The following is a 72,089-nucleotide window of genomic DNA, read 5'->3' as shown; positions in this document are numbered from 1 at the left end:
TACCCTCACCCTCCTAGAGGAGTGGTCATAGAGCTAGTCCCTCCCCTATCTTTACTATAAGATCCCAAGCATTGCCAATGCAATTCAGATAATCCTGAATGACGCTGTACAAAGAAGAATCCTGGCCCTTCGATGTTCCACTACCTTTGGAAGACAGAAGAATCTCCCTTGGAGTCAAGGAGTGACTCCCCTGCTTGGCAGGCACCAGAAACTTGAATCAACAGTTGCAAACGTTCCCGCTCCCGCCGGAGTTCGAAGTCCCTGCTGCCCTAGAAGTAGATTTCCTGACTTCTCGAAGGCCCCTGTGAGTCCTCAGCGAAGCTGTGGCAAGTGGACCCCACGAGTGACGAGGAACAGCAATACCCGGGGACCGTGCACTATTGTCGAGTGCAAACCCTAAACAACAATCTACGAAGTTGTGCATTGGACCATTTGTGGCCCAAGTCCAGGTCGTGCACCAAAAATCAGCTACCTACCTCGCCCGAGTGGCCGTGGGCTCCTGTGAAGCATTTCCTGAGGAGGCGTCTTTGCGGTTATTTGCCCGTTGGCTAGTGACTCCCCCGAAGACTTTCTCATCAACTTCAAGGGCTCTCCTGGTTGCTCCAGGCCTGCCCTCACTTACCCTTGCTGGGTGAGTCCATCAGACCTTGCTGGTCTGCATCATCGTTCATCTTCAGTCTACACGAGACTTGCAGTTGCCAAGGCTTGTTGGCGCCAATCCGGTTGCCGACACCTCCATCAGCTGCAGACGTCGTGGGACCCTCTGAATCCAGCTGCTGGTCATCGTCGATCTCTCCTGGACCTCGTGAGCAAGGAGACAAAACTCCATCAACAGCCTGAATCAACGCGACAACGGTGGTCATCCATCTTGCTGGCCACCGGTCACTGGCAAGTGACCTTGAACACTGACCCCTCAATTTTCAGGTCTTCCTCATCTTCAATCCATCCTCGGATTCCAGCGGACACCTCTCCAGTCGTCGCAAGCAGCAAGTCTTCAGTGATATCCATTGAAACTAGCATCTCGACCCGACACCAAAAGACACCTATGCAACCGGCTTCCCTGGGTGAGGTAACTCGTGCACTCCGGTGCCCAAGTGTGTGTTGGCCCTCAAAATACTTACCTTGTAAGTGGCTTGCTTGTTGACTTCCTCGAAGTGCCCTAAAAACTTTAAAATACAAACCGCGACTTGCTCCATTGAAACTAATAGGAAACCGGCGGCTTTGTTTAGACACTGCACGCATCTCCCGTGGGCTTGTTACTTACCTGCTAACACTGTAGAAGTGAAGCCCCAGCGATTCCCAAGGCCCTAGGCTATGTCATTTTGCAAGTCGACTTTGTTAAACCATTTTCTTAGTATATTGTGTGGTACGCCCCTAGGGCTCCAGCCATATTTGTGCTTAATTTATTGAGAACTGTTGACATTTTCAGATTTAAGAAATTGGAGATTTTTGTGATCTGTGAACACGGTTACTGTGTGTCGGGCCCCTAGCAAATGGTGTCTCAATTCCCCAAAAGCATCCTTGACAGCCAACAGTTCCTTCTCTGCGATTGTATAATTTAGTTCAGCAGGATTTAGTTTCCGTGAATGGTAGGCTACCGGGTGGAACTGCCCAGTTGATTTATGCCGTTGTGACAGAACTGCACCAAACGCTTGATCCGAAGCGTCAGTTTCTACAAAGAAAGGTTCAGTTGGATCTGCATGAAGTAAGGTGGGCGCCGAGGTGAAACTGTTCTTAAGATATTCAAAAGCTTGTTCTGTCTCCGCCGACCATTTGAACTGGACTCCTTTCTTTAGCAGCTTGGTAATTGGAATGATTTTCTGTGAAAATCCTTGGATAAATCGCCGATAAAAATTAGCGAACCCCAAGAATCTCTGAATTTCTCTTACATCTCTTGGTGAAGGCCAGTCGACCACTGCTTGCACCTTCTTCGCCTCCATCGTTATTCCTCCCGGAGATAACAATAAACCCAGGAATTCTACAGTCTGCAGACTGAAGGTACATTTCTCTAATTTTACGTAAAGATGATGCTCGCGTAACCTCTCTAGAACTGTTTTGACATGGTTGGAATGTTCTCTTGGGTCTTTTGAAGAAATCAAAATGTCATCCAGATAGATCACCGCTATCCGATCCACTAAATCACCCATGATGTCATTAATGAAGTGCTGGAAAGCTGCTGGAGCATTACATAAACCAAAGGGCATGACCTGGTGTTCAAATAACCCATATTTGGTTCGAAAAGCAGTTTTCCACTAGTGACCTTCCTTCATACGAATGAGATGATAAGCTCCTCTGAGATCCAATTTGGTAAAAATTCGAGCATCCTTTAAGTGGTCTAAGAGGACCGAAATCAAGGGCAGTGGATAGCGGTTCTTAACTGTCACTCGATTAATTGCACGATAGTCTATGCAAGTCCTCAGAGATCCCTCCTTCTTAGGAATAAAAAAACGCGGCGAAGAAATTGGGGCCTGGGACGGTCTGATAAATACGTTGGCCAAATATTTGTCTAGGTATTCCATTAGATAGCCTTTTTCTGCTTCGGGAAGTACGTAAATCCAACTGCATGGTAGTGCAGTTCCTGGTTCAAGGTTGATGGTACAATCATAAGAACGATGTGGGGGAAGTTTCTCAGCCTCGTGTTCACTAAAAACTTCTTGAAATTCTTGATATTCAATTAGAATTTCTTGAACGTCTATTACTCCAATCGATGCTCCACTCTGGGATAACAAGGCCACCAAGGATGGTTCCTGAGAATTTTCCCTAGAAGAGAAACAATGCTCAGCACAAAAGGAAGAATCCATATCCACAGTTCTATCCACCCAATTAATGGTAGGATTATGCAAGGTAAGCCAAGGAATTCCCAAAATTATCTGGAATTGAGGAGCATCAATTAAGTTAAACTGAATATCCTTGTGATGGCCGTTGGACTGAACTAATTCCACTACTTCAGTATGATGAGTGATCGGCCCAGAGGAGAGATTGGTTCCATCCACTGCCCGAACAGATTCCTTTTGTTTCTTACGTACTGCTTGGATTCCGATCTTCTTTGCGTACTTGATATCGCAAAAATTTCCTGTTGCCCCTGAATCGATCATTATGGCCACCCCAAGAATCTCTTGCTTACGGAATTTCAATTTCATTTGTAGTATTAAATGTGGAGTCTGGGTATGAAGGGTGTTTATGATGTGATGAAGCCTGGGAGTCTGTTCTTCTGCTTTCACCACCTAAGCGACTCCGCCTACAGATGGTTTTGGTAGTTTCCCAAATTCGAGATTTTTGGCTTCTTTGGAAACTCTCTCACAAAGTGTCCCGATCCCCCGCAATACATGCATAGCTTCTTTAACCTCCTCTGTTCATTTTCTTCCTTACTTAAAGGGCCTCAAACTGTTCCAATCTGCATGGGCTCACTTTCTGTCGTTCCGCCAGAAGCTTTACTTGTCTCCGTCTTAGTTCGGTCAAAACGTGGAAAATTCCAACGAAAGTTCTTGGTCTTCCTCTCACCTCTCCTCTCCAAGCTTCGGAAGTCAATCTCCAATACTAAATCTACTAGTTCTGAAAATTCAGTGGGACGATTTGGAATTTGCGCCAAAGTATATTTTATTTCATCTCGCAATCCCCGATAGAATAAGGCGGACCTCTTCTCTTCTGGCCAATTAGTTTCAACCAAGAGTTTATTAAACTGAGTCAAATAGGTGATCAAATCCCTATTCCCTTGACGCAATTCTAATAATTCATTGTCTGTAGACTGAGATACTCTGCGCCTATCAAAAATCCTAAGAAATTCTGCCTTGAATTGTTCCAAATTATATAAAAAGGGGTCATCTCGGGAAACCAAAGGCATGGCCCAATTAGCTGCATCCCCTCCCAGATAAGACAAAATAAAAGCCACCCGTGATTGAGCGTCAGGGAAGAGATTGGCCCGACACATGAAGTGTAAAGAACACTGAGTAAGAAAGAGTTGAGACTTTTGGGGATCTCCACAATATCTTTCAGGAGGGGCTAAAGGAATGATTGGGGAAACAGAGTGAACAACCTGAGCTACAGTACGTGGGTCTTGAACTGGCTGGACATTACTAGAAAAGGTTTGAGCCGTGGAAGCTCCTGTGGAAATTTCACTAACCCTCTGAGATAATAATATGTTTTTTTGTCATGAGGCTGCTACATCCTGCCTTAAACTCTTATTCTCTTCACTTAGAACCCCTAATTCTCGCTGAATCCCCTCCAAGATGTCTCCTAAAAACCTTGAGGTTAGCCAAGAACTACAGAAAGCTTGGCATGACCAAAAGGCTGTCTTGACTGTTTATCAGCCAGGCCAGAAAGTGTGGGTGTTGGAGCCTGTGGCCCCAGCAGCTCTCCGGGACAAATGGAGTGGCCCCCATACAATTGTTGAGAAAAAGGGAGAGGTCACCTACTTGGTAGATCTTGGCACTCCCAGGAGTCCCCTTAGGGTGCTCCATGTCAACAGACTTAAGCCATATGTGGACAGGGCTGACATGAGCTTGCTCATGGCAACTGATGAGGACCAGGAGGAGGAGAGTGACCCTCTCCCTGACCTTCTCTCACAGAACCCTGATGATGGGTCAGTTGATGGTGTTGCTTTGGCAAGCAGCCTCACTGAACATCAGCAAACTGAATGTAGACAAGTGCTACAGCAGTTCAGACACATGTTTAGCCTGACCCCAAGTCAGACTTCCTGGTGCACCCATGAGATGGACACTGGAGACAGTCTGCCTGTCAAGAATAAAATCTACAGGCAACCTGACCATGTCAGGGATTGTATCAGGACTGAAGTCCAGAAAATGTTGGAGCTAGGTGTTATTGAGCCCTCAGATAGCCCTTGGGCTAGCCCAGTAGTCCTGGTGCCAAAACCTCATACCCAGGGTGGTAAGAAAGAAATGAGGTTTTGTGTTGACTACAGGGGCCTCAATGCAGTCACCAGGACTGATGCCTACCCAATACCAAGGGCAGATGAACTAATAGACACTTTGGCCTCCGCCAAGTATCTCAGTACATTTGACCTTACAGCTGGCTATTGGCAAATCAAGTTAGCTGATGATGCCAAGGTCAAAACAGCCTTTTCGACCCCTGGTGGGCACTATCACTTTGTGGTAATGCCCTTTGGTTTGAAGAATGCACCTGCCACATTTCAGAGGTTGGTGAATAAAGTTCTGACTGGGATGGAAACTTATTGCTCAGCTTATCTAGATGATGTAGCTGTATTTAGTTCCACCTGGCAGGATCACCTGGTCCACCTCAAGAAAGTACTGGAGGCCCTGCAAAAAGCAGGCCTCACTATCAAGGCCACTAAGTGCCAGATAGGGCAGAGTCAGGTTGTGTACCTGGGCCACCTTGTGGGTGGAGGCCAGGTTCAACCATTGCAGAGCAAGATCCAGACCGTAATGGAATGGGTAGCTCCAACCACCCAGACACAGGTGAGAGCCTTCTTAGGCCTGACTGGGTATTACAGGAGGTTTGTTAAGGGATATGGATCTATAGTGACACCCTTGAATGATCTGACCTCCAAGAAAATGCCAAAAAAGGTTCAGTGGACAGCTAGCTGTCAAAAGGCATTTGATGACCTCAAGCAGGCAATGTGCACTGCCCCATCTTACAGAGTCCAGATTACAAAAAGAAGTTCATTGTTCAAACAGATGCTTCAGAGCTGGGTTTGGGAGCTGTACTGTCTCAACTTAATGATGAAGGTCAAGACCAGCCAGTAGCTTTCATAAGCAGAAGGCTGACCCTATAGAGAAACGTTGGTCAGCTATTGAGAGGGAGGCCTTTGTCGTGGTATGGGTCCTGAAGAAGCTGAGGGCATACTTGTTTGGCACTCACTTCATAGTTCAGACTGACCATAAGCCCCTCCTATGGCTCAAACAGATGAAAGCTGAAAATCCTAAATTGCTCAGGTGGTCCATTTCCCTACAGGGGATGGACTATACAGTGGAACATAGACATGGGACCCAACATGCCAATGCAGATGGACTCTCAAGGTATTTCCACTTAGAACATGAAGACTCAACTGGTCAAGGTTAGTTTAATGTCCCTGCGTTTGGTGGGGGGTTGTGTCGGAGAGTAGGATCTGCACTTATGTTGCCCCCACTTTTTTTCTGATGTATACACTGGTTTCTGGCTATAGTCTGGCTGGGTCCCTGCAAATCAGGGCCCCAGTCTCACTGATCACTGTAAACAACTTGGTGTGCATATTAGATGCACTAGTGATTGGATACTGTGGTACCTTATGGGCCCCTAGTATATGGTACCTTAGGTACCTAGGGCATTGGTACTTCACAGGCCTACCAGGGGCTGAAGCATGCATTATGCCACCCCTGGGAAGCATTCACAATCTGACACCACAGGCCTGCTACTGCAGCCTGTGTGAGGTAGTGTTAGCACTCCTCACTGAGGTATAGGTTCTTATATCTCACCATACACACACATATAAACCTATCAGCCACCCCTATAGTAGGCCCTATCAATCCTGAGGGCAGGGTGCTTGGTTTACTATGTGAGGGGGTGCTTCTGCATGAGCAGGACCCCTCTGCAGCTGGAAGAGCCTATTCTCTGCTGCTGTTTGTGGATGCGGTTAAACCATATACTCTTAAGTGCATTATAACCTCACGGTACCACCTCCCAGACAGGATTTAGTGTATTTGAGCTGGGTGGGTGCACTCTTAGAGTGCTTTGAAGTCCTGCACTGGGGAAGCAGTAGGCTCTTCTGTGCATATGCCAGCTCAAACCGGTTCAGGGGCTACCTGCCCCTGCTCTAGCACGAAACTGGACAAAAGGAAGTGGGTGTAACCACCCACTACCCTGACCCTCCTAGAGGAGTGGTCATAGAGCTAGTTCCTCCCCTATCTTTACTATAAGATACCAAGCATTGCCAATGCAATTCAGATAACCCTGGATGACGCTCTACAAAGAAGAATCCTGGCCCTTCGACGTTCCACTACCTTTGGAAGACAGAAGAATCTCCCTTGGAGTCAAGGAGTGACTCCCCTGCTTGGCAGGCACTAGAAACTTGAATCAACGGTTGCAAACGTTCCCGCTCCCGCCGGAGTTCGAAGTCCCTGCTGCCCCGGAAGTAGATTTCCTGACTTCTCGATGGCCCCTGTGAGTCCCCAGCAAAGCTGTGGCGAGTGGTCCCCACGAGTGAGGAGGAACAGTAATACCCGGGGACAGTGCACTATTGTCGAGTGCAAACCCTAAACAACAATCTACGAAGCTGTGCACTGGACTAATTGTGGCCCAAGTCTCCCGCAGGTCATGCACCAAAAATCAGCTGCCTACCTTGCCCGAGTGGCCGTGGGCTCCTGTGAAGCATTTCCTGAGGAGGCGTCTTTGCGGTTACTTGCCCGTTGGCTAGTGACTCCCCCGAAGACTTTCTCATCAACTTCAAGGGCTCTCCTGGTTGCTTCAGGCCTGCCCTCACTTACCCTTGCTGGGTGAGTCCATCAGACTTTGCTGGTCTGCATCACCGTCCATCTTCAGTCTACACGAGACTTGCAGTTGCTAAGGCTTGTTGGCGCCAATCCTGTTGGCGACACCTCCATCAGCTGCAGACGTCGTGGGACCCTCTGAATCCAGCTGCTGGTCATCGTCGATCTCTCCTGGACCTCGTGAGCGAAGAGACAAAACTCCATCAACAGCCTGAATCAACGCAACAACGGTGGTCATCCATCTTGCTGGCCACCGGTCACTGGCAAGTGACCTTGAACACTGACCCTTCAATTTTCAGGTCTTCCTCATCTTCAATCCATCCTCGGATTCCAGCGGACACCTCTCCAGTCGTCGCAAGCAGCAAGTCTTCAGTGATCTCCATTGAAACTAGCATCTCGACCCGACACCAAAAGACACCTATGCAACCGGCTTCCCTGGGTGAGGTAACTCGTGCACTCCGGTGCCCAAGTGTGTGTTGGCCCTCAAAATACTTACCTTGTAAGTGGCTTGCTTGTTGACTTCCTCGAAGTGCCCTAAAAACTTTAAAATACAAACCGCGACTTGCTCCATTGAAACTAATAGGAAACCCGCGGCTTTGTTTAGACACTGCACGCGTCTCCCGTGGGCTTGTTACTTACCTGCTAACACTGTAGAAGTGAAGCCCCAGCGATTCCCAAGGCCCTAGGCTATGTCATTTTGCAAGTCGACTTTGTTAAACCATTTTCTCAGTATATGGTGTGGTACGCCCCTAGGGCTCCAGCCATATTTGTGCTTAATTTTATTGAGAACTGTTGACATTTTCAGATTTAAGAAATTGGAGATTTTTGTGATCTGTGAACACGGTTACTGTGTGTCGGGCCCCTAGCAAATGGTGTCTCAATTCCCCAAAAGTACCCTTGACAGCCAACAGTTCCTTCTCTGCGATTGTATAATTTAGTTCAGCAGGATTTAGTTTCCGTGAATGGTAGGCTACCGGGTGGAGCTGCCCAGTTGATTTATGCCGTTGTGACAGAACTGCACCAAACGCTTGATCCGAAGCGTCAGTTTCTACAAAGAAAGGTTCAGTTGGATCTGCATGAAGTAAGATGGGCGCCGAGGTGAAACTGGTCTTAAGATATTCAAAAGCTTGTTCTGTCTCCGCAGACCATTTGAACTGGACTCCTTTCTTTAGCAGCTTGGTAATTGGAATGATTTTCTGTGAAAATCCTTGGATAAATCGCCGATAAAAATTAGCGAACCCCAAGAATCTCTGAATTTCTCTTACATCTCTTGGTGAAGGCCAGTTGACCACTGCTTGCACCTTCTTCGCCTCCATCGTTATTCCTCCCGGAGATAACACAAAACCCAGGAATTCTACAGTCTGCAGACTGAAGGCACATTTCTCTAATTTTACGTAAAGATGATGCTCGCGTAACCTCTCTAGAACTGTTTTGACATGGTTGGAATGTTCTCTTGGGTCTTTTGTCATCCAGATAGATCACCGCTATCCGATCCACTAAATCACCCATGATGTCATTAATGAAGTGCTGGAAAGCTGCTGGAGCATTACATGAACCAAAGGGCATGACCTGGTGTTCAAATAACCCATATTTGGTTCGAAAAGCAGTTTTCCACTAGTGACCTTCCTTCATACGAATGAGATGATAAGCTCCTCTGAGATCCAATTTGGTAAAAATTCGAGCATCCTTTAAGTGGTCTAAGAGGACCGAAATCAAGGGCAGTGGATAGCGGTTCTTAACTGTCACTCGATTAATTGCACGATAGTCTATGCAAGTCCTCAGAGATCCCCCCTTCTTAGGAATAAAAAAACGCGGCGAAGAAATTGGGGCCTGGGACGGTCTGATAAATACGTTGGCCAAATATTTGTCTAGGTATTCCTTTAGATAGCCATTTTCTGCTTCGGGAAGTACGTAAATCCAACTGCATGGTAGTGCAGTTCCTGGTTCAAGGTCGATGGTACAATCATAAGAACGATGTGGGGGAAGTTTCTCGGCCTCGTGTTCACTAAAAACTTCTTGAAATTCTTGATATTCAATTAGAATTTCTTGAACGTCTATTACTCCAATCGATGCTCCACTCTGGGATAACAAGGCCACCAAGGATGGTTCCTGAGAATTTTCCCTAGAAGAGAAACAATGCTCAGCACAAAAGGAAGAATCCATATCCACAGTTCTATCCGCCCCATTAATGGTAGGATTATGCAGGGTAAGCCAAGGAATTCCCCAAATTATCTGGAATTGAGGAGCATCAATTAAGTTAAACTGAATATCCTTGTGATGGCCATTGGACTGAACTAATTCCACTACTTCAGTATGATGAGTGGTCGGCCCAGAGGAGAGATTGGTTCCATCCACTGCCCGAACAGATTCCTTTTGTTTCTTACGTACTGCTTGAATTCCGATCTTCTTTGCGTACTTGATATCGCAAAAATTTCCTGTTGCCCCTGAATCGATCATTATGGCCACCCCAAGAATCTCTTGCTTACGGAATTTCTATTTCATTTGTAGTATTAAATGTGGAGTCTGGGTATGAAGGGTGTTTATGATGTGATGAAGCCTGGGAGTCTGTTCTTCTGCTTTCACCACCTGAGCGACTCCGCCTACAGATGGTTTTGGTAGTTTCCCAAATTTGAGGTTTTTGGCTTCTTTGGACACTCTCTCACAAAGTGTCCCGATCCCCCGCAATACATGCATAACTTCTTTAACCTCCTCTGTTCATTTTCTTCCTTACTTAAAGGGCCTCGAACTGTTCCAATCTGCATGGGCTCACTTTCTGTCGTTCCTCCAGAAGCTTTACTTGTCTCCGTCTTAGTTCGGTCAAAACGTGGAAAATTCCAATGAAAGTTCTTGGTCTTCCTCTCACCTCTCCTCTCCAAGCTTCGGAAGTCAATCTCCAATACTAAATCTACTAGTTCTGAAAATTCAGTGGGACGATTTGGAATTTGCGCCAAAGTATATTTTATTTCATCTCGCAATCCCCGATAGAATAAGGCGGACCTCTTCTCTTCTGGCCAATTAGTTTCAACCAAGAGTTTATTAAACTGAGTCAAATAGGTGATCAAATCCCTATTCCCTTGACGCAATTCTAATAATTCATTGTCTGTAGACTGAGATACTCTGCGCCTATCAAAAATCCTAAGAAATTCTGCCTTGAATTGTTCCAAATTATATAAAAAGGGGTCATCTCGGGAAACCAAAGGCATGGCCCAATTAGCTGCATCCCCTCCCAGAAAAGACAAAATAAAAGCCACCCGTGATTGAGCGTCAGGGAAGAGATTGGCCCGACACATGAAGTGTAAAGAACACTGAGTAAGAAAGAGTTGAGACTTTTGGGGATCTCCACAATATCTTTCAGGAGGGGCTAAAGGAATGATTGGGGAAACAGAGTGAACAACCTGAGCTACAGTACGTGGGTCTTGAACTGGCTGGACATTACTAGAAAAGGTTTGAGCCGTGGAACACAGATGAGACAACTATTTAATCCTGCACTGACATTTATATTTGACTTCAATTAATTACCCTTATCCAATTTCCTACCCGGTTTCTGCAAGAGTTCTTGCCCCTCTACTGTTCAGCAATAATACTGGCTGATATTTGAAGAGACCTAATGCACAGAAAGATACAATGAGTTACACAATCCTACTCTTCCTACTTCTCTTTTGCTTTCTGCTCTTTTTCCCTTTTCTCTCCTTACCGATAGAATTAGGTCTTCTAGCTCTCTGTCCTTAAAAGGTTATTGTTAGTATTATAGATTCCAAGGACCTTAGGTTGCTTTACTTCTTTTAGTCCTTATCCTCTTATTCCTGAAGTTATATAATGATATTCTCGAGGTAGCGCTGGATCAACTTCTCACAGAAAACGCGCAAATAGGGACAGGGAAGGAAAACTGAGGAAGGAAAAAGCAGGAAAAGCTTGAGCGCTGGGTACTGTCTTAGTTGTTAATAAATACCATGAATTCAGTCTCAGTCACATGTGCTTACTTGTTTGTAGATGCTGTTCAATTCAGGAATCCGGTCTCCTCAGCTTGACGGTAAGCCTACCGGAGCAAGGACACCCTGCAATTGCGTGGTAGTCTATCTAGCTGTGAAGTGAGCGGCTTTCAGTAAACTCGCGCTCACCAGGAACTCTATGGCATCTCTTGCAAAAGTTTTCGGCGCGACACTGTGGTTTCTTGGAAATTCTCCTCACATATTCAAACTTGACAAAACAACGTATTCAACTCTTCGCTGTGAATACGTTTCCTCACGCGGACAAAACTGCCGCTAAAACTGGAACAAAGGCAGCGCTCAGGAAACTTTTACTGAGGAAGCGCTTCAACCTTTTTCTCACAGCTGAGGCAAAATTGAAGTGCGCGAAAGAACGCTCTTCGCCTCCACACTAAGCCTCACCTCTCGCGAGATTTCTAACCCCTTATTAAAGATATTAGACAGTCTGGGAAGCACAGCGGCCATCTTGGAAAGGAGTCTGCCACCCACATATTGTAATCCAGCTGTTATAAAGAGAGGGTTTTACAATTACCCGATGTTTGCCCACTGACTTTTTCTGAATTACACTAACATTTAGGCTCTCCCTGACACCCACGATGGGGCAGTAAGTGCTGTATAAATGCTACAATACAATGTAAAACAATTCTTCATAATATGTTGGTTTTGTTTGTTGCACCATCGTCCATTGGATGCCAGTCATTTATGAGTGATTTATTAGGCCTTTTTGCTGTCATGAAATGGTGTTTGACTGCACGTTATTGTGCATAGATGTCATTTAGGGCTTGCCAGGGGTCACTTCTGTGACCCCTGACATGTCCCTTGTTATGTTATGTTATGTTATAAAGCACTTTTAGCGCGCACGGATACTCAGGAGTGTCCCAGCACGAGATCCAACAACAGGAGACAAAGAATAAGATGGTAGGGGGAGCTGTAAGTTAGTTAAAAAGCAAGGTCTTTAAATGCTTTTTAAACAACCTGAGATCCTGAGTTTTTCGCTGTTCATATGGAAGGGCGTTCCAGGCTTTGGCCACCCTGAAAGAAAGAGAGCTACCCCCGTTCGAACAAGGCGAAAACTGGGGATGACTGCAAGGCATTGTGCGTCTGATCGCAGTTATCTTCTCGGAGCATAGAAGTCAAAGCGTCTCCTGAGATATGGCGGCCCAGATTTATATAGGGCTCCGTGGGCAAGGATAAGGGCCTTGAACAAAATGTGTTGCACCACGGGAAGCCAATGCAGATCCCGGAGATTTTGCTTTGTACTTGATCTGCCAGGGATGCCAAGCAGCACTCTTGCTGCCACGTTTTGAATAGTTTGCAGCTTTTTCAGCTGGTATCCAGGAACACCAATATATAATGCGTTAGCGTAATCAATACATGATAAAATGAGGGCACGAGCCACCATTTCCTTAGCCGGTCTGGGCAGCAATGGCAGGAATTTCTTGAGTGATTTCAGAGTGCCAAAGCACACTTTGGCCAGTTTTTGTATCTGCACTGAGAATCTGAGGCCCTCACTAAACCAGACCCCAGATTCTTAATAGAAATGCCGCTGAGTTGGGCCTGAGATAGTCTGCAGGCCAAAGATCTTCCCTGAAATGAGAGGGAAAGGACTTGTGTATAAGATTTCAGACTTGTCCTCATTGCATTTGAGCTGAGCCCTTGCAAGCCAGTTATAAATGACTGAAAGACCATTTTCGGCTAAATACGGGGAGAGATCTTTTTCTTTCCATTTAAAGAGGAGCTGAGTATCATCAGCGTAAGCTATGATCTTAGTTCCCAGCTCCTCCGCCAGATAGATTAGAGGCGTGATGTATACATTGAAGAGAAGGGGGCTCACAGTGGAGCCCGGCAGAACTCCCGTGGTCACCTTTCTTGGGGCCGAGGAACACGGGGGCAGCCATACCTGCAGTGTTCTGTCCTCTAGAAATTATGTAATCCAATCCCAAACTAAACCAGAGATTCCAATGTTAGAGAGACGGGCCAAAAGTTGACGGTGGGGCACCGTATCGAAGGTAGCAGAGAGGTCCAGTAAAATCAAGGCCGCTATGCCGCCTGAATCCAAACATTCTCTAATAGCATCCAACATCTCCACAAAAGCATCTCTGTGCTGTAAATGGCCCTTAATCCCGACTGGACTGGGCTGGGATGACTCAACAAAGTTGGAGAGTTGGTTATAAACTGCCTTCTCACACACTTTCGCCACCGCCGGGAGCAGTGAGATGGGTCGTTAGCTTGCTAAGATAGCAGGATTTAAAGAGGGCTTTTTTAACAGCGGGAGCAATTTAGCCTGTTTCCACTCGAGTGGAACTGTGGCGGTCTGAAGCGACATATTATTAATAGTGTTGACTGCGGAATTGACCACCTCAGCAGCTGCTGCTATCTGCCTAGCTAGACATGGATCTGCTGGCGAACCCGATTTCAGGGATTTGAGAATGGACAGTGAATCCAGCAGGGAAATGGGTGAAAAACCCGTCAGAGAGGTGAGGACCGAATCAGAGACCAGGACGTTCTGAGTAAAGAGCCCCACTGGTCCGTGAGTACTCGACCCAAAACTGTCCTGGATCATTTGGATCTTATCTATAAAGAAACCAGACAGCTTCTCACACCAAGAGTTGGATGTCGGGAAGGCAATACGCTCCGCAGAAGGATTCAGAAAACTCTGGACAATAGAAAAGACTTCTTTTGAGTTGTTTTTGGACTGAACAATGCGCTCCGTGTAGAAGTTGCTTTTGGCCTTCTTGATAGCAGGATAGTACTCTTTCTGGGATTTCCTTAGCACTATTTTGGCCAATGGGCAGAAGGCCTGTGTCTAGCTGCGCTCCAATTTTTTTCAGGATTGCTTTAGCTCCTTGAGCTCGCTAGAGTACCAAGGTTTGGAAGAGGTGTTCCTCACTCGCTTATTGGCGAGAGGTGGGGAAAGATGTTCCACAGCCTGTGAGATCCAATTGTTGAAGCTCCCAACAGCACCAACCAAATCCTTGGAAGCGGTGGGGCGGGTGTCAGACAGGACTCTGCACATGCATGGCAGCGGTCTCAATTCTTTAAGATGGTCTGCCTTGGGGAGATCTTGTTGCCGGGTAAGGCACCTGAATAGTCCATGAAAAGTGAATTAAAAAGTGATCAGACAAGAAATGGTTCCTGAACACAGAGGGGAATTGGAGAAGACTGGGTCTAAGGTATGCCCTCCCCCCGTGAGACGGGGAAGTAATCCATTGGGACAGTTGAGCCAGATTCAAAGACTCACAAAATGTCCTCATGCCGCTGGCCTCAACACAGTCCAAATGAATGTTAAAGTCCCCTAGCAGTAAAGAATTCGAGTAGTGCAGAACCCTTGCCACAATAACTTAATCTAAAGCCTTCAAAAAGGTGCCAGAGGGACCAGACGGACGATATACCAGGGAACCCCCCAACGTGAAGTGAGGGGATATGGTGAAGGAGAAGTCAAGCGCCTCCCCCTCCCCAATGCCATACGTCTCTCCCCACGTGAAAACCCAAGTGTCCCTAAACACTACTGCTACACCTCTTCCTCTACCTACTTTACGATCTGCCCTTGCTATTTTATACCCCACTGGGATGGCCAATTCAATAATCGGGGCCGCAAACTAATTGAGCCATGTCTCTGTTATGAATAATAAATCCAGCTGAACGTCCAATAGGAGCTCAAAAGTTTCCAGGGCATGTTTTACCATGGAGCGTGCATTAATTAAGGCAGCTCGTATGCACTGGCCTTTCCGGGACGCAGAAGGGCCAGGATTAGGAGGGATGCTAGCTACCAAATCAGTGCAAAAGCTGAATTTGCAGTGGTTGCACGTGCTGTGAAGGTGGTCCAAACAATCCAATTTTTTGCCACACTTACGCATGTGTGAGCCAATTGTCAGAAGTTCAGCGCGGCTAAAGGTCAAGCGACTGTCTGGCTGTTCCAGCGGGAGACGGGCAGCGTGGCTGGCGCTGGTCGCTTCCGGGACGCTGACGGGCGCAGACGGGCTTGCCTTAGGCACTCCTTGGAGGCGCCAGCGGCGCGCCCACTGCGCCCATCTGCGCAGCGCACATTATTATGCGAGAATGCCCCCAACAACTATAGTCCGTCCTAATCAAAATGGCGGCCTAGATTGTCCAACTGGGACTCCCCGTGATGCGTGGTGAGTGTGGGAATGTGAGTGTTTGCTTTCAATTAAAAAAATCAGGATAGCAGCAGAATTACTTTAAAATTCAAATAGCAGCACAATTAAAAACATGAAAACCACTCTAAAAAACAAGCCAAGTGCAGTACAAGAGAATGGAAACCAGCGTACTAGAACCGAGTCCCACGCACACGTTTAGGGTATTGGTTTTAGTGTAAAAACCACAGTTTAAAGTACTTCTTGTGCACAAATGTGAAGGTCGACACCAGGAAAATCTTTATGATGAATTTTATATCACGTTTCTTGAACTAGATACAGAAAGAAAACCAGCAGACACATGTTTCATCACTCTGGAGTTATCCCGTGACTCTTCAGGGCTGGGAAGGACACAAGGAATACGGTATAATACAAAGAAAATGGAAAACAAATATGGCGCATGAAAGGGAAACAATTGTGTAATGATGACGCAGAACGCACCCCTCTTAATGTGGAGACCCTATGGGAGTAGTGCAGAAAGTACAACAAAGTGACTTCACTGCAAACAATAGAGAAGCGTCTCGTGAAAAATGAGTTGGACTATCATCGTAATTAAGTAAAAAACAAAGGAAAACCGAATTGTTATGGACGTATTAAAAAATATACTATATACCTCGGAGGTACAGGAGGTATTCAAAGCATACTTCCTGCTACGGTGGTATTGGTGAAAATGTTGTGTGGGTGGGTGCAGCAGTTGTGACTTTGAATAATTAACAGCAACATCAAGACACGAGGGATTCATACAAAAGTCAGACATGATTTAAATAGGAAAAGAGGGAGGAACAGGAGCAGGCTGAAGCAGTATCAAAAGAATAATGCTAAGAAAAAATGTCTAGAAGTGTCATGCGGTGAAACGCAGTAAAACGAAGTCTAGAGTGTTAGAACAAGTAAAGGATCTACCTGTAGGAAAAGAAAAGAACGGCTGTGCGATATATCTGGGAAACACAAAAAGGCAAACTGGTCTTCGGGGAAAGCACGCCGGTGATCTAAAATAATAGGTCAAGTCCGGTTGTGTAGTAAAACAATTGAAAAGCACAAATGTAAACATTCACCGCTGGACCGGTGATAATTCCAACAGGTAGATCCTTTTCTTCTTCTAACGATCTAGATTTCATTTTACCGCGTTTCACCGCATGACACTTCTAGACATTTTTCTTAGCATTATTCTTTTGATACTGCATCAGCCTGCTCCTGTTCATGTAAAGCACGTAAACAATTACAGTCATCCCAGGGTCAATTACATTGGGATGCGTGAAGTACTCCAAGAATTGTTAACACTGGTTTTTGTATTTAAGGACTATACTATTCTTTCTTTAGTTCTTTTTTGTTATTGCCTGTGCTGTTGTACTGTCTCTCTGCCCCCCTGTGCCTGCCCGCCCCGCTCCCCGCTTCCCGCCGCCGTGCTAGCGGCCACGCCCCCTTTTCCTTCTGTGCCCTCCCCGCTCCCGCCTCCCAGCTGCTCCTCCCTCCCTCCCACTTGGCCATAAATGGCGACCGCGCGGCGCAGGTGAGTGTGACCTGTTCTCAGGACACCCCCGCGCCGCACAGCCACCAGCTGTTGTGTGTGCAACTCGCCCCACTGCTGCCCGCAGCCTCGCTGAGCCTGCCTCGCCGATCCCGCCCCCGCCGTATTTGCGTGTACTGTTGATTATATTTTGTTTCCTTTTTGCTTTTCCTGCATCTTGTTAATCTTGTTTTTGTTTCCCATTTGCTGTTCTTGCTTTTTTGTTATTGCCTGTGCTGTTGTACTGTCTCTCTGCCCCCCTGTGCCTGCCCGCCCCGCTCCCCGCTCCCCGCTTCCCGCCGCCGTGCTAGCGGCCACGCCCCCTTTTCCTTCTGTGCCCTCCCCGCTCCCGCCTCCCAGCTGCTCCTCCCTCCCTCCCACTTCATAAATGGCGACCGCGCGGACGCACAGCGGTCACGTGCAGCGGGCGCGCCGATTGTGCGCTGAAGGCACGCCAAAGGCAAGCCCATCTGCGCCCATCCGCGCCTGCACCGTACCCAGTGCCAGGACCCCTGGTCCCCACCGACGCAAGACGACCCGACAGACCTACGACGCCGCCGCCCTCAACGCACTCAATGCCGGACGCAACCCCGCCTGCTGCTGGGCCGCCCCGAAACGCTTCCACGGACCCTTCACCTGCACAACCTGCAAGTTCACCTGCCTCCGAACATGCACCGCGCCCGCCAAGCCAAACCCCAGCAGCGACCTCAAGTGCATCCTGCTCAACACCCGCTCCGTCCACAGACACGCCATCGAACTCTGGAACCTACTCGACACAACATCACCAGACGTCGCGTTTCTCACTGAAACATGGATGAACGCCTCCTCAGCCCCCGACATCGCCATCCCGGATGGATAGAAGATCATCAGGAGGGACCACGTCAACCAGACTGGAGGAGGCATCGCCATCGTCCACAAAAACACCATCCGCATCACGACCGACGCCGACGACACCTACACCGCCGCCGAACACCTCCACTGCCAGATTCACACCGACTCAAAGACGACCCTCAGCGGCACCCTCATCTACAGACCCCCGGGACCACGCACACAATTCAGCGAAGACATCACGGACTTCATCAGCCCACACGCCCTCCCCTCCACCGACTACATCCTCCTAAGGGACCTCAACTTCCACCTGGAGAACAACAAGGACCGCAACACCGTCACCCTGCTGGACAACCTCGCCAACCTCGGACTCAAGCAACTGGTCAACACCCCCACCCACTACACCGGCCACACGCTAGATCCTGTCTTCTCATCCAGCAAGCACATCGCCTTCAGCCACTCCACCGGACTTCACTGGACAGACCACAGCTGCGTCCACTTCAGCTTCAGAAAACCACCACCCACCACCACCCGCAGCAGGTTCCTCACAGAAGCTGGAGCAAGATCACCGCCGACCAACTCACCACCTCCCTCAGCCAGAACCCACCTGCCAGCACACCGGACCCCAACGAAGCAGCCCGCAACTTCACGCAGTGGCTGACCGCCTGCGCCAACGACCTCGCACCACTGAAGAACCCTCCCAGCAAACCAAGAAGCAAGAAGGCTCCCTGGTTCACCAACGAACTCAAGGACTCCAAGAAGACCTGCCGCACCCTCGAGAAAGCCTGGCTCCTCGACCAGACCACTGACAACATGACCGCCCTCAAACACGCCACCCGAAAGCACCACCAGCTCTTCCGCGCCACCAAGAAGAAATCACTGAAGGATCGACTGGACAACAACGCCCGCGACAGCAAGGAACTCTTCAGCATCATCAAGGAGTTCTCCAACCCCAGCACCGGCAACAACGACATCACCCCATCACAAGATCTCTGCGACTCCCTCGCCTCGTTCTTCCACCGCAAGATTGCCGACATCCACAACAGCTTTGGCGCACCATCCTCGCACCCAACCGTCGAACCAACGCACCCCACCGCCACCCTCCGCACCTGGACCGCAGTAACCACCGAAGACACAGCCCGCACGATGAACACCATCCACTCCGGATCTCCGACTGACCCCTGCCCCACCACGTCTTCAACAAGGCCGACTCCACCATCGCACCCCAACTCCGAGACGTCATCAACACCTCCTTTGACACCGCCACCTTCCCGGAGAGCTGGAAGCATGCCGAGCTCAGCGCCCTACTGAAGAAACCAACAGCGGACCCCACCGACCTCAAAAACTTCCGCCCCATCTCGCTCCTCCCTTTTCCTGCCAAAGTCATCGAGAAGATCGCCAACAGACAGCTTGCTGCCTTCCTCGAGACAAATGGATCCCTCGACCCCTCGCAGTCCGGTTTCAGAGCCAACCACAGCACCGAGACCGCCCTCATCGCAGCCACCGACGACATCTGAGCCCTTCTCGACAACGGGGAAACAGCGGCACTCATCCTCCTGGACCTCTCCGCCGCGTTCGACACTGTCTGCCACCGCACCCTAGTCCAACGCCTCAGCAACACCGGCATCCAAGAGAAGGCATTGAAGTGGATCATCTCATTCCTCGCTGGAAGAACACAGAGAGTCCGCCCCCCCCGTTTCGTTCCGAGGCCACCGAAGTCATCTGCGGCGACCCGCAAGGATCATCACTCAGCCCCACCCTCTTCAACGCCTACATGAGACCTCTTGCAGCCATCGCATGCCAACACAACCTCAACATCATCTCCTATGCCGACGACACCCAGCTGATCCTCTCCCTCACCAGAGACCCCGACACCGCCAGAACCAGCCTCCAAGAAGGGATGAAAGACGTCGCCGAGTGGATGAAGGACAGCCGCTTGAAACTGAACTCAGACAAGACGGAAGTCCTCATCCTTGGACCATCACCCTCCGCCTGGGACGACTCCTGGTGGCCCCCAGCCCTGGGCACCGCCCCCAAGCCGACAGACCACGCACGCAACCTGGGCTTCATCCTGGACTCCTCCCTCTCGATGACCAGACAAGTCAACGCCGTCTCCTCCTCATGCTTTCACACCCTCCGCATGCTCCGCAAGATCTTCCGATGGATCCCGATCGAAACCAGAAAGACAGTCACCCAGGCCCTCATCACCAGCCAGCTGGACTACGGAAACACCCTCTACGCCGGAACCACAGCCAAGCTACAGAAAAGACTACAACGCATCCAGAACGCCTCCGCCCGACTCATCCTGGACATCCCTCGACGCAGCCACATCTCCGGCCACCTGAGGAACCTGCACTGGCTCCCCGTCAACAAGAGGATCACGTTCAGGCTCCTCACCCACGCACACAAGTCTCTCCACAACCTGGGCCCCAAGTACCTCAACGACCGCCTGACCTTCCACACGCCCACCCGCCAGCTACGGTCCGCTAGCCCCGCCCTCGCCGCCGTACCACGCATCCGAAGAGCCACCGCCGGAGGCAGATCCTTCTCCTACCTGGCGGCCAAGACATGGAACTCCCTCCCCATCCACCTTCGGCTGACCCAGGACCACCTCACCTTCAGGAGACAACTCAAGACCTGGCTGTTCGAGCAGTAGCGGCCCCCTTCCCCCAAGCGCCTTGAGACCCTTCAGGGTGAGTAGCGCGCTATACAAGTGCTATGATTGATTGATTGATTGATTCCTCTTTCTCTCTACTTATTTCTTTGTTTGCTTCTATATCTTGCAACATGGCCACTGTTTGACTATGTCTCTATCAAGCACTTTTTTGGTTTCAACTTATATAAATCACTTCAATATTCTAGTTCTATGTAACAACACCTGCATGCAGTGGTTGACCCTGGGAAAATTATCCATTTTCCCAAAATTCTGTCATATTTAGTGGTGTACTGTATATTTCTACCAACAGCCTTGAAAAAGTCATCTACACGACGACACACGTGTTGGCTGTCTGCATCCACTCTACAACTACGTGTCAACAATATCAAGAATTTATGCAATTCTGTATTCACATTTGGACTATATATTCTTGTCCATCTTGTTTTCCTTGGTGTTGTACTTGTAATTAAATCTAACTGATGACAGGGTCAGTTCAAACTACCTTGATGCTGTGCTCTGTATTTTAATTTTTGATTATGCAAGTATATAGAAAATCCTATTTTCCTATACAGGGCAACACTGTTTGGGTGGCACAGTGTTTTCATTGAGCATGCCTCAACATTTAAAAATCAAACAATTGCAAACGCAACGGAGGTGCTGACCATTTCCTTATTACCACTGCCACTTGTTTCTAGTACGTAGATAAGCAAGTAGTTTACCCACCCTATCTAATGTGGCATGAGGGCGTGCCGAGTGGGCTAAGTAATTGTGGCAACAAAATCGGTGTAATAGTTCGGTGTGTCACTCCATAGCGAGTCTAATTGGGCCTTGGCCTCGGGTGTTTGACTGAAGTGGTTTCGTAACAAAGGAGTTTACGTTCAATTGCTCCAAGAGAGGTGTCTAGCTGTTTACGGATATTCCATGTTAGGCCTAAACAATATCCCCTAACCGTGACCTTAAAGGCCTCCCATTCCAGTGTCAGAGACCCTGTGGAAGAAACATTATGGGCAAAACAAAAACCTGAATCGCGGAACCCAAGAAGCTATGGAAGAGTTGGTCCTCAAGTGCTGTTGTCTGAAGATGCCAGGTTGGTACCGGAGGGGGTCTGTGGACAATTTTCATGAGTTGGGGATTATGATCAGAATGCGTACGGCCCAGGTGTTTGGTGTTGTGAATTAGGGGAAGTAATGAAGAAGAGGCCAATATTCGGTCTAGCCGCACATAGAGGTTCTGTACAGGAGAGTAGAAAGGATATATGCTGGTGTCTGGGTTATGTGAGCGCCATACATCTGATTTTGACCAATGGTTAAGCCAGTTATTTAGAGGTTGCGCATTAGATGACGCAGTGGTGCATGTAAGAGGAGGGAAAGAAAGGTCCAGCATGACATCAAGGACCAAATTGAAGTCACCTCCTATGAGCCAGGGGATATCACTCCAATGAGCCAATACCCTAAAGAGGCTGCAGAGTAAGGTGCTCTGTTCAACATTGGGGGCGTAAACTGAGCCAATTAAAAGGGGCTGGCCATTAACATTACCTCTAAGAAACACATACCTGCCCCCAGTGTCAATCTCAGTCTCCTCCAACTCCCACCCACATCAGTGTGCAGTTTGCCAAGGAGGAAAAGTTAGTACTGTACACCTGTCCACTCAAGCAGCGGCGCAGCCGGTCAGCCTCAAGATCAGTAAAGTGTGTTTCCTGGAGCAAGGTAATGCCAGCGGATCTACGCTGCAGGTAGGAGTAAATGTAGTATCTACGAGAAGGGGATGTTACCCCCTCATGTTCCAGGTGATAACATTAATGTGTGCCATGAGGGGTGACAACAATGACAAACTCAGTTAGCAGTGCAAATGTGAGGGAGAAGAGCGAGCGGCTGGGCGACACACCACCAGGAATAACAAAATTCACTTAGGAAAAACCAAAAAATCTACCACTGTGTTGTGGAACTTTATAAGAGCGAACTAGCAATGGGAGTTGGCCCAAACAGTCATGCCAAATCATGGCAACTAATGCTTTATCCAGCTAAAGATCAAGAAGAGTTGACTCGGGGTGAAGCTATGGCATAGTTCCTACCCCCGGTCAAAGAGAAAAACTAAAAGAAATATATCATGCGTGAGTAATACACTGTGGATCCTCTGCCCAGAGATGCAAAACTTATTCATAGTAGTCAGATTATAATGTCTGGGGTGTGACGACAGGGAGGCGAGGTGAGCCCGAGTCCGCCGACCACACTGGGTGAAAGTCCACATCACTCCCAGTACTGGATGGAGACACCATTATGGTCGAGGGGGACCTTGTATTGTGCAGAGACGCCGCCACATGACGAACCTCTTGTCGGTCAATAAAAATGTGCTCAGGGTCCGAAGCTTTGATCTGTGAAGTATAATGGCGTGCACTCCCACCTTTCCCGCTACGGGGGCCGCACCTGACCCGTCTGGGCACCGAGGGGGGCCATCAGTAGCTCTGGACAAAGTAGCCATGCCTGGCTCTTCCAGCCAGTCCCATGCGTCGGTAGGTGAATCAAAGAAACAAGTGGTTCCACCCTTATCCACCCACAGGCAAGCAGTGAACAGTAGGGAATAGCGTAGATCAAGGTATCAGAGGTGACATTTCACAGCCCCGAATGAGCCCTACTGTTTTCACACCTGGGCTGTGTAATCTAGAAAGAACATGACTGAAGCAGTCTGGAGGATGGGCCCTGGCAACTTCCTGATTTCTCTCAATATAGTGTCTCTATCCCTGAAGTTCAATAAGTAGAATAGGAACGGCCATGGGCTAGCATCAGGAGGGGGTCTGTGAGCCAGGACCCTATGCGCCCTCTCCACTACAAATTGGGTATAGAGTATTGGAATAAAAATGTTTTCACTGTATTGTTCACGCATTGTATGTCCTAAGTTAGCATTCGCGGCGCCCTTTTATATTCAGCCGCCATTTTGAGCCATGATGGAAACTAACTTCTGTCTCTCTGCCCCAGCTGAAAGCAGCAGCGATAGTTTTTGTTTCTCCAAGGTGGAGCCTTGCTGTACTAATAAATACACTCTTCTTATTAGTGCATAACTTTCCCACTAGATAGGCCTGCTCCCACCCTTAGAGAGGCGGGCACAGGCAGAGTGACATTGGCACTGAGGTTGCATGTGCCCGGTCTCAGGATCGAGACTCATCCTTCTGTATCCCTTTTGTTTATCAGCTACCAACTGGAAATTTCCAGTCAGGGCGTGTCTTTATTGGTTCGGAATTGTACATAATGTATTGCCATGCTTGCTGAAGTCAGTCCCTCTGCATCAATCCCAGGAGGCTGGTCAGACTGGACTCCGCTCGAGTGTACCTAAATAAAATATACTTGGCTTGTATTCTCAACTGTCTGACCGACTCTTCGTTTGTATGGAAGGCTGAGAGGTGGTCGCAAGGTGACCCGAGCGACCCTAATAGGGTCACTTCCTTCAACAGGACCCCTGTCAGAAGCATTTCTCTTTGTAGCCGACTGGGACCTGCCCCTCTGCATCATCAGGAAGGTCAACCACTTGCACATTGTTACGGTGCAAGTGGCCCTCTGCATCGTCTAGTTTGTCCTCTGGGGAACGCACCCAATATAGTAAGTCTTGCAGAGTGGTTGTGTGTTTGCATGATTTAGGCTGCATATCAGTGAGAGTAAGTTCAGCCAGCTGGTGATCGGCCTTTCAGAAGTGTGAAATCAGATACTACTTTATCTATCTTGAACTTCAGGGAGGTGCGCGTCTGATGCAGTGCCGCACAAATGTTTTCTACAGCTGCTAGTACTGAATCGAGTTTGGCTGAAAGGGCAGTGAGTTGAAGTTCTCTCTGCCCTTGGTGATGGCCCATTGCTGGTATCCGGCGCTGATATCTTTGGCCGTAGAGCTGAGGCGGCCTGTGACTAGCTGCTGAGCTGTGTGCATAAAGAAGGCCCTGGAGTACAATCATCCACCCATGCAGCAGTAAAAGGTGTCCGGAAAGTGTTGCAGGTGGAAATATAGAGTAGGCCCTAGTCAATGGTGCACGTCTTCAGGCTCCAAGGATAGGCCCCACCATGCTGCACTGTGGGTGAGAACCTGGTCTGTCATTGTTAGAAATGGGGGTCTCTGGTTGGCAGTGGATGGCCACTGTCCAAGCAGGGACCATTCTTTCTAAGTCAGAGTGAAGGGCTGCACCCCCTTGACAACCCCTGCTCCACCCTGTGGTAACGTAGCACGAGCAGTTAGGCTAATCTCAGAGGCAGTGTGTAAAGCGTTGATGATCATACACAGTAAATACTGTGAGGAACACTACAAAGGGACACAACACAGGTAGTTATCAAAGAAAATAGTTATATTTATAGAGACTTATCACAAGACCAAAAAACGTGGAAATCACAATACTGTACAAAAATAGGGGCATATCAACAACAACCGGCGATAATTATCGCTAAGCGCACTTAGCGCTAGGATAATTATCGTCGGCTAGCGTTGATTTTTATCGCTGAGATAGCGTGCTATTAGCAACGCTTATCTCAAGAGCGATAAAAATCCTCACGCTAAGTGGCTAACGTGAGATTATCGCTGGGTTTCCAGCGATAATCTCACGTTAGCTTGTTGATAGGGACAGACAAACTTAGCCATGATATCCCCCTTCTATAGGATATCATGGCTAAGTCAGAAAAATACCAGACGTAAAAAAGCAGTGTTAACAGCGGTTAGCGCTGCTTTTTATGTCTCTAACGGGGTTAGCGATATTCTTGATAATAGGAGAAATGTCGCTTAGCGACATTTCTCCTATTATTTTACTCTGGAACGCCCCCTTTGCATCTCATTAGAGATGCAAGGGGAAGCGTAGAGTAAAAGGGTGCTAACATGCAAATTTGCATGTTAGCACCCTGTTATTGATAGGGTGCTAGTTTTATCTCTGCTTTTTTGGCTTTTAAAGCCCATGTTGATATGCCCCAAAGTTCTCTCTGGATGCTGCAAAAATAGTTCCAATGGGTAAGGTAAAGTTCAGTTCGGGACAGTGGTCTCTGTGACCCCTCTACTCACAGTTCTGAGATGTTGGCAAATAATCCACAAGAAAGGTCGCTCCGGCGGGTTAGCGATGTTTTTCATCACGCTCTGGTCACGGCTGCTCGCTAACGGGGTTTAGCGACGATTTTCTTTACGCTCAGCAGCTGTAGCGATGATTTTCTGGCCGCAAACGTGCAGGGCGATGATCAGGCCAGCGGGCCCTCAGCGGCAGCGATGCGATGATTTTCTTTACGCTCAGCAGCTGTAGCGATGATTTTCTGGCTGCAAGCGTGCGGGGCGATGATCAGGCCAGCGGCCCCTCAGCGGCAGCGATGCGACCATTTTCTTTACGCTCAGCAGCTGTAGCGATGATTTTCTGGCTGCAAACATGCGGGGCGATGATCAGGCCAGCGAGCCTTCAGCGGCAGCGATGCATGATTTTCTTTACGCTCTGTAGGTGTAGCGATGATTTTCTTCATGCGGCGGCTCGCTAAGAGGCCTTAGTGACGAAAATGAAGTCTACTGGTCCTGAGACTTCAGTCAGGAGGCTAGTTCTCTCTCTAGCCCTTGGGTGATTGCAGGGTCAAGTTTAAAAAGTTCTCTTACAGCTCCTTTTCCCTCCTTTTTCCAGTCCAATGAAAACTACTGCAGGCCAATCCAGGGAACAGCACACAACACCAGGACAGTCCTCTCCTGCAGCTTTCATCAGTTCCACGGACAGAGGTTGGTCTTGAGATCCAGGGGCAATACAAATTCTAGGGGTTTCAGCACAGATATTTATACAACCAAAAGTCTTTGTTCTAAAGAGTCACAAGTCACTGAACCCAGCCAGAACCAGTTCTGCTCAGTCCTGGAGCACTTTGTTTACCAGGCTGCTTCTTTCCTTTCAGGGTGCAGGGCAGAGACATCAGACACACCACAGGAGGTGGAGCCAGCATTGTGGAGGGAAGGCACAGCCCTATTCAGCTCCCAGGTGCAACTCCTCCCACCCATCTAGATGCAGATGTCTCTATTCACCACTGGGACACCTCACCCTGTCTCCTGGAATTCCCCAGCCCTGTCACTCCAAAACCAGACAGCCAATACACATAACAGCAGAGCACACTGGAAGGATTAGGCAAGAAACTTCACAGCCAAGATGGCAGTCCTAGACTGCACACAGACACTGCAATGGCAAGTCTGAGACACACTTTACAAGCTGCTTCTGTGGGTGGCGCAAACCAGCGCTGCAGGCCCACCAGCAGCATTTGGTTTACCAGCCCTGGGCACACACAGGCCACGCTACTAGGGACTAACAGGTAAACCAAATAAGCCAATCATGGATATACCGATTCACATGTCATATTCACATAGGGAGAGCATATGCACTTTAGCACTGATCAGCAGTGGTAAAGTGCCCAGAGTCATAAAGCCAACAAAAACAGGTTAGAACAAATCCAGGAGGAAGGCAAAAAGTTTAGGGATGACCCGGCAAAAAAGGGACATTTCCAACAGTCATAGACAGAGTATAGGCTAGGGCTGGGACTGAATTGCCCTCCAGTAGAGGGGAGGCTCCTGAATCACAGTCAAAGTTGGGGTGCCCAGTGACCACCAGCACCTTCTTACTACAGCAGTGAGAGTGTGCACTGTGGCTGCAGACAGCGCGCTGTTTAGTGATGAGGTCACAGCGTAGTTAGGGGTTGGGGGCCTATACCCGACTGACCCTCCTGCCCCTGGAGGATTTGATATGGTGAGCAGAGGGGGCAGCCTGGACCCAACAGGATCCCAAGCCATCCCATCGGCGGTGAATCCCCAGAGGTTCTGTTCTCTAGTGTCTAGGGCAAACCCGCAACCTGTCAACAGGGTGCAGTGGGGTAGGGGCAGCCCAGGCCTGATTTGACCCTCATGCTGCCCTCCCGCCAGCGAGCAGTGGGCAAAAGGAGGTGACGGCCGGATCTCTCCTGGCCCCCCAATTCACCAGCGCAGCACCCATGACTGATGTAATGGAGGGGGCCTAGGCCCAACCAATCCCTAGACTCCCACCCCAGCATGTCAGATGTGCCGCTGAATTTGCATGACACCCGGCCCTACCCAGGGGCGTAACACAAGCCCCCGCATTCCCCGCGGTGCGGGGGGGCCCCCAGCTGAAAGGGGCCCCTCAGCACAGTAATCAGGTCTGAGCGCTCCGGATAGAACCAGGAACGGAAGCCCCTCCCTGTACAGTGCAGGGGGGCCCCTTAAACTTTCGTTACGCCACTGGCCTTACCTCCTCCGAGGTGGCAGGCAGTCTCAGTCAGTGGGCTGCACCACCCCCGGTCTTCCCGACTCACCAACATGGGGGGCACTGCCTGGGCTCACAGGAGTTGTACAGTAGGGGAGGCCTAGGTCCGATCGACCCCCGGGCTCCCACCCCAATTGGGTTGGCACTCAGCACCAGTGACGTGACTCAGGACTCAGCGACAGGTGAACAGGCCCAGTAGGTCAAACAGGGCAGGTGTCCCCTGCCTGGCAGAAAGTCACTGTGTGTAGGCCGAAGACTCGGAATCAGCCGCTGGGTGGCGCTTCCTCACCAAGTGCCCCATCCTCAGCACTACAGAGCACGCTCCAGAGTCCGGGCCAAATCTGGGGAGCCGCAGACACCTCCAGGCAGCAGGAGCCCACCAGGAGCAGCTACTTGAAGGTCGCCAACGTGGGCCGCATAGGGCGCGCATTGTCAGGACCCTGGCGGGAAGAGGAAACAGAAGCAGGCCATGGACTTGTCCGGAGAAGGCCGCAGTCCCGGCTGCAGCAGCCAGGTCTGCTGCAGCCGTCGGCTGCGCTGCCGACCTTGGTGCAGGAAACCAGGGTTAGAGCCTCGAGGTCGTGTCCACGTCCTGTGATTCTGGGCAAATCCCTTAATCTCCCCGTGAAATGTAAATACGGTGCTCATGTAAAGCGCTCCAATACCTTCGGGTCGAGTTCGCGCTATATAACAGATGCATTAAAAAAAATTTAAAAAAAACGGCGGGGTGGGAGCTCCGGAATGGTTGCTATACGGCTAGCAACAGCGGGACAGCGCCCACGGGGGTAATCCAGCCTGATGCCTGACTTGAACTTGCTGATGTTTCAGGACAGTCGGGGTACGATTCGGAGCGGACTCAAAGCACGTGCGCGTAACGTTCTTAGGCTTCTGGCCATGCCCCATGTGCGTGCTTGTAGTGTTGAGTGTGTTTATATCTGTCTGAAAGTGTGCGCATGTGTAGGCAGTGCCTGTGTGTATTTATGAGTTTGTTGTATGTGTGAATGCGTGTGTATGTGTAGGTACAATGTGAGTGTATGTGTGAGTATGTGCATGTGTGAGTTTGTGTGTATATGTGGATGCGTGTGTATGTACAGTGTGAGTGTGTGTGTGCATGTGTGAGTTTGTGTGTATGTGTGAATGCGTGTGTATCTGTAGGTACAATGTGAGTGTATGTGTGAGTGTGTGTGCATGTGTTAATGTGTGTGTATCTGTAGGCAGAGTTTGTGTGTATGTGTGAATGTGTGTGTATGTGTGAATGCATGTGTATGTGTAGGTACAGTGTGAGTGTATGTGAGCATGTGTTAATGTGTATATTTGTATAAGCATATGTACTTGTGAGTAAAAGTGACGGTCAACGCGCACATGAAGTCTCTTCCGCTACCACTGGCATTTTAATGTATTGACATCCATGGTATTGTGCAGTTTGTTTCCTGAGTTATATCCTGTATTAAAACATATTATTATATATGATAAGATTAGATCTTTTAAGCATATATTTTATGATTGTGAGCCTTCCCTTCATATACAGACAACACATACAGCAGAATGGGATTTTTCGTATTTAGACGCAGTGATCCTTACCTCTGGCTGGAGCGTAAAAGAGTGCACACATGACAAAACTATTGTTTGCAGCATGTTAGTCTCACAAGGACATTCGTTCCAGGCAGGACCCCCCCCGGGTCTTCAGTCCACAGAGTGTGACCTTGGAAAGAACATCCCCCCCCCCACCAGGTCTTCAGTCGACAGAGTGTGACCTTGGCTGGCAATGCCCCCCCCCCAGGTCTTCATTCAATAGAGTGTGACCTTGGCAGGAACCCCCGCCCCCAGGTCTTCAGTCGACAGAGTGTGACCTTGGCAGGAACCCCCCCCCCCAGGTCTTCAGTCGATAGAGTGTGACCTTGGTAGGAACTCCCCCCCAGGTCTTCAGTCGATAGAGTGTGACCTTGGTAGGAACTCCCCCCCAGGTCTTCAGTCGATAGAGTGTGACCTTGGCAGGACCCCCCCCCCCCAGGTCTTCAGTCGACAGAGTGTGACCTTGGCAGGAACCCCCCCCAGGTCTTCAGTTGATAGAGTGTGACCTTGGCAGGGACCCCCCCCCAGGTCTTCAGTCAATAGTGTGTGACCTTGGCAGGACCCCCCCCCCCCCCAGGTCTTCAGTCAACAGAGTGTGACCTTGGTAGGAACTCCCCCCCAGGTCTTCAGTCGATAGAGTGTGACCTTGGTAGGAACTCCCCCCCAGGTCTTCAGTCGATAGAGTGTGACCTTGGCAGGACCCCCCCCCCCAGGTCTTCAGTCGACAGAGTGTGACCTTGGCAGGAACCCCCCCCAGGTCTTCAGTTGATAGAGTGTGACCTTGGCAGGGACCCCCCCCCAGGTCTTCAGTCGACAGAGTGTGACCTTGGCAGGAACCCCCCCCCCCAGGTCTTCAGTTGATAGAGTGTGACCTTGGCAGGAACCCCCCCCCCAGGTCTTCAGTCGACAGAGTGTGACCTTGGCAGTAACCCCCCCCAGGTCTTCAGTTGATAGAGTGTGACCTTGGCAGGAACCCCCCCCCCCCAGGTCTTCAGTCGACAGAGTGTGACCTTGGCTGGCAATGCCCCCCCAGGTCTTCAGTCGACAGAGTGTGACCTTGGCAGGAACCCCCCCCCCCAGGTCTTCAGTCGATAGAGTGTGACCTTGGCAGGAACCCCCCCCCCAGGTCTTCAGTCGATAGAGTGTGACCTTGGCAGGAACCCCCCGCCCTGGTCTTCAGTCGACAGAGTGTGACCTTTGCTGGCAATGGGCGTCTTCCCACGGGGTCAGGCCTAAGCTTCTCTTCCCATCTCACGGAATGGCAAACCTTCTGGTTACTAAAGATTCTCTTTGCACTTTTGGAGGAAGAAAGGCGCCTCAAATCCTAGTAAGGTTTCCTCTTATTGCACTGCAGCCTCATTGTTGTTCATACCAATGCAAGTGTCATATTTGTCTACATATATGGTACAGCAGATCTGCTTATGATAAAACCCTCTAAAGTACCTGTCCACATGACTTGCTTGTGCTGGTTCTGGGCCTGGGGTGAGGAGGACTCAACTATAGCCTTACCGTCACTAGGACGACTATTTACAGTCTAGGAGTAGAACTTTTTCACATGGCCATGGGGAAGGCTTCAAGGGACGTCTGTCTGCATTCTCTGCTCTGTGAGCTAGGGTACTTTGACTACCTACTTACCTAGAGTACTAGTATACCTTGACTACCTACCAACCAGGGGTACTGGAGTACTAGTGTACATAAACTACCTACCTAGAGTACTAGTGTCCCTTGACAACCTACCAACCTAGAGTACTAGTGTACCTTGACTACCTACCAAGAATACTAGTGTACCATGACTACCTACCTGGAGTACCAGTGTACATTAACTACCTACCTAGAGTACTAGTGTCCCTTGACAACCTACCAACCTAGAGTACTAGTGTACCTTGACTACCTACCCAGAATACTATTGTATCTTGACCATCTACCAAGAGTATTAGTGTACCATGACTATGTGCCTAGAGTACTAGTGTACCTTGACTAGCTACCTAGAGTACTAGTATACCTTGACTACCTACCTACCTAGAGTTCTAGTGTACCTTGACTACCTACCAAGAATACTAGTGTATCATGACTACCTACCTGGAGTACTAGTGTACATTAACTACCTACCTAGAGTACCAGTGTCCTTTGACAACCTACCAACCTAGAGTACTAGTGTACCTTGTCTAACTATCTAGAGTACTAGTGTACCTTGACTAGCTACCTAGAGTACTAGTGTACCATGACTACCTCCCAAGAATACTAGTGTACCATGACTACCTACCTGGAGTTATAGTGTACATTAACTACCTACCTAGAGTACTAGTGTCCCTTGACAACCTACCAACCTAGAGTACTAGTGTACCTTGACTACCTACCCAGAATACTATTGTATCTTGACCATCTACCAAGAGTATTAGTGTACCATGACTATGTGCCTAGAGTACTAGTGTACCATGACTAGCTACCTAGAGTACTAGTGTACCTTGACTACCTACCCAGAATACTATTGTATCTTGACCATCTACCAACAGTACTAGTGTGCCATGACTATGTGCCTAGAGTACTAGTGTACCTTGACTAGCTACCTAGAGTACTAGTGTTCCTTGACTACCTACCTAGAGTGCTAGTGTACCATGAGTACCAACCTAGAGTACTAGTGTACATTGACTACCCATCTGCAATACTAGAGCACCTTGACTATCTACCTACATAGAGTACTAGTGTACCATGACAACGTACCAACCTAGAGTACTAGTGTACCTTGACTAACTACCCAGAATACTATTGTATCTTGACCATCTACCAAGAGTACTACTGTACCATGACTATGTGCCTAGAGCACTAGAGAACCTTGACTAGCTACCTAGAGTACTAGTGTACCTTGATACCTACCTAGAGTGCTAGTGTACCATGAGTACCTACCTAGAGTACTAGTGTACATTGACTACCCATCTACAATACTAGTGCACCTTGACTATCTACGTACTAGTGTACTTTGACTACCTACTAGAGTGCTAGTGTATCTTAACTACCTAGCTAGAGTACTAGTGTATCTTGGCTACCTACTTAGAGTACTAATGTACCATGACTACCTACCTTAAGTACTAGTGTACATTGACTACCTGCCTAGAGTACTAGTGGACCTTATTTACCTACCTGGAGTACTAGTGTACCTTGACTACCTATCTAGGTTACTAGTATATGGTAACTACCTGCCTAGAGTACTAGTGTACTTTGACTCCAACCTTGAGTACTAGTGTACCTTAACTACCTGCCTGGAATACTAGTGTACCTTGACTACCTACCTGCAGTATTAATGTACCTTGGCTACCTACCTGGAATACTGGTGTACCTTGACTACCTACCTAGCTGTTTAGTGTATCTTAACTAACTATCTAGAATACTAGTGTACCTTGACTACCTACCTAGTGTACTAGTGTACCTTGACTACCTTGAGTACGAGTGTACATTGACCACCTTCCCCTCCATCTGTAGAGGTGGCGAGCCCACAACCTACCCCTGTTAGAGGTTTCTGGAGCACCTCTAGGCGCAACACTGACAGGCTCTTTACTGCCTCCTAGTGCTGGAAAAGGCCACTCATTGGAATGGGACTGTCCTACCTGTCCTCCCTTGTGACTGTTCTCAACACCGCAGTTCCAAATCATGAGTGTGTATTTTAATCTACATTTCCAGTCTGGGAATCCTGTTATCAATCAGGACTCTGAGGAATGTACTGTGTGTGGAATATTTCACGTGTGATGTAAAAGTGCTGTTGACATCATTGGGAATGCGTATGTTTCATTTCCATATATAGCTCACCTGAGTTAAATATAGAATATGAAATGTCAAAGCCAGGGGTTTTCCCAAATTAACCTGAGCAAGAATCAACGGTGCTGGCAGCGCCTTACCCTACTCTTATGAAATCTGCTGCTTGCTCCTGTCACAGGGCCTGCAGGCTGCTCACTCATCTACAGCTCTGACACAACTTCCTGATGAAAGCTGATCCCACCCTATTCTGCATGACCAGTTTTTCATGCTGTGTAGGCCCTATAAATGTGTGTCCATCCTCAGACTCCAAGCACCTGCCGAAGAAGGTCGAAGAGCGACGAGGTGGACCTTCATCGGCTCTGGATAGCTCAGCCTGAGCCCAAAGGTACAGTACAGGGCAGGATTCTGTTCTTCCAGGGACCAGGATGCTATGTCCTGCAGTGCAGTGGTGTCTGCTGTGTGTGCAGGAAGGTCACTTGTGCAGCCCTATCCTGACATTGAGCTCAAGGTCACAGAGGCATAGATGCAGGCTCTGACCTACTAGAGCTGAGACCACCATGAAGATATGTCAATTGTATATCTACAGGTGGTTTCGGGGGGTCCATCACTGAAGGTTCTGTACCTGCTCATGCTAAGATGGCCTCATCTGCTTGCGAGTTGTTTCCCTCTGACATATTCCAGGGTTTGCTTTGTTTATATTGAACGGTCTGCTAATCTCAACCTTAGGACTACGTAAGAGAGTGGTGAACCGTCACCTTTGAACTGCCTTCTCTAGTCTTTTTCTAAATGTTTGATCCTGTGCGCTGAAAATTGAGAGAAAACAATTCAGAGAAAACAATTACATGTTGCACATGTACACACATGTGTACACATGGTTACACATAAATATATACTTGCGTACCAACATTCACGCCCGCACACACACACACATACACACACACACACTCAAATATACAATATTTCTCTTTCTTTCTCTAGTGTATACCCTCTCTCTCTCTCTAACATACACCCCTCCCAGAGTAACCTCCACATGAAAGTAAATCTCTGTCTGGTTAGGGAGTTTCACAGCTGAATCTTTACAGTCAAGTCTTTGAGTTAACACTATCCTGTGAGTCCCCTTTGAAGACCCACATTGCACATTCAAGTGGCAAAGATAGTTCAGTGGGTCCATGATCTGTTCTAGAGCTCTCTGTGTAAGTCTGATGAGGGGACATTTGCCCTTTGTCTTCTGTGGTTCTCACAGGTCTCTGGTTTGGTGTGTGTGCTCCAGAGTTTCTGTAGAGGTTCCTTACAGTGGAAACAGTGCTGTGTGCTCAGTGGGGCAGTTGTTGTTACTAATATTTCTGGGCATTCCTGGTTTATACTCCCAGAGAGCTGGCCTGCTCCCCTGGTGACATCCTAGACTGCTTCGCAGAAGTTTCTTGGTGGCTATGGTCACCACTGGTGCTCCTCCAGATTCTTCGCTAGGACACAGGCCCACCATGCCAGCCTTACAGCACCTGATGTGCTGGGCATGTTGCTGCTTGCTTCCATCTTTTATCTGAGAGTCTGCACCATGCCTCACTGTGACAAGCAAGAGGCATGTGCCAGGCCTCTGTCCTGGCAGCTTTTACCCTCCTTTGCTGCTTCTTCCCCTGAGGAAGGGTAGCAAGTGGCATGCATGGCTTTTGTGCAGACTCACTGCACAGAGTACCATCAGTGCCAAGGTACCTGGGAGTGATTCACTTTAAATTATAGCCCTCAGAGGTGGCATGTGTCCTACATGCCTGGCATAGCTTGGATGGCGTCCATGCTTCCCGCATCTCCAAGGAAGCAGACAGAGCACACAGGCGGGGCTTTGGTTCATTCCTGAAGCGCTACATCCTCGCCCCAATGCCAGGCACACTAGGAGTGCTCTCTTAATGCAAATTACATTGACTCAAACAAACCATCCCTCAACCTCTAAACATTCAACCAAACTCTTTTTGTTTTCACTTATCCTTTTTTCCAAACGTCCTTTACAGACCCACCTCATGTAATCAAGGCACAGCCCCTCTGGCATCACACCCAAATCTGGATACGTTCATCTTGGCAGTCCTCCTGTGTGTCAGGGCCACCTTATTTGGTGACTGATAGGCCTTAGCCTTATCTCTGTGTCCATCTACCCATCGGTGATGACTATGGGGACACCCTAATGTGGAAGAGAACCTTCTCAGCAGCCACCTGGTTCCCTGCACCCTTGTTTGTCACCACCTCCTTCCAGAGCCTACTTTGCCAGTGTCCCGGGCATATAGACTCTGTGCCTCTCTGGTGTGTAGCTTTCACTCTGTGCCTCTCTTTCGTGGTGTGTGGATTTTACTCTGTGTCCATCCTCCTTGCTGTGTGGCTGTCACTCCGTGACTCACTTCTTTGGTATGTGGCTGCCACTCTGAGCCTCTCTTTCCCAGTGTGTGGCTGTCACTCTGTACCTTTCTTTCATGGTGTGTAGCTGTCACTCTGTGCCTTTCTTCATTGGTGTTGACTGTCACTCTGTGCCTCTATTGGTGTGTGGATGTCACTCAGTGCCTCTCTTCCTTGGTGTGTGTCTCTCTTCTTTGGTGTGTGGATGTCCCTCTGTGCCTCTCTTCCTTGGTGTGGCTGTCCCTCTGTGCCATTCTTCTTTGGTGTGTGTCTGTCCCTCTGAGCCTCTCCTCCTTGGTGAGTGGCACTCTTTTTTGGCGTGTGGCTGTCCCTCTGTGTCTCTCTCCTTGGTGAGTGGCTCTCACTCTGTGCCTCTCTTCATTGGTTTGTGGCTGGCGCTCTGTGCCACTCTGGTGTGTGGCTGTCACTCTGTGTTTCTCCTTGTTATGTGGCTGTCCCTCAGTACCTATCTGTGCCTTTACATGGTGTGTTGCTGTTACTCAGTGCATCTCTTCCTTAGTGTGTTCCTCTCTTCTTTGGTGTGTGGCTATCCCTCTGTGCCTCTCTTCCTTGGTGTGTGGCTGTCTCTCTGTGCCTCTATTCCTTGATGTGTGGCTGACACTTTGTGCCTCTCTTCCTTAATGTGTGGCTGTCACTCTATGCCTCTCCTTGGTGTGTGGCTTTCCCTCAGTACCTCTCTGTGCCTCAGCTTGGTGTGTGGTTGTCCCTCAATGGCTCTCTTCCTTGGTGTGTGCCTCTCTTCTTTGATGTGTGGCTGTCCCTCTGTGCTGCTCCTCCTTGGTGAGTGGCTCTCACTCTCTGCCTCTCTTCCTTGGTGTGTGGCTGTCCCTCTGTGCCTCTCTTCCTTGGGGTATGGCTGTCCTTCTGTCCCGCTCTGGTGTGTGGCTGTCACTCTGTGCCTCTCCTTGGTGAGTGGCCTTCCCTCAGTACCTCTCTGTGCCTCTACTTGGTGTGTGGCTGTCCCTCAGTGCTTCTCTTCCTTTGTGTGTGGCTGTCCCTCTGTGCCTCTCTTCCTTGGGGTGTGGCTGTCCCTCTGTCCCGCTCTGGTGTGTGGCTGTCACTCTGTGCCTCTCCTTGGTGAGTGGCCTTCCCTCAGTGCTTCTCTTCCTTGGTGTGTGGCTGTCACTCTGTGCCTCTCTTCCTTGGTGTGTGGCCATCCCTCAATACCTCTTTGTGCCTCTACTTGGTGCGTGGTCATCCTCTTCCTTGGTGTGTAGCTGTCCCTCAGGGTTTCTCTTCTTGGCTGTCCCTCAGTGCTTCTCTTCCTTGGTGAGTGGATGTCCCTCAGTCCCTCAGTGCTTCTCTTCCTTGGTGCGTGGCTGTCCCTCTTCCTTGGTGTGTGGCTGTCCCTCAGTGCTTCTCTTCCTTAGTGTGTGCCTCTCTTCCTTGGTGTGTGGCTGTCCCTCTGTGTCTCTTCTCCTTGGTGAATGGCTCTCACTCTCTGCCTCTCTTCCTTGGTGTGTGGCTGTCACTCTGTGCCTCTCTGGTGTGTGGCTGTCCCTCAGAACCTCTCTGAGCCTCTCCTTGGTGTGTGGCTGTCCCTCAATGCCTCTCGCCCTTGGTGTGTGCCTCTATTCTTTAGTGTGTGGCTGTCCCTCGGTGTCTCTCTTCCTTGGTGTGTGCCTCTCTTCCTTGTTGTGTGACTGTCACTCTGTACCTCTCCACCTTGTTGAGTGGCTGTCACTCTGCACCTCTCTTCCTTGGTGTGTGGCTGTCCCTCTGTGCTTCTCCTTGGTGTGTGGCTGTCCCGCAGTACCTCTCTGAGCCTCTCCTTGGTGTGTGGCTGTCCCTCAATGCCTCTCGCCCTTGGTGTGTGCCTCTATTCTTTAGTGTGTGGCTGTCCCTCTGTGTCTCTCTTCCTTGGTGTGTGGCTGGCCCTCTGTGCCTCTCTTCCTTGGGGTGTGCCTGTCCCTCTGTCCCTCTCTGGTGTGTGGCTGTCACTCTGTGCCTCTCCTTGGTGTGTGGCCGTCCCTCAGTACCTCTCTGTGCCTCTACTTGGTGTGTGGCTGTCCCTCAGTGCTTCTCTTCCTTGGTGTGTGGCTGTCCCTCAGTGCGTCTCTTCCTTGGTGTGTGGCTGTCTCTCTGTGCCTCTCTTCCTTGGTGTGTGGCTGTCACATCATGTTACATCTGTGGTATGTCTGGTGTTAGCTTAGGAGCTGCAGAGAGGCATGAGGGAAGGTCACTCAATGAGATACAGAAGTTGGTGTACAGCAATAATCGAGCAGCCTGTAGTCCAGCAATAGCTTTCATCCCTGACTCAGAAAATGAAAACCTGTATCTATGATGAACCCATAATGAATGTGTTACTCTTGTGCCTCTGGTGTTGTGATGTAATGCTGGCTACATTATTATTAGTATAGCCCTACCAACTCACACCCCTCCCAGAAGAGCCTAGGGAACAGTGACTCTTACAGTCGCTCACTTGAGACAGTGGAAGGTAGAGATGCCCTTGTCTCCTCATCCCACCACATGGCTGCACCGCATCCACTCAAGCATGCCATTCACCTCTGCTCCCACACATGGAAGGAGTCCCCTGCGTTCCCACCCAGGAGGAGGCCCTGAAGAGGGAGACGCCCCGTTTAGTTCTAACACTGGAAGCGCATGCACTCCAAGCCAGGAGTCCATGGCAGTCTGGAAATATAAAAATCTATCACATTGTGTATTGAGAACACAGTTGAGCTAAATAATAACAGTTGTCTTAAAAAGTAAATGGGGTTTCCCTTTGATTTGTCTGGTTAGTGTTGTCTTGTATGTTGGGTGATTCCTCTGGAAATCCTCTCCTCTTCCTTTCCTTCTCTCTGTCTCTCTTTTTCTTTCCTCTTCTCTTTCCTATTCTTTCCGTCTTTTCTTTCTTCCTTTCTTCTCTTTCCTCTTCTCCCTAATTTGCCATCTGTGGGTGATACTTTTGATATATATCTTTGCCAGACATCATTTTGGGTCTTCCCTCCTTAAGTATTTATTTATCTGATGTCTGCAGATTAATGAATGACAATGAATTGCTCTCCTACCAATTAATTTTATATTAATGTATTTATTATCTTATTGCCCGATATCAATTGTATCACTTTGGTTTATATCCTATGTGTCATATTTGCGCGTTTAAAACAATAAATTCTTTTGAATGAAAAAAGTAAATGGGGTTCACAGTATTTTGCCAGACTGGGAAGCCCTTGAGCAGGGCTGAGTCTGTGTTGTGTCTACTTTACCGAAACACATGCTCAGTAATACATTTAGAGTAGCCCAGGGAAAAGCTTGTTCACTAATATTCGGTACTTTAGAGAAGGTCACTGACAGACTATCAAAGAAAAAAAAAATAGAAGAAAAAGTTATTGAGTAAAAAATACAGAATACAAAAATATCGACTGCCTATACTTGAGAAGGTAAATACAAAAATATTGAAAAAGATCTATCATTTGCAAAAATATAGTTGATGGTTATGGAGTTTGCCCACTATTTCTTGCTCCTATATACGAGCCAAGATCAATTATCGGAGGTCTCTATAGACACATTTTTACGTGATATCCCTCCCCGTAGACTTACAGACGCTATGTGAGATCAACTTGACACTAGACAAACTTAGCACTGCACTGGCGGCCATAGATCCGGGTCGGGCTCCCGGGCCGAATGGTTTTTCCATGGAGTTCCTGAGACCACATATGAGCACACTGGGTCCATGCCTGCTTGAGGCCATGCAAGAAGCTGCCGACCCATCACTACTCCCTCAAGAGTGGCGACATGCGGAGATAGTCCTCTTCTTAAAGCCAGGACACCCACCAGAAGAGCCTGCATCATACCGACCTATTTCTCTCATTAATTTTGAGCCCAAACTTCTGGGCAAATTTCTCGGTGACCGCCTCAGATCATGTATACAGGATCTGGTCCACCCGGACCAATCCGAGTTTATGCCCCACCGCTCCACACGTCACAATATCAGATGGGTGCATAACGCCATGGCTAGAGCCCCGGAGCTGGGATGTCCTGCTGCTATCTTGCTTGCAGACATTGATAAGGTGTTCGACTCCCTTAGCTGGTCATACCTCTTCCGACTTCTGGGAGCCATTAATTTAGCCCCCCGGTTTCTAACATATGTACGGCTACTCTATACAGGATTAACTGCCTCGATTCGAGTTGCTGGGCATCACTCGGCCCCGTTCTCCATCTGCCGTGTCACACGACAGGGCTTCCCCCTGTTGCCATTATTGTTCGCCCTTGCTGTGGAACCTTAGGCGGTATGGGTACGCAGTGACCCGGTGCTTCGGGGTTTTGAAAGGACCTCAATCCCATTCTGATCGCTTCGCACTGTATTCAGATGATGTCCTTTTCTTTATGACCGACCCGTGGTTCTCGGGACCTCACATACCACAGATCCTGCGTGTTTTTGGTCAAACCACCGGTCTTCGCAGTAACCCACCAAATCTATACTTTTCCAGGTGTGTAGACATCAGGGCCATGAGAGACAGGCTGAACAACTATCGCACACCACCACGGGATTTAAGTATCTAAGTATTTATATGTCTCGCCATGTCCACAGACCTTGTGGTCTCACGACATGAATCCCCTCCTCAAACACCTTAAGGACGAGACAACAGTTTGGTCCTTTCTCCTGCTCTTACTACACAGGTGCTCTGCAATTTTTAAGATGGTTTAATTACCCAGAATACTATATAGACTGCAGAATTTCCCGTATGTCATACCGCAAGCTTGGTTCATACAGGTACGCACGGTACATAATAAATTTCTCTGGTATTGCGGGTCAATACAAGTTGCACTGAGCACGTGCACGCAGTCAACTTATTGCGGTGGTATTGCGGAAGCGGACATCTATGCCTCTTATGTGGTCTCCCATTTACTAGTGATCAATGAGGAGTGGTGGTGTAATTTACCATCAAACCCGGCATATGCACTGGATCATGGGGCAATGGGAAATATCCCACTCCTTCACCTCCTATATACCTAACAGAACCTAGACTTCCTACCCACTGCCAGAAGCACGGTAATCCGATTATGGCGGGCTACGGTCGGACGGATGGGATGGCATTGCCACCCGACCCAGATGACCCTGCTTTGTCACGGTACACTGCTGTGCTCGGGGACGGCGCTTACGCGATTTCGTGGCGGGACCTTGTAGGAATCTCCACCTTGGGGGACGTAGTACGGGGCACCACTCTGAGGCGGAGTTTCAACTACATAAAACTCAATTTTATAAATATCATCATCTTCGGCATGCCCTCTCTTCCCTCTTACGCCGGATAGAGGCCTTGCCCGAATTCCATCCCCTGGAAGGGCACTTGCTTAAGGGCGATATAGGTGCACACAAGATCCGCCGGATCTATCAAACCTTGACAACGCACAATCATACCACACTACATAAGACCAGAATGGCTTGCGTAAAGGAGATACCAGACATAACGGATGATGACTGGACAGAAACCTTGGCTAGCCCATGTTGCGCGGCGATTTTATTACGCTACCGTCTTACACAGTTCAAATATTTACACCACACATACTATACTCAAGTCCGACTCTGGAAGATGGGAGCCATCCAATCCCCTTTCTGCTTGAGAAGTGGGGTAGAGGATAGGACGTTCTTACACACGGTATGGGGGTGTACAGCACTGCAACCATTCTGGTGGCGAGTTGTTGCTTGCCTAAGCGAGGTATTGTCGTGGGATCTACCACTGGAGCCGAAGTTACTGTTATTGCACACTACCGATAGTATTGGGGGAAACCAATACAAGCAGCACCTATTATTTTTAGCAGTCACGATTGCTAATTGGGATATCGCCCAGCAGTGGAAAAGTACATCTCCTCTGACGATAGGCATATGGGAAAAGGCCATTGCGAGTGCATGGCTGCTGAAGTAGCTGTGTTCCAAGCTAGGGGTTTCCCCCATAAACATAAGAAAATATGGTGGTGGTGGACAGATTACAGAGGCACAGAATTACCCAACTTACAACTTCAGACCACTGGTAGGCTGTATTCCCCAGACTAGATGGGTCATTATACAGCCAGGGAAATAACTTAAACCCTACAAAAGCATGTTCAATTGCTCAATATTAACTTGGTGGGATCTGAAAGGTACAGTGCAATGTTATTACTGTTATGTATAGAAATTTTCCATAAGGTATGTTTAAATGTATACGGAATTACATATATCTGGCTAACTGTATCCTTCGGGTTATGTCCCGGAATATATCATGCACAATCAATAAAATATGTTCTTAAAAAATATATATATATGTATACATATGTAAATATACCAAAATCATAAAATATCAAAAGAAAAGCCAATTTAGTTTAAAATAAAAAGTAAACACATATATTTAAAAATGTAATTATAAATAATTTACAAACAAAAACTAATGACATTTTTTAAATATTTTTATAATAAATCAAACACATAATTATCTAAATAACAACACAAAATAAATTATTAAATATTAAAATAAATGCATATACATTTACCACTACGTAAAAAAACACAGTATTATACTAAATACAAAGCACTACCATCTAACACAACAAAAAATTATTTACATCACACAAAACTAAGACTTGCTACTCTAACTACAATACATACCAAATTAATTAAAATACAACATTGGAAAATAGTACAATTTACTATTCCCAGTACAATTAACACAACAGTAAATATTAAAATTAACAAAAACAAAAAAAATAATATTCACACTCCAATCAGTGCAACAGTAGGGAAAGTGGATTGTGGAGGGGTAAAATGTAATAGTCCCACTCCAGTCAGTGCAACTGTAGGAAAATTGTTAAATTTGCGGAGATGTAAAATTTGTTATTCTCACTCCATTCAGTGCAACAGTAGGGAAAGTGTTGGACTGTAGAGAGGTAAAATGTTAGTTCAAAATTAAAAACAAACAAAATATTTTAAAAAACTTAAAAAAACAAAATAAATATATCAATAAAATAATATGAGCAAGAGTGGTAAGCATTGGACAACTTATAGGAAGCAGATGTCAGATTTAGAGTTTCCATCAAATTCCTTCCCACTTCTGGGATCCCTGCAGAGGAGCTTTGCTCCTCCTCTGGTTCCCACCGCTGTCTTCTCATCTCAGATGTCTTTCTGATGCCCTCTACGGACTCTTGACTCATTTTATCCTCCTCAAACTTCACTATTCTATTTTCTTCTCCTGGTTTCTGCTTGTCAGCACACAGGTCCATATACATTCACAAAGACTAGATGGTGTCAGATCAAAAGACATGGGTGAATATTGCCACCAAGCAAATGTGAGGAAGGACTCAGGTCAAAGCAGGCAGAAGTAAGAGAACCAGGCTCCTCTGACAATGGTTCCCACTGTTGGCACAATAGTTCTATTTATGAAGCTGATGCTATTGTTGCACTAATGTCCTCTGTCATGCCCAGATACCTTGTTTGAACTCATGCCTTCCAAAGCAGGGTAACATGGAATTCATGAAGTTTCTTTTCCCTCCCAGGCAGACCCTAGATCATCAAAGATTTGTGGAAACCATGCTGTTCTCTCTTCTGCTGCTCCCTGTGTTCCTTAGTCGGATCATGGGGCAGTTCCCCACTGCCTGCACTACTGACCAGGCCCTGAAGGAAAGGCGCTGCTGCCCTAAGTGGAAGGACGGCAGCATGTGTGGGGTAGACTCAGGAAGAGGACGCTGCAGGTTCATGCATCAGACGTATTCAGAGAAGAGGAGCTTCACTCAGACCAACGATGACCGCTTAGACTGGCCCCATGAGTACTATGACAGTGTTTGTGTCTGCAATGGGAACTATGGTGGTTTTGACTGTGGAGAATGTAAGTTTGGCTGCTATGGAGACAAGTGCACTGAGAAGAAGACTGTCATCCGGAGGGACATCCGTGAGCTCTCTCGTCAAGAGAGATTGACATTTTTCAGTTATCTGAGTCTCGCCAAGTTGAAAACAAGTGCAAGATATAAGATTCTCATTACTGGCAACAGGTATGACAGAAACACCTTCCGCTTCGTTGAAGCCACTGTGTATGATGTCTTTGCCTGGATGCACTTTTATTCCTTTGCACCATTCCTAGAAAATAATATGTTTAATGCAACCATAAACCTTGCTCATGAAGGCCCCAACTTCCTTCCATGGCATCGGTGGTACCTCCTCTTTCTCGAGAGGGAAATGCAGATTCTAACCCAGGACCATGATTTTGCCCTTCCGTACTACGACTGGAGCATGGACGGACGGACATGCAGCATCTGCACGGATGACATGATGGGCAAGAGCGATTCCCAGGGGTTGCTGACATCTACCTCGTACTTCGCCAACTGGAAGGTAAATACACAACTCTGCCTGTTTGTTTAGAAACTTGCCATGATGTATGTGTGTGTCCATGAATGTGTGCACTGGTCTGGAAAGCAGTGAAGTCCTGTCAAATAGAAGGGGGTACAAAGTGGGGAAAACAATATACGCCTGCAATGGGATGGTTTCCTTCACTGTTGTTCGTGTGGGGGAAGCCGCCCAGTGCTCCTCCACTGCAATACACAACTGATCATATTTGAGCTCCTAGGAATCTCTTGAAACTTACCTTGCATCACAAAGGAAGTTAACTATGTCTCTGCATGGCTTCTCCACTTACCATTGTTGTATTCTAAAATTGCTATGCAGCCCTTCACTCTGGAGGGCAGAGGATTACATTGCATGCAGAAAAGAGGCTCCAAAATATTTTAACAAATTACAAACCAAATATCCATAATCTTTATGACCCACTTCACTCAGGGCTATAAGATGGAGGAGTGGCACTTGTAAGCACACCTGTCTGACTCTATCTTTGTATTCTCTGTCATTGTTGAGACATTTTAAAACTTACCATTGCTGTGGGACGTGGATAAAAATGATTCCAACTCATTTAAAATTCACAAATTAAGGGGGTGATTACAATGGCAGGTGGACTTGAGTCTGCACACTATCGATGCGGGGACTGGGACTGCCCGCCTGTAAGGCGGCGGTCCTGCACCTGGTGCAGGATAATGCCCAGTGAACAACAACGTCCTCTCAACACAAGGGGGGCCCACAAAGGGCCCCCAAATCCAATCCCTGCCATCCTTGAAACCGCCATGGAAAGGTAGGCTTTCAGCAGCATTGTAATTTGGTGGACAGTGCCTGCTAGGCACCGCCACCATTTTACGTATGCTGGCCGGGTCCACCAGGCAATCAGAATGATTGCCTGTGGTGGACCTGTGGCAGGTGGACTTTGCGTTCACCAGCACACCGCCCGCCATCATAATATGGTGGGCGGAACAGTGATTGGTGCCACTGGCCCCCTGCCAGTGGCAGTTTCACCCCCATCGTAATCGACCCCTAAATGTTCTAATTTTCATGGCCCACAGCACTGATGGGCTAGAAGATGAAAGAGTGTCACTTGTCAGCATACCCTAGAGCCCTGTCAGCCAGAACTAATTTGATTTCCTTATTTCCTCTCATTTTTTGATAAACTTTTATAGGTCCCCCTGTTAATACGGTCCAGTATATTCTCACTTGCCCTTTAGCAAGCAAAGGTGTGAAGCCATCTATTAGCTTGACCAGGAGAAAAAGACCTACACATCTCTATATTGGGATATAAAGCTTGCATCTTGTGGATACGTTTTGATCCATGTTTGGACTCCATCCAGGCCTGGAGGAGTTTCCCTTTCCCCTACGACCAATTACGGGGCATTTTCTGGCCGGGCTGTTCATGTTTGTGTACTCATAAGGAAGACCCACTGTTATACTTAACAATTAACGCATAACCACAGGGTTCAAAACGTCTACGAATACATTGATGATCCATATTCACGGCCAACAAGCCTAGAGAATGTACCAGTATTAATATAAGCTCTATGGAGTTGAGCTGTTTACAATTGGAAAACTTACATTCTTCCATATTAGTTTTTTTCCTACATTTCTTTTATGTCATTTATGATACGGTGTTGTTAGACTGATGTGTCTGCATTGTGTCACCTTGTCACTAAGTCACGCTTTTATGTACTTTTGTATATTGTGTGTGCAATAAGCAATGCATGAGAATACGTGTACAACTTGGATCACAGTCTTTGGAGTGTTGTGTCTAATTCACTAACATCTTTTGAGAATGCCCAATTTTGATTGACACCAGTCCAGACTTGAAAACTCTTTTTGACCCTTTGTTGGTCCATATATAGGTGTACTAATCAAGCACCTTTAACACCCAAAGGAATTGTGTCTCCCAACAGTAGCTCCATAATATTATATGCCCAGGATCTGAGGGACACAGGGCAACCCCATTATAACTAATGGAAATATGGTGGAGGGCCGGCCTGTCATCTGATAGAAGCAATCCTGGAAAGGAGTTTATTGTCAGCTCTCTACTGCGCCAAGAGAGCGAGGGGAACATGGCAGTCTTAGGGGGGAGTTCACTCTGCAAGCTTGAAAGGCCTTTACTATCTGGGAAGCTGCCTGTCATACAATTATTGTGTTTGACACTGAAGAGACAGTGCATTGTTCTCTTTTTGGTTCCCCATAGTTAATTTCACAAGCAGGACAAGGCTTGCTCCACTCTGTCTTCTCTCTGGGTGGAAGAGTCTGCTCCAACCTTAATGGCTGTAATTTAAACATTAAGAATGGGCTGGTAACAATTGTTACTATGGTGCTGTCCACCTGGCATGGACTGTGAATGCAATCTGAGTTTCACCCTGCATGTAAAATATCTATATCGACTTGTACGTCCCTGCACCTGCTGAACTGCTCCTTGAAGATGGAGTTGCATACAGGCCCTTTCCTGCAGGCCTGGATTAAACATGAAGGTCTACCAAAACTCTGCTGGCCTGGTACACCGAAGACCTTGCCTGCATGGAAGCCCCCATCAGGTCCATGTAATCCCAGTACACGGGCATAGAGTGCCAAGTAGTTGCCATACACCAAGGACTAGCTGAAGCACTACCCAAAACCATCCTTGTGCAAGTATAGATTAGATGAGTGTTAACTGCCTGATAAGCAAACTGTATCCCTCTGTCAAGGGATAGTTCTTTGTGGGTCTTCTCTACTTATCCTTTCCAAGTGCCACTCTGCTCCTCATGGCACAAGTCCATCTCTGCAGGAGTGGCAGAAGACCATGTATGTTTTGTGTTTGACATAATTTTCCAATTTCTCATGACCATAGTTTTAGAAGTGATAGGATCATTTAGACTTTAGCGGGTGTCCCACCAACCCAGTCAGAGGAGTCCTTGGCTTCCATGCCCCTACTAGAGGTCTGCCTATTCCTGCCTGGTGGGGATCTCTCTGCCTTCGTCGCATCTGCTGCACCTGCAGAGGCAAAGAAGATGGAGCAGTATGCAGAGTAGCTCCAAGTGTTCTTGATCCCACCTGGCATACTTACAGGTTGAGCATAGACATCGCTTGTGCTGTCTTTTCAAGACCTGTTTTATATACTTTGTGGGCTTCAAGTCCACCCATTGCTTTTCATTTGTCTATTTCAGTGTCCTTTAAAAATCCTTATTTCTAAGTGATTAATATGTCTTATTTGTCCCTCCTATTTTGTAAGTTGTCTACTGCCATGAAGCATTGCACCAGTACTTGTAGCCTTCCACTTGTCTCATTTTAGCAACTGCAAAAGCGACTACTTTTTCCTTTGTCCAGGAGCACTGCACACGAGCACTCAATCTTTTAAGTCGCCACGACCTCCGATTTCCGTTTCTACATTGAGGGCTGTAATTCTTGTTTCAATTGTTTTGAGCTTGGAGATCCAATGACCCTGTGAATCCTGCACACCTTTCTTTTATTATCTTTTCTGCTTTTTTAGCTGATTCACTTATTTATTCTTTCTCTGTTCTCAGAGTTAGCGTGCTTGTTAATTCTTTCTGGGTGTGTTGTGTTAGTCTCTCCTCTGTGTCCTTAAACTGTTGATCATCATATTTCTCAAAAGAAAAAGGTATGATGTTCCTAAAAGGGACAAAGGACAAAGAGGAGTATGTCAGAGAAAAGGAGCCACTACAAAAGGAGCAGCTCTTTTTTGGAAATGGAGCCCCCACACACCCTTACCGGTGTCATCCTTCATCATTGGACTAGCTCCTTTTTGGGCCCACACTGCATTGCCTGATGGACACTCTCAAGGGCGCTCTTTATAGGAGATCTTTTTCCAAAACTATGATGTGAAGTGCCATTTAAGGGCCCTTTGTGTAGATTGAGGAAACATAGGTGTCGATGTAGTGATTAGTGACTTACAAAAGGCTAGGCAAGTCAAATTTTAATCCATGAGTATGCCTGATTTATTAAAAACGCGATGCACCAGTGTGAACAATGATCCCTGGTGATTTATAAGGCAAAGCCCCAGTTTAGTCCTTTCTCCCTGTCTGTATGGCCTCTTCTCTGCTATGTTGCTGGCTGCACATGCACATGCCTGTGGCCATCTCAGAGACTTGCCAAGGTGCCAGAGGAGTTGAGAGCAAGAATGGTGGAGGAAGCACCAATCTGCAACCCTTTGAAGGAGTGCGAGCCTATGCCCCAGCCAACGCCCATCTCACTCAGCCTGGGGGACCAGACTAGCTGACACCAAACAGGCTGCAGGAGAAGCACTGAGTGAGTGCAGCCTGTGAGGAACCGTGCCTAGGAGAACAGGGAGGGTCCCTGTTGCGGGGAGTGGGGTGGAGCAGAGTACACAAACACATACTGGGGACAAGTTTGTGTTTCCAGGGCTCATCAACTGATGATGTGATATGTCATTTTTTGTTTTTGCTTGAGGTGAGTGTACTGTGGGGTATAAATAGGAGCAGGAGTGTGTATGTTTGTGTGTTTTATTTCATTGCTGGTGGGCACGTGTATATGGTAGTTGAATGTTTGAAGAGGGGGTTGCAGTACTGGGGCTGGTGATTGTGCATTAGTAGAGGATATGTGGTTGCGGTCAGACACTATGCTACCTTATTGTGGTGACTTGTAATGATCTAAGAAAAATACCAACCGGGACTTTAGCCCAGAAAATTAATCGACATTATTCGATTGTATACTTTGGTTGGTCACAACTTGCAACTTAATATCACCTTACAGCAATGCAATCCCGTCTCTCATCTAAATGTAAACAAATGTAGCATGTCACGGTCTTGCACAATAGTTTATGGCCACAAACATTGCAGTGGGTGCACCTAAGAATGCCAGAACTTGAAACTTGCACACAAAGTTCTGCTGGAAATGTATGTCTTTATACTTTGCAGTGTGGCCACTTTGCGTAGCACACTCAGTTGTTTTGTCCCTCTGACTGCAAGTGCTTGACATTCCTTTGCCAAATGTATGCATACCTAAAGCAGTTAATTTCAGTCTATTCAGGGCAAAAAGGTTGGCATGTTAAACCCTTTACCTGCATGCCCAGATAGCCTCCAAAGGCCTCCCTGGTGAAGTGAAATGGGCCATATATATATATATATATATATATATATATATATATATATATATATATATACACATACATACATATATTATCTACTGGCGGTCGCCAGTAGATAGTTATAGTTAGGACCGTGTTTCCATAGGAAATCTGAAAATTCTATTTTGAATAACTTTGGCGCCGGTTGATGAATCCTCGTGAATTTTTCAAAATAGGTGGGGCGCTCCCCTCCTCTCCTACCCTGAAAGTCTCGGGGTGATTAGTCAAGCGTGGGCCAAGAAAAAAGGGGGGTCCCAAAACGCATTTTCCCCATGCATTTTTTCCATAGGGACCTTTAGTCCAAGGTACAGCCCGAACTGCTGAACAGAATTACTTGAAATTTGGCAGAGAGGTAGTCCTCAGGTCAGGGATGTGCCTTTTGAATATCTGGAGTCAATCTGTTCAGTAGTTCCTGAGAAAATTTCAGTTAAAAGTACATATATATCTATAAGCGCGCACCGTGCGCGAGCACAATTCTGATTGGTTGTTAGATGTCAGTAAACATTCTAATCGGTCGAAATCAGGAAGTGTCGGCCGCCATTTTGTCTCTCGCAGTCTGAGGCAGTGAAAAACAAAGGTGGAGAACATGAAAAGGGGGCAGGGTGGACAGTTCCTGACCCCCTAGCCTTTGTCAGGGGGTCACTGAAGGACCCCCAAGGGTGAAAAAAACATTTATTTTTTTGACGAAAAAGCGCGGGGTGCGCGCACCGTGCGCGCACGGCACGCACAACGCATCGTGGGCGCTCGGTGCGCGAAGCGCACCGAGTGCCCACAGCGCACGCACGGTGCGCGAAGAGCACCTTGCGCGCACGGTGCGCGCATGCTGAAAAACCTGAAAAAAAAAAACATATTAATAAATACATAACTTAGCATTTAAAAAACTGTACAAATTCACTTAAAAAACCATAGGTTTCACAGACGTTATAGTTAGGAATTAGCATTTAAAAAACCTTGCAAATTCACTTAAAAAACCATAGGTTTCACACATGTTATAGTTAGCTGGACATTTCCCTCGTAAAAAACCAATCAAATTCCCCCGTTATAGTTAGTGCAGGCAACTATAACTCACGCGACCGCAATCCTTTGCTGATGACGTCAGATATTACATCACTGATTACATATGTGTCTTTCTGAAAAAAAATATTTGTAATATATGTATAGCTAAAGATTAATGGAAGAAGACATGGGTAAATAGGTGTCTAAATACAGTGATGTAATATCTGACGTCATCAGCAGAGGATTGCGGTCGCGTGAGTTATAGTTGCCTGCACTAACTATAACGGGGGAATTTCATTGGTTTTTTACGAGGGAAATGTCCAGCTGGTCGTGGAAGGAGCACCACCTATGGAGGGCAGGAGCCGATGAAACAGGGGCCGTGAAAGCAGGCAGTGTCCTGCTTTAACCGGCACAGCAGGGGCATTACACTAATGGATGCGCCTTTTCACCCGGGGCGCACTGAAGCGCTTGAAAATTCAGAGGACTCGTACTTAACCCCTGAAACTTTTTTAATGCATTGGTGGACTGCGGGACCCACGTGGGGTTGAAAGCATGATAGATGGCAAACTACAAGCCCCAGCATACTTTGCAGCTACTATAGTTTTAATTGGACTTGCTCACTACTAAGTGCAACCAATCACGGGAAGCCATCTAAGACTGCTAATTCCGCCTCTCACCAATCAGCCCAAGAAGAAGGAGTGCACAGCTCCGAAACGCGTTGGCAGAAAGACGAAAATAAACGGATGAAAAGACATTTCCATCTTCTGCAATAAAGTGGTTTCACTTACCTGCTTGTCGAGTGCTTCTTCAAAAGCTGCAGGAGCAATTTGGAGGAATATATATATATATATATATATATATATATATATATATATTACCTACTGGCGGTCGTCAGTAGGTAGTTATAGTTAGGACCAAGATTTCATAGGAAGAGCATTTTCTGTTTTGCTTAGAACTTTAGCGTTGTTTGATGAATCTTCATGAAATTTTCCAAACTAATTCTTTGTTCATATCAGGTCCTATGTGGAAAGTTTAGGGGTGATTCGTCAAGGGGGGTGCTGAGAAAAAAGGAGGGTCCCAAAACGTGTTTTCTCGATGTTAATTTCCATAGGAAACTTTAGACCAGGCTACAGGTCGAACGGGTGAACGGAATTACCCCAAATTTGGCAGGGAGAAGGGTCTTGGTCTAGAAAGCACACTTTTGTTTATATGGTGTAAATCCGTTCATTAGTTTTTGAGAGATATAGAAATTTACAGATATCGATATTTGGGAATTCTGCCATCTGATTGGCTGAGGCATTGAAATGAAATGAAATGAAATGAAATGAAATGAAAAAAGGTATTTGATAAAGCGCACTGCGGCCAAGCGGCTTCCTGGCGCTGGGGACCTGAATCAGAACTCCCTGGATCAGCTCGAAGGACTAGGAGGAGAACGCCTGGGAGAAAAGAAAAGTTTTGAGGGCCTTACGGAAGTGAGAATAGATGGGAATAGAACGAATAGAAAGGGGAAGACTATTCCAGAACTGAGGGGCCAGGACTGAGAACCGCGTGCCGCCCGATCTGGATTTACGAAAGCGGGGGATGTGCAAAAGAGACATAGAGGAAGAACGAAGAGTGCGACAAGGGGCATAAGAAGAGATAAGAGAAGTGATGAAAAGCGGAGCAGAACGGGAGTGAGCCTGAAAGGCTAGGCAGGCTAATTTGAAAAAGGATCTAAAGCGGACAGGGAGCCAGTGAAGAGACTTGAGCGCAGGAGTGATGTGAGAGGATTTAGGGAGGGAAAGAATAAGTCGGGCAGCTTGATTTTGGATGGCCTGAAGTCTGCGGGATTCAGAGGCAGGAATACCCACATATAGGCCATTTCCATAGTCGAGGCGAGAGGTGACAAGGGCCACGACTATGGTTTTAAGAGCGTCAGTAGAGAAGAACCGTGAGATCTTCCGAATAAGACGGAGGGACAAGAAACAGGAAGAAACAACGGAGCTGATCTGGTTGTGCATTGAAAGGTCATGACTGACTTTGATGCCAAGAGTACGGACAGAGGCAACAGGAATGGGGGGGGGACCGAAAGAAGGGGGCCAATAAGCGGGGGACCAGGGGTTGGAGGGGCCACCAGTGAGGACAAGCTCCGTCTTGTCCGGATTGAGTTTCAGGTGGTTAGCACTCATCCACTCAGAAATAAAGACTAAAGTGGAACAGAACTTAGGAAGAGAATCAGGAGAAGAAGACAGATCGAAGATGAGTTGAAGGTCATCTGCGTAGTTGTACACAGAGACCCCCAGCTGAAGGAGAGATGTGATAAGAGGTTGAATATAGAGATTGAAAAGAAGGGGAGAAAGAGAAGAGCCCTGGGGAACCCCACAAGTGACCGGGCGGGAGGGGGTGGAAAAGCCGGAAAGATGAACCGCCTGGGATCTCTCACGGAGAAAGGACGCAAGCCAGGAAAAGGCTGCGCCCCGAATACCCGCTGATCTGACACGGTCGAGAAGGATGGAATGGTCGACCGTGTCAAACGCAGCGGATAGATCGAGGAGAACCAGAGCTTGGGGAAGGTTAAGATCGGCTTTTCCCTTTAGTTCGTCCAGAACCGCGAGAACCACGAGCACGAGCTTATGCAACTAGGAAGTATTGGCCACCATTTTGTCATTCCGTCTAAGCGAGTAAGGGGGAAAAAGGGCAAAAAGAGTAGGAAACAGGAGGATAGGAAGGAGCACTATAACCTCAGTGGGGGAGTGCGAAGCAATGTAGTCACACCTACCGGTCTGAAAGTGTGGTGTTGCTCAGAGTGACATGGTGCTGAGATGAGATGGTGCTACCGTCGGGTATGAAACCTAGAGCCTAAACCGGGAGGTCATTGCTGTAAAGTGATGTGCTCTGGTGTTTGTAGGATACTTGTGGAAGTAGTGTTAGTAGGCGTTTTTACCATACAGGGAGTGGGAAGCGAACTACTGAGCTCTACCATGCGTTCATACTATACCGGAAGTGGGAAGCGAAGTACTATGCCTACCGGTGTGAAGACTCAAGGATCAAACGAGCTGATTGTTGTAAAGTGATGGGCTGTGGGCGCTGTAGCATACTGGCCACTGTAGTATAGTAAGTAGTGTTAGTATGTGTTTATACTGTACAGGGAGTGGGAAGCGAGCTACTCACCCCTAATGGTCCCATGGAGCGCCCCCTCCCAGGCACAGGTCATACAATGTCCTGGGGTTTGCAAGCGCGGGACATTTATGTTTGCTATTACAGGGCGGGAGCATTGTGATATGTAGTATCTGGCATTGTTGTGTGTATGGTTTCAAAAATAGTAGTCTGTATTTTAGAGTGTGTGTATCAAAATTTATATTAGGCCATCAGTATGTGCATCAGATCATCACGTGGATGATGTCATCAGTGATGTCATTTGAGATGTCATCAGTGATGTCACTGCCCATGTCATGAGTGATGTAATATGTGACGTCACCAGTGCATTGCGGGCGCGCGAGTTATAGTTAGCTCAACTAACTATAATGGGCGAATTTCTCAGGTTTTATATGAGTCAAATGTCCAACTAACTATAACGTCCCTGAAACCTATGTTTTTTTTCTGTGAATTTCTAAGGCTTCTTAAATGCTAATTCCTAACTATAACGTCTGTAAAACCAATGGTTTTTTCAGTGAATATATATATATGTACATATATAAATATATATATATATATATATATATATATATATATATATATATATATATATATATATATATATATATATATTCACTTAAAAAACCATAGGTTTCACACATGTTATAGAACTGCGCTAACTATAACGGGGGAATTTCAATGGTTTTTTACGAGGGAAATGTCCAGCTAACTATAACATGTGTGAAACCTATGGTTTTTTAAGTGAATTTGCAAGGTTTTTTGAATGTTAATTCCTAACTATAATGTGTGTGAAACCTATGGTTTTTTAAGTGAATTTGAAAGTTTTTTTAAATGCTAAGTTATGTATTTATGAAAAAAAAAAAATTCAGGTTTTTCTCCGTGCGCGCACCGTACGCGTTGTGCGTGCCGTGCGCGTACGGAGCGCGCACTCCGCTATTTTTCGAAAAAAAAAATATTGTTTTTTTTACCCTTGGGGGTCCTTCAGTGACCCCCTGACAAAGGCTAGGGGGTCAGGAACTGTCCATCCTGCCCCCTTTTCACGTTTTCCACCTTTTTTTTTCACTGCCTCAGACTGCGAGAGACAAAATGGCGGCCGACACTTCCTGATTTCGACCGATTCGAATGTTTACTGGCATCTAACAAACAATCAGAATTGCGCTTGTGCACGGCACCGTGCGCGTATGGTATGCTTACCGTACGCGCACGGTGCGTGCTTATAGATATATATATATACTTTTAACTGCAATTTTCTCAGGAACTAATGAACAGATTGACTCCAGATATCCAAAAGGCACATCCCTGACCTGAGGTTTCACACACGTTATAGTTAGGAATTATCATTTACAAAACCTTGCAAATTCACTTAAAAAACCATAGGTTTCACACATGTTATAGTTAGCTGTACATTTCACTCGTAAAAAACCAATGAAATTCCACGTTATAGTTAGATCAGGTAACTATAAATTGCGCGACCGCAATCCACAATGTGTAATTTCAGATGTCATCATTGATGTCATGAGTGATGTCACTGACCATGTCATGAGTGATGTACTATGTGAGGTCATCAGCAGTTTATTGTGGGCGCGCAAGTTATAGTTACCTGATCTAACTATAACGTGGAATTTCATTGGTTTTTTTACGAGTGAAATGTACAGCTAACTATAACATGTGTGAAACCTATGGTTTTTTAAGTGAATTTGCAAGGTTTTGTAAATGATAATTCCTAACTATAACGTGTGTGAAACCTATGGTTTTTTCAGTGAATAATATATATATATATATATATATAAATATATATATACATATATATGTATATATATATATATATATATATATATATACTGTCTGTGTGTGTGTGTATTACCTACTGACGGTCGCCAGTAGGTAGATATAGTTAGGACCTATTTTCCATAGGAAATCCGCAACATTCTATTTGGAATAACGTTGGTGCCGATTGACGAATCTTCGTGACATTTTCCAAACTTTTGGCCGGCTCCGGTCCGCTCCTATCCTGACAATTTCACGGTGATTTGTCAAGCGGGGGCCAAGAAAAAAGGGGGGTCCCAAAACGCATTTTCCCCATGCATTTTCCCATAAGACCTGTTGACGCAGCTACAGCCCGAACTGCTGAACGGAATTACACCAAATTTGGCAAAGAGGTAGTCCTCAGATCAGACTCATGCCTTTTGCTTAAATGGTGTAAATTCGTTCAGTAGTTCCTGAGAAAATTAGAGTTAAAAAGATAGATATATCTATGGCCTCGGAGGATCCGCGTACCCTCCCCGCACCTAGCGCGCACCCTGCCGTGCATGAGCTGTATTCTAATTGGCTGTCAACACTCCAGATCAGGAAGTGTTGGCAGCCATCTTGTGCTGAACCGAGGCACAAGAAACCTAAAAAACAAACACGAAAATGCGACAAGGGGGCAGGGTAGAAACACCCTGACCCCCTAGGACTGCTCAGGGGTCCCACCAGGACCCCCAGGGCCAAAAACAGAATTTGTAAAAAAAAGAAAAATCGTCTAGATTCACGCACCCAGCGCGAATTTCGTCCGAAAAAAAAAGAAAAATTTCAGCGCGGGCTCCCACGCTGAATATTCTAATTTGCCCCAAGGGGCCAAATCCCGGGGGCATGATTAAAAAATAAAGTGTGGGGGGGTCCCAATCCCCCCCCACACTGCCCCAGGGACCGCCCCCCCGGGGCTCCAAGATTGTATATGTGGGGGGGCTCACGGCCCCCCGCAGCCCAGGGACCGCCACCCCCCAGGGCTTCATCACCATAGGTGGGGGACTCGCAGCCCCCCCAGCCCCGGGGACTGCCACCCCCGGGGCTTAAAATGATTTGATGTGGGGGGCTCTCAGGCTCCCCCAGCCCCGGGGACCGCCACCCCCGGGGCAACTTGTACATGTTGGAGGGGAGCCATGCGGCCCCCGTCCTGGAGCCTTGTATTGACCCTTGGGACCGCCACCCTCCAGGGCCGGCTCCTGCAGTGTCCCGGGGTGCCCACCCCTGGGACACTGCTGTTTGCAATGGCAGGGCGGGAGCCTCGCGGCTCCCACCCTGCCATTGCAAACTGCTTTGCTTCATTGAAGCGAGAGCAGGGAAACCTACTCTCGCTTCAATTAAGTAAAACAGATTGCTTTTCCACATGGGGAGCAGCATGTTAGCTGATCAGTGATGTCATTTGAGATGTCATCAGTGATGTCACTGACCATGTCATGAATGATGTAATATGTGACATCATCAGCAGTGGATTGCGGGCGCCCAAGATGTAGTTAGTACAACTAACTATATTGGAGGAATTTCAATGGTTTTGTTCGAGTTAAATGTCCAGCTAACTATAACACCCCTAATACCTATTGTTTTTTCAGTGAATTTCTAAGGTTTTTTAAATGCTAATTCATAACTATATCAGGCCTGAAACCTATGTTTTTCAGTGAATATATATATATATATACACACACACACACATACTTTTTTGTATTGTATTTATCACAAGGTGATGTGTTTGCTTCATCCAAACAAAAAAACATGAACCTGCCATGAAGAGAGTGCGTTCCTGAGCAGCAAGGCATTGTAAACTTTCCCTACCTGGGACACCATGCCTGACATTAGGGACCCTGGCAGTGAATATGAGTGATGGCCGCCCTGCTGTAGGTAACTGGTGGCCCAGTGTCTAACTGGCTATCTGACCCAGGGCACCCGACAGCAGAGCCTCTATGGCAGCACAGCCAGCTGACACTCTGTGTCACCAGCTCTTAAGTCCCCCCATCTTTGAATGGGATCAAAGACCCCTTAGTTTGCTGGGGCAGGAGAACTGACAGTTTACGGTAACACTCCAGTCTTGCCTCACGGATTGCAGTGCCCCATATTTTTATTTAATTTATGAACAGAAGAGCATGTGGGCTAGATTAGTAATTAAGAACTTCATGAGCTGAATATCACACAGGTACCCAGTGTTGTCACTGTATTACATTTGTGGTATTTTGCTGCTTTGTTTGATGGGTGTGATGTATCTTGTTTGGTTGATAATTTTACTGTATATATTTAATTTTTTATGTGTCATAAAATTGTTTTTGTTTCATACAAATTAACAACTTTTCTATTTGTATTGTACTGGTAAATCGATATTTTGTCTAAATGTTCCAACCAGATATGGCGAGCTTGTCCTTAAATGCTCTGCCAGGCTACCACAGACTCAGGATATTTGCAAACTTCATTCTCACCTAATTTTACAAGGTCAGTTCAGGGTGCAAAAGTTGAGCCTGGGGTAATAGCATCACCAACTCTGACTTCTTCTTTGGAGGACACAACGGAGTTTGCATTGGAAATGGAATGAGCCAGTAGCTGCAATAGGGGCCAAAGAGTAGCAACAGACCTCTGCTATGATGGATGATGGATCTCCTGTCTCTGAGTCCTGAGGCTCTTTTCAGGGCACTACTGACACCACAACCAAAGTTCATTCAAAGGTCATGCAAACACATGCCCTTGCTCAATGATTTTAATTGGCCAACAAGGACCATTGACCAGGAAATTATAGACTTTGTGGCCCTGCTTTCTATAAGATCACCAAGAGGCCTACAGTGATCAGTGTTTAGGTGGAGGAGGTGTCTATGATGTATAAAGTAGAGCAAAAAACTATTCTAACATGTACTGCCTCACAAAATACAGCTCTCTCTTCTTCTGACTTTCCAGCTTCTAACTTCACTTCCTTCCATAACATTTCCAGAGTATATGCAGCGGGTTTGGCTACACTGATAAGTATTGCACAGTTGCAGAAGATAAGTGCAGATTTGAGCCTATTTTCAGGAACCCTGGTGCAGACCCCAACAACAGCCAGCTGCCCTCCGCTCAACAAGTGCAGGACGTGTTGCAGTGGAAGGACTATGACACGCCTCCGTACAATATTACTTCCAAGCACAGCTTCCGCAACTCACTGGAAGGTAGGTGCAATACGGTCTTTCACAAATATCTTGGTTGTGTGTGAAGTCTCTCTTCTTCTTTCACGTATCTGATCAAAGAAGGAACGGATGGAGGAGGTAACATGAAGCCTCATGTTTGAGTCTTTACTGACTTGTATGGAGTGAATATTGTGAACGGATGTAAAGTGCATCAGATCTCAGGGTGTCAGTCAGCAACTGACCCTGGAACCTGTGCCTGAGGAGACAGTTCCCAGTTAGGAGTGGAGGAATTTTCTGTTCCGCCAGTAAAATTGGCGACTCTGCGCTGCTCTTGTAATGCTGAGTTCTCGACAATTTTTTTCCTCATGCACGGTGAGATGTCATGACTTCTAGCACAATTTCTGGTCCAGTGAGTTTTTTCTAATGCAGAAGATCGCAACCATTTGTGGTTCATAGTCAGAAGGCCGCTGCTCGAGTAGAGAATCTGATCGAGCAACACCAAAATCATCTTGAGTAGCTGCGCTCTCAGGTGGGCCACTAGTGCCCTTCGTGCTGATTTTTCAGCATGGAATGCGTTCCCAAGACTAAATCACAGCTTTGGCAGCACAACGTGCCTATTCCTGGCCATTGGCGGAACTCCGCAGAACCTCACGGAGGTTATATGTAAGTTCGCGGAATTCTGCAGAGTCAAATTCCGTGAGTATCACCCTCGCCTATTTCCAGTGCTGTAATAAGTGTGTCATAATTCTCGCTGCACCAGTGAACACTCTGAAGCATGATTGACTGCAGAGGTTGAAGCCATGCTTCACTGCTTTACCTAAAGGCTACTACTGGAGCATTAGAAGGGAAGCTGAGGGGACACTCCCTGATTTGGTAACGAGTTGGGATGAAGAAAGCAGAAACGATAAACAAGATCTACTTTTTATAACCTTCAACTTAATAACCACCCATGTTAGAAACAGGGATTATTTCGGACCTTCTGTTTCAAAATACACCATTTTATACTCCAACTTGTGCAATAATTTGAAGCACAAGTGAACAATCAATTGCAAGGACTGACAAAGATCTCGACTGATGACCCACACCATTGGCCCCAATCTACCAGCCACTCCCCAGGGACAATACCATGCACTCATCAAACCTTGCATTGAATAACTGTGTTCAGAGACAGGATTCTTCACCGGCAGCCTTTATACATGGTGGACATACTTCAAATCAAAGAAAACCAACTTCTATCAAGCAGAGTCTTTATTGCAAGATTTAGGATTAAATTAATATGTCTTAATCAAGGGGAATGCTATTGTTGATCCTCTCCAGACCAGCAAAGTAGTTTAAAATGTTAGTGTTTTATTTCTTTCTCCTCATGAGTCAGTGTGTTCTAATATGATCCTCAATATCTCACACTAAATAGTCCATCACATTTTCCATTGACAGGCTTCGTTGATCCATCCACCGGCGAGATAACAAGGCGGAGCTTGCACAACTTGTTCCACATGTACATGGGAGGAACAATGAGCCTGGTACCCCTCTCCAGCAACGACCCCATCTTCCTTTTGCACCATGCGTTCATTGATAAGTAAGGCACAAGCTCTGGTTGAAAAATGTGTGATCTAAAAAAAAAAATAATGTTACAGCTACTGCATAAAAAACTTGAGACAATTAGGAGAGAGAGACAGTCATCAAAGTGTAGGGACCACATGGACACAGCTCAACCACCCCTTCTCTAGCTTCTAAAGCAAGAACCTTTATAGAGATATTGTGCGTCTGTCCATAGTGTACACACAGACCTTTAGGGTACATCCTTAGATTTCAGAAAATGATAAGTGACATATTAGTGGGGACTGTGGACCGTGCAAATGTCCAGTAATGGGAGCTTTATTGTGCCCAAAGGCCAACACCAAGAAATGCATAAGGGGAGTTAAAATCAAGCTGGCAAGCCCCCTTGAGTCTTCTAATTGGGTATTCTTGGAGACCCAGGTACATACAGCGAGTTACCAGTGTTCAGTGTCGACTCAGTAATCGCTTCCAAAAATAAACAGCCATCATGGCCTCTCAACTGCAAGCTCATACCCTCTCAAAAGGTATGGTATATATTCTAAGAGATAGTCCCTGCAACAAATCCAGTCCCTTACCTCCACTTTCACCCTCCAGGTTTATGTCATGTATCCAAATAAATATAGATTGCGAGAAGTCGAATCTATCACTCTCAAGATGCATGGTATGCATTCTGACAGCTGGCCTGAGCATCTCTAATTCACTGGCACCCCATTATGTCTGTTGCACATTCTGTCAGCTAGGCATGGCAAAAGGTCCCATTGACTGCTGCCGCATTTAACTCAAAGTGCATGTTATATATTAGAACATTGGAATTTTGAGTGCTCCAATCTAGGCAATGGTGCAGCATCAGCCTATAAGAAGTGGTATAGGCCTGCTGCTCTCAACAGTAAATGTCCTTATACACAGCCTCTGCCTTCCAAAAGATATGTTTTCGGCAGGGAAAAGCAAAACGCAGAGCAAGTGCAGCAGGACAAACAGGAGCCTTCCCCCTCTCCCTTCTTCCGTGGCTCACAGTATGATTGGAGCCTTGCAAGGAGGGAGGGGGAAATTCAGCTCAGCTCCTGGGTCTCCCTGGATTGGCTGAATGACAATGTCAGATTATTTAAGCCTATGTGGTGCCAGGGGCTGACTTCAGCTTCATTTCACAGCTATTGTTGTAAAGGTTAGACAGCTAACAGTGGCGGCCCTTCACAACGCTGTTATCTGTTTAACCATCACAGCAGCAGTTGTAAAACAAAGGTTTTGGAGGCTCAGGAGTTTCGCTGGAGAAGACCTTTTATGGCCGTTTTAGCCTGTGACGGTGGGCTATAAGGCTATATTATAATAGCCAGAGCTACCGATGTATCCAGTCATTCTCCACCACATTCCCCATGTAATGGGCCAGATTTATAGTAGAGTTGCTTAGCCCTAGCGCCTAGCATGAGTGTGCAAGGGCTACGCATAACCTAAGTGAGATTTATCAAGCCACGCAAGGCCCTGGGTGGCGTACTAAATCTGGACTAACGGAAGGCAACACAAATCACTGTCTTTTGTTACTCTGTGTCAGAGAGCCATTCCATGGGTGGAGCGTGGGTGTATCCACACATCCACCCATGGAGTGTGACGCATTCCCAGATTTACCATTAGTGGTGGACCTGGGAATGTGTCTAATGATCTACATCCCCAGGTGAGGCATAACGAGCAGAAATATCTTTTGTTCTCCTCGTTTTATCATCTTTCTATATGTGCTTCATTCTACGGCATCTGTAGAAAGAGGAATTTGCCTCTCAGGATTGTTTTTGTGGAGGAAGGTGTACCTTCCTGCACAAAAACAATCCTGCCTACAACGAAGGCACCCTTGCACCATGACGCAAGGGTACCTGCATTGGAGCTAAGCAGTGGAAAGTGCGTGATCTCTAGGAAAGGACAGAAGCGTGCCATATAATGGTAAATAGAGCACTTTCCTGCCCTTTCCCTTTTTCGCAGCAAGGTGCCTTGCTGCGCTGCGTAAGAGAGAAAGTGCAGGAATGGGCTGTATTTACCATTGTACGGCGCACTCCATTCCTTTCTTGGCACTTTTGCCTTCCTAGCACCAATGCAGGCACCCTTACGTAATTTCAGTGGTGCCTGCATTAAAGGCAGGATTGTTTCAACCCTCAGAGGCATTTTCCTCTTTCTAAGTGTGCTGCAAAATGCAGCACACTTAGAGGAAAAAACAACGATAAATAAAGATATTTCTTCTCCATTTGTCTCTGGTGGAGAGGTGTACAATTCTGACACATTTCCCAGCCTACTATTGATGGTAAATCTGGGATTGTGTCAGAATCCATGGGTGGATGCGTGGGCACACCCATGCTTCATCCATGGCACACCTCCCTCCCACAGAGTAACGCAAGGCAACGATTTCTGATTCACTGATAGAATATTGACGCCAAAAATATCCCTATACACAAATATTGAGTCATAAACATCGATGTCAAAAGTATCGACGTCCTATATTTATAATGGTAAGTATAAAAATATCGTTAAAAAAATTGATGTAAACAATAGCGATGTAAAAAATATATGTTAAATATATTGAATAATAAAATTAACTTTAAAAATATTTGGATGTAATATACATTTTAAGACTATATATATATATATATATATATATATATATATATATATATATATATATATATATATATATATACGTTAAAACAAATAAAAAACGTAAGTTTTATTTATTTTTACATTTTATAAATATATAACAATTTACAAATAAATATATATTTACACATACACCTATGACATAAAATCTAATTGAAAAACAAATTATATTATAAATTAAAACATCCAAATATTTAATAGTCTTTACATTTAAATTTTGCACTCCATTGAGTGCAACAGTAGGGAAAAAGTTGAATAGCGAAGGGGTAAAAATACTATTCCCACACCAGTGAGTGCAACATTAGGGAAAGTGTTGGATAGCAGGTGGGTAAAAATTACTATTCCCACTCCAGTGAGTGCAACAGTAGGGAAAATGTTGGATAGAGGAGGGGTAAATATTACTATTCCCACTCCAGTGAGTGCAACAGTAGTGAAAGTGTTAGATAGCGGAGGGGTAAAACTTAATACTCCCACTCCAGTGAGTGCAACAGTAGGGAAAATGTTGGATAGCTGAGGGGTTAAAATTAATATTCCCATTCCAGTGAGTGCAACAGTAGGGAAAGTGTTGGATAGAAGAGAGGTAAAACTTACTATTCCCACTCTAGTGAGTGTAACAGTAGAGAAAGTGTTGGATAGCAGAGGGGTAAATATTACTATTCCCACTCCAGTGAGTGAAAGAGTAGGGAAAGTGTTGGATAGTGGGAGGGATACAAATTACTATTTCCACTACAGTGAGTGCAAGTAGGAAAAGTGTTAGATAGCAGAGGCGTAAAAATTACTATCCCCAATCCAGTAAGTGCAACAGTAGGGAAAGTGTTGGATAGCAGAGGGAAAAAACATAATATTCCTATTGGAGTCAGTTCAGAATTAAAAACAAAAAACAAACAAAATATCGACTACAACACAAACGATTTAAAAAAATATATATAAAAATATAAAAGATCTACAAAAGATAAAAACATATTATAATGTTAAACAGATCTAACAAATACCTAGAAAGAATTTGTTTTTTAAAGTAAAAATTATTTACATATAACTAATTTTTATCGAATTTTTTTATAATCAATAACATTAATTATTACTTAATTGTAATCTTTTTTATTTCGTAACCTATAACACCACACAATTCACAACAGACATCTACATTGTAAACAAAATGTAGCTCTATAACTAATATAATTAAATATCAATTAAAGAAATATAATTAAAAAACTGAGAAAAATGTATTTACTCCACAAACTTTACCTCTATAAAACCAAAACCCACCCACAAAATAAAAATAAACAATTACCATAAATATATATGAATTGATAAATTCATATAAATGATCAACTAATCAAACATAAATAACTTTCTGACCTCAACCCCAAATAACACCACAACCCACACCTAAAAATCATTACACAATTTCCATAACTAATTTAACATTAATAAATTAATATCAGTTAACAACAACTTAATAATTAATTTAAAAGAGATTATTTCCCATCCTTTACCACTATGAACCCCACAACTCACATCAAAAATGAATTACACAATTGCCATATTTAAATTTGCATTAATTAATTAGCATTAATTACCTAATAATTAATTATAAATTACTTCCCACCCTACTCCCCTATAAACCCCACCACCCGCTCCTAAAATCATAACACAATTAACATAATTAATTACCAATTAAATCATTATTAATAATTAATAAGTATCAAGAAATAATAATAGTAAACTAATTCCCACAATTAACACTATGAAATCTAAATTTAATAACTACTAATAAACAAAAAATAATATTTAAATTACTTCCCACCCTATCCCCTATAAACCCACAACCCACTCGTTAAAAAATGACAAAATTAACATAATTACCAATTAATTAATTATTAATCATTAGCAACAAATTAATCAATAATAAATAATACATTATTTCCCACAATTAACACTATAAAATGGAAATTAAATAAAAAAATATATATTTATACATTTATTATAAATAAATTACTTCCCACCTTATTCCCCTATAAACCCACCACGCACTCCTAAAAAATGACACAATTAACATAATGACCAAGGAATTTATTAATAATTAACTACCAAATAATTGATTAATTATTAATAAATTAATTCCCACAATTTAACACTATAAAATAGAAATGTAATAAATACTAATAAATAATAAAATTATAATGAATTTATTATAATTAAATTACTTCCCACCCTATTCCCCTATAAACCCAAAAACCACTACACAACTCAAAAACGCAAAATGTAATTAACAAAATTAATAACGACTAAAAATTAAACTCACATATCAAAAACCAAAAGCAATACTTATACAAAAAAAGAGTTAACATATTTTTAAAAAACATACTAAAATAAATAACACTAATTAAAACATCAATATTTTAGACAACTACATTTTCCCAAACGATATTAATGACTTGAATATTTTCAAAAATGATTTTTCTTACCTCCAAGTCGATATTCTTGACCACGATATTCTTGCTGTCGATATTTGTGCTTCACGATATTTCCAACTCGATATTTGTGTATATATTAACTTTTAAAACTCGATATTCTGGCTATGCACCACGATTTGTGCTCCTTTGATTTACTCTAGATTTATAAAGCCACTCAGGCCCACGCAAGGAAGCCTTTTGGGGCTTAATAAATCTCATTTAGGCTTTGTGTCGCCCCTGGCATGGCGCAAGGGTGATGGAAAACCTTGATAATTGTGCCCCTCAATGTGTACAACTGGGGCTAGCCAGATGTCCCCTGTCTCAGCGACACATTTACTTTCTCTGATATTTGGTACATCCTACCAGCCAGAGCTAGCCTCATTTCCAAATCATCTCCACAGCATTTTACTCTGTGTACTCCTCTCAGGTATCCTAGCAGCTGAATCTGGACTATTATCACATCCATCTCTACCAAATGCTATTCTCCCTCACCTGCATGTCACATGTTGTAAGAGATGGATTGTCCCCAGTCAGAGTCATTAATTAACAAGGAATTCCCTCCTTCATCTCAATGTTATCTCTTCTAATGATTGCATGTATCTTGCCCTATTAACAACTGCATCTTCTCTTTCTGCAGAATATACGAACGCTGGTGCATGAAATACAACGCTACCAGGGAAATGTACCCGAAGAGCAAAATATATGGGCATGACCAAAATGATTTCATAGTGCCCTCCATACCTCCAGTTATGATCAAGGACTATGTGAGACAAGCAGCAATCTTTGGATACAAATATTCTAATTATGATCCGTCTAGTAAATCTTCAAACAAAAATGTGAAAGAATAGGGCAGTGTAAAACAAGAAGATCCAGGCGCGCATCCCTGGAGGAGGTAGTGGTTGTTTAACAGTGTAAGAGTGACATAGGACAACTCTAACAATAAACAGTGGTTGGTTTGACTGTAAAATGATATTGAATCCAGAGGGTTACAGGGTGAGGACAACACCTACAACTTGAGGAATACCAGTGACTTTTCCACTATTTTCCAATCCACTTCTTTGCTCCTACCATTGGACCCTTCATTCCACCTCCAACAGTCCTGCCAAAAGTAGCACAGGAGACCCCTCTCTTGCAAATCCCTCACATGCCTTGTATCATGACCTCAGACCTCCTACCCTCTTTGTATCTGCACTTGAAGGGAGTTTTTGTCTGCTGATTCTCTGCTAGGAGTGTGATACAAAGATCTACCTCATTACCTGTTCTTACCACAGAATCCCGCTTCTACTCACAATGTAAATGAGTCCCATACCGCTATTCATTACTTTGACAACCCACCCATTATATTTCATGGACATTCTTCTCTCATCAGTTGGAAAATGAGCATCTCTTTCATTACCTCCACTCTCTCCTGAGAGGACTTATTTCGAACCTACAATAGCACTCAGGATGATGCAGGGTTTGGCACTTATTCTTGCCATTGAAACTTACAATCAGAGGCTCACACGATTTCAAGAACTCCTTGGAACAGAGGTTCTCCGGGTGTCGCCATACAGTTGTCCATCTTCAGCGGGTGCTGTGGTGCATCAGAGTATGTGATTCATTGGTCCAGCAGTTGCCAATTCACCCCATCACCACCTTTCAAGATCAGTGTCAGAGGGTCCTCTTTTAATATGTGCAACAACAAATATTGACAACGCATTTTACATTTGTCTCATAAATCATCCTGGTTTACTTAGCCTTACAAGGCACTGCTCAGCACCTCCCTTTGCACATGCTCTTGAAGGCTCATGCTTCTTGTGTAAAATCATATAACATGATTTCAAAACGTATTCACTCAACCTGCACTTTTTGTCTTTTCAGTCAACTAACATTTGTAAAGTTATTGTATTAGTTGTATTATTTTGATTGTTGTTACTGTTGATATGTAATGAACTTTCTTGCTGCAATAAGTTGTTTAATCAATAAATGTCTTTTTCTAATATGAGTGGCTTTCCACCTTTTTATTTTGATTTGGTCTTCCTCCTCTCCAGGCTCCATCACATACCATACTGCATTTCCTAAGTGTTTATTCTATGACTGTGTGACACATGTAGCACCCAATGCCACCCCACTGATTTCCACTGGATAGGTCATTGAGGGAGAGGAAAGGACAGACTGCCTTGTGTCACCACAAAATTTGAGCAGATGTATGGAGGTAAAAGGAGGCAGCTACATAATCAACCTTGAGAACACCTCCTTAAAATTATTCCATGTTAAAAATACCAGTTGCCAATGGCACTTACATGTCTCTCCAGGCTATTCTGTGTTTACAGTTAAAATAGGAACTGTTAATAGCTAAAAGTTGCTCTTAGTTTCCATTTTATTAATTTATTGTAAACATGTATAAACACATGTATCACACTACTCTATTTTCAGTTCCAATATCACACAGTCTCAGACTTCCCATGTCATCTTCTAACCACTGACTGTGATAATCACCATCAAGATGCTAACTTACCCAATCATAACTAAGAGGTATATTGACATGTTTCGGCATGTTGTCCAATTGTCACGAGTCTACATTAAGACAAAGAGGTAAAGCACTGTGAAAATATTTAATATCCATCAGCTGTGAGAGATCACTCATAAACAGAGAATGCACTGTGTAGGTTTATTTCACTTATCAATATGCCTTCCTTTCCATTGCCTCCACTGCATGTAGTACAAACTTCCCAAAAATACAATGTTGTATACAGAGATTGAGTGCCCTTTTCAACTAATCTTCAAAAGCAGACCCTTGCAGTGAGCTGAAGATATGCCTGACCTGTGTCTTTGAATATTGATCACTGTTGTTCGCTTTAACACCAACGTATGCTATTCTGATCTAGAAATAGGTCACTCTGCAGTAAATTATTTAGATTTTTAAACATTTCATAACTTATTTGTACCCACGTTTCCTCAGTAATCGAAATTATTAAAAGTAACATCTTTGCTAAATATAACCTCAGAATGGAAAGGTCTTTGACAATTTATAATTTCAAAAGGAATCTACTGGTGATCTATCTCCTTTAGTTTCTTCACAATGTTAATATCACCTTACAAAGATATCTCACTCAATGGACCATAAATTATGGAGATAGCTAGATTTTTGATTAAGATAGTGAAGGTCACCTGTCACTCAGAGATGCTACTAGTACCCTCTAAGCCTGGGTGAAATATAAATTACGCTGACGGACTTTGCTTAGGTTTGGGAAATACATGTTACACTTATGACGTGAAAATCCCAAAATTGTGCCAAATTGCGTAATTAGGCTGCAAGTTGATAGCACACAAGAACGCGAACAACCAGAATACAGGCATTCACAATACTTGGGTTTTTCACTCTATTGTTTCAGCACAAAATGCATCTTCACATCCAAAATGGAGGCATTTCACCCTAAAGTATAGTGCTAAAAGTCCGACTTACATTTTGCATAATTATGTGAAAATATGTGAAAACAAATTATGCACATTTCACACATCCCTTGTTCTCAATTAACTGTTTTTCCATAACCTGGGGTGTTTTGATAAATGATCGTATTTTACATCAATATAGATTTTAATCTTATTTCAAATGTCTTATATCCTTATCTGAACAAGGAAGCATATCCCAAATGATGTATCTTCTGAATGCCTCCCATTTTTAAGTTGTATCTAAAACATGTATTTAGCAAGAATGGAGGCACTGGTGCACCATATAACACATATATTTAAAAATACATAATGCATAGTTAGTGGAAGAGAGGCTAATTTCCCACATTTAGTGGAGCTACAAAATAGGAATTGAAATTAGCAAGTTTAATAAAACACAACAAAGATATCTTAAGTCAACATGAAATAGACTCTCTACACCTAAAGGCTTAAGATAGATTTGGTGAGGCAGGACCTTGAGTCCACTAAGATTCATAACTTAAAGGCTGGTATAGTTAAGGATTAAATAAATTTATTGATTTGTAGACTTGACAGACAATGTCAATGAACTCCAAAGCGTTTGGACAACCGATGAGCAAACCCACTTGCTTCAAACATCCATCTATCAAAGTAAAACACAGCCTCAAGGAGAGAAGGTGATACTCTAGAAACATCCATTAAAAAAGGAGCCCCACCCAGCCCTGATTAAATTGTGTCCTGGACAAGAGTTTTCAAATCATCATCTGTAAAGCATTGCTACACAGCAAGGTACACCTGATTTCTGCAGCTTGGTCTATGTTGCAAATGTGCTGTAGCATAGTGTGCTTAACTGAAGGAATGCCCACGTGACTGGGCACAGAGCGCAATCTGTGGAGTAAAACCATTGACCGAGAGCTCCACAAGCAGCAGCTGCACAACAGGGCACAAACCTGGTGAATGAAGTTCATGAAGATCACAAACTCAATCATTTAAGGATCCAATTGGACTCTAAATGGCCCTTCTCCATTTTTCTTGTATACAGTGATAGAATAGGTCAGGTTAATTTGTAGGTTCACTTCCCTTAGCACAAGGGGAGGGCATAGTCCACTGAAAATGCTAGGATATATGGGACAGGGGAGGGTGTTGACAATTGTTGCATTTACAATTTGGAATGTGTATATATATATATTTAGGCAACGTCCCACTTTCCAATATCACTGAAAATTGCAAAAACACAGTTCATTTAAATAGTCTTTATTCAGACATAACAATGGCCATAAAAAAATGAAAATCAAGTAATTTGTACATCATTTATTTTTTAGATTCATATTATATTATTAAAGAGCTTTGCACATTAGATTAAAAAAGATTTAAAACCTCATTAAATATGACATTTGACCAATTATATAAACTTAAAAAAATAACAATAATAATTATATATTTGGCACTCCTAGTGATTAGTGCTCATTAAAACTCTTAGCATTCTCATCAGAGCTAAAATAAGTATACTTATAAAGCATATCTGCTCCTCAGTTTTAAAGTGGATAAAATGTAGTTGAGAACAGAGAAACAAACTGTAGAGGTTTCTAAACATTTAAAACAAATCAATCCCTCTTTGTGTGAAGTGAAGTGCTTATGCTTTAAAAGTGATTGTAAAAAAGCATCTTCTCAAGCTGCTGTATAAAGGATAGCTCGACTCCAGTGGCATGGAGAGCATGGGACCCACGTCTGGGCATACCCGTCCCACTCAGGGTGACAAATGGAAAAACAAAAATTGATGGACAGAATATAGAACGATGTCATGCATTCACACCAGTACAGAGATCTGGGCTTAAATCCATCGTTTCTTTTGCTCACGATGCCATTCCAGTTTGAACCCAGAAATATGCAAATCAGCCTGGACCCTGTGACCAATGGGAACAGTCCAGCTCGAAATGCCAGGCGATGTCATCCCTGGACTGGAAACAAGCATCCTAGGACTGGTTTTGGGGTTTCACCCCTCTTCAGCCAGGATAGCTTGACTCCAGTGGCATGGAAAGCATGGGGCCCACATCTGGGCATACCCGTCACACTCGGGGTGACAAATGCAAAAACAACAATTGATGGACAGAATGAAGAACAATGTTATACATTCACACCAGTACAGAGATCTGGACCTAAATCCATTGTTTTTTTGCTCATCATGCCATTCCAGTTTGAACCCAGCCATATGCAAATCAGCCTTGACCCTGTGCCTAATGGGAACAGTCCAGCCCGAACTTCCAGGCCAGGTACTCCCTGGATTGGAAACAAGCAGCCTAGGACCGGTTTCTGGGTTTCACCCCTCTTCAGCAAGGATAGCTTGACTCCAGTGGCATGGAGAGCACGGGACCCACATCTGGGCATACCCTACGAAATCGGGGTGACAAATGCAAACCCAACAATTGATGGACAGAATGTACAACAATGTCATACATTCACCCCAGTACAAAGATCTGGGCCTAAGTCCAATTTTTTTTTTTTTATCAACATGCCATTCCAGTTTGAACCAAGCCATATGCAAATCAGCCTTGACCCTGTACCCAATGGGAACAGTCCAGCCCGAACTGCCAGGCCAGGTTATCCCTGGACTGGTAACAAGCATCCTAGGACCCGTTTCGGGGTTTCACCCTCTTCAGTCAGGATAGCTTGTCTCCAGTGACATGGAGAGCACGGGACCCACATCTGGTCATACCCGTTCCACTCGGGGTGACAAATGCAAAAACAACAATTGATGGACAGAATGTAGAACAATGTCATACATTCACCCCAGTACAGAGATCTGGGCCTAAATCCATCGCTTTTTGCTCACCATGCCATTCCAGTTTGAACCCAACCATGTGCAAATCAGCCTTGACACTGTGCCCAATGGGAACAGTCCAGCCCGAACTGCCAGGCCAGGTCTTCCCTTGACTGAAAACAAGCATCCTAGGACCGGTTTCAGGGTTTCACCCCTCGTCACCAGGATAGCTTGACTCCAGTGGCATAGAGAGCACGGGACCCACGTCTGGACATACCCGTCCCACTCGGGGTGACAAATGCAAAAACAGCAATTGATGGACAGAATCTAGAACAATGTCATACATTCACCCCAGTACAGAGATCTGGGCCTGAATCCATCGTTTTTTTGCTAACCATGCCATTCCAGTTTGAACCCAGCCATACGCAAATCAGACTTGACCCTGTGCCCAATGGGAACAGTCCAGCCCTACTGCCAGGCCAGGTCCTCCCTGGACTTGAAACAATCCTCCAAGGACTGGTTTCGGGGTTTCACCCCTCTTCAGCCAGCATAGCTTGACTCCAGTGGCATGGAGAGCACTGGACCCATATCTGGGCATACCCGTCCCACTCGGGGTGACAAATGCAAAAACAACAATTGATGAACAGAATGTAGAACAATGTCATACATTCACCCCAGTACAGAGATCTTGGCCTAAATCCATCATTTTTTGCTCACCATGCCATTTCAGTTTGAACCCAGCCGTGTGCAAATCAGCCTTGATAATATGCCCAATGGGAACAGTCCAGCCCGAACTGCCAGGCCAGGTCCTCCCTGGACTGGAAACAAGCATCCTAGGACCGATTTCAGGGTTTCACCCCTCTTCAGCAGGATAGATTGACTCCAGTGGCATGGAGAGCACGAGACCCCCGTTTGGGCATTCCCATCCTACTCGGGGTGACAAAAGCAAAAACAGCATTTGATTGACAGACTGTAGAACAATGTCATACATTCACCCCAGTACAGAGATCTGGGACTAAATACTTTCTATTTTTGCTCACCATGCTTTTCCAGTTTGAACCCAGCCATATGCAAATCAGCCTTGAGCCTGTGCCCAATGGGAACAGTCCAGCCCGAATTTCCAGGCCAGTTCCTCCCTGGACTGGAAACAAGCATCCTAGGACCGGCTTCGCGGTTTCACCCCTCTTCAGCCAGGATAGCTTGACTCCATAAGCATGGAGAGCAACGGACCCACGTATGGGCATACCCGTCCCACTCGGGGTGGCAAATGCAAAAACAACAATTGATGGACAGAATGTAGAACAATGTCATACATTCACCCCAG

The 72,089-nt window shown here is 45.9% G+C and overlaps 1 protein-coding gene across 2 annotated transcripts; it reads left to right on the top strand.

The window, feature by feature from the left end:
* Window positions 1–33,445: 33,445 nt before the first annotated feature.
* LOC146808600 (tyrosinase-like) lies at window positions 33,446–66,576 on the top strand. Of its 2 annotated transcripts, none has more exons than XM_085623620.1 (5): window positions 33,446–33,520; window positions 43,000–43,828; window positions 57,784–57,997; window positions 59,390–59,531; window positions 65,237–66,576. In XM_085623620.1, the coding sequence occupies exons 2-5, from the start codon at window positions 43,034–43,036 to the stop codon at window positions 65,445–65,447; spliced, it is 1,362 nt and encodes a 453-aa protein (XP_085479746.1). In that variant the 5' UTR covers window positions 33,446–33,520; window positions 43,000–43,033; the 3' UTR covers window positions 65,448–66,576. The 2 variants fall into 2 exon arrangements, with proteins under 2 accessions (XP_085479746.1, XP_085479745.1); XM_085623619.1 differs by having other exon boundaries at window positions 33,457–33,520; window positions 43,004–43,828.
* Window positions 66,577–72,089: the final 5,513 nt, after the last annotated feature.

The sequence above is a fragment of the Triturus cristatus genome, chromosome 8 (assembly GCF_964204655.1).
Source record: "Triturus cristatus chromosome 8, aTriCri1.1, whole genome shotgun sequence".
Lineage (NCBI taxonomy): Eukaryota > Metazoa > Chordata > Amphibia > Caudata > Salamandridae > Triturus > Triturus cristatus.
The sequence above is the reverse complement of the archived record's forward strand: the minus strand, read 5'-3'. Positions and strand labels throughout refer to the sequence as shown.

Excerpts from the sequence above, each read along its gene's own strand:
- LOC146808600 (XM_085623620.1), top strand. The coding sequence starts at position 43,034 with ATGCTGTTCTCTCTTCTGCTGCTCCCTGTGTTCCTTAGTCGGATCATG. Across the intron at positions 57,998-59,389 it reads CTTCCGCAACTCACTGGAAG|GCTTCGTTGATCCATCCACC; the intron begins GTAGGTGCAATA and ends TTCCATTGACAG. Across the intron at positions 59,532-65,236 it reads CACCATGCGTTCATTGATAA|AATATACGAACGCTGGTGCA; the intron begins GTAAGGCACAAG and ends CTCTTTCTGCAG.